The 72,089-nt window shown below is 40.9% G+C and overlaps 1 long non-coding RNA gene across 1 annotated transcript; it reads left to right on the forward strand.

The window, feature by feature from the left end:
• The first annotated feature begins 20,365 nt into the window (after nt 1–20,365).
• On the forward strand, nt 20,366–52,687 carry LOC123393888. Its single transcript, XR_006608696.1, has 4 exons — nt 20,366–20,886; nt 42,264–42,448; nt 49,056–49,118; nt 52,592–52,687. It is a non-coding gene; the product is annotated as an uncharacterized LOC123393888 (long non-coding RNA).
• Nucleotides 52,688–72,089: the final 19,402 nt, after the last annotated feature.

A 72,089-nucleotide genomic window follows, 5' to 3' on the forward strand; every position in this document is an offset into this window, starting at 1 on the left:
TGAAAAAGAAAACTTATTGGCTCCCATAATTGAAATTGACTAACTCCAAGAGTAGGAATGGTTTTGGAGGGGCTTTATTCGGTGCTTACGTGATGTCATCAGATCAGTTTCGGAGTCAGGACCTCTGTGTTGTGAAATTCCTGTTATATGGAAAACTGTGTGAGCGGCACTCCCAGGATTGGGCAGCTGCTCCTGTTCTTTTTCCTCATGTTTCCTTTATTCTTAGACTTACCTTGGTGGATCCTGGAACCTGAGTCTCACATTATGCCAGCACCTATGAAGGAGAGTCAGTTTCCATCATAGTATGAAGAAAAGTCCTAGAATTGAGTCTTGGCATTTCTCTGCAATTCCAAACACAGTTGAGATTACTATAGTTCCTTGGAGTCAGGCATGTTGACATTAAGTCCTGACTCTACCACTTGCTGGCTGTGTGAGCTTAGGTATGTCCTTGACCTCTCTGAATCTCAGAGATGGCCAGTACCTTCCTGCTAAATTTAGTGCCAGACATTTGCTATCAGAAAATGAAAGTTATATAACCTGATTTGTTTGCTATGTCTTTTTGAGATCCTAGCCGTTAACTCTTTGGTTCGGGAGCTACAATATACTTCACTCAAGAAACTTGGTGCCTTGATTCTTCTTCTTAATTCACATAGACTTTTTTTTTTAATCTTTAAATTGTCTTTGATAGTTATTTCTAGCAGTAGCCAGCAGATAATCTGTTGAAAGAGAAAAGGTTATGGTCACCCAACTTTTGCCTGAGAGACTTCACTCTGATGTTTTCTTTCCAACTAGAAAGAAGCTTTTATTAATTCATACTAAACTTTTCTCCTTTCATCAAAATCTGAAACTTTTGTATAATGAGAGACTCCACAAATTGTTCTAACATTGATTTCTGTTGTGTACAAGTTATATTTTAAAACATCGCCATCTTTGTTTTTCTTAGATTTTTAACTTCCTAAGGGCTGCAAAACAGTAACTAGAAACTGAAAACTAGACACCTGTTTGTCTTATGTGAAATTATACACACAGAAGGCAGTGACTATCTTCTTGCCCCTCTCTCACACCTCTACTGTACCCCTCCTGCCCATAGAAATTTATACCTGTCCTCCCCTGACAGGGCTATCTTTGGTGCTCAGTCTGTCTGGCAAGTATCTTAATGTGGGGTAACGCTCCTTTTGATAGCACAAACACATATGCTCTTGAGATTCGCCCCTGGAAAATTAGAGGAAATTCAGAATTTGTCATCTTCGATTCCTTTTTAAAAAAAAAAAAAACATTCTTTTCCCTTTCATTTTTTAAAAATTATGTTATGTTAGTCACTGTTGAGTACATCATTAGTTTCTGATGTAGTATTCCATGATTCATTGTTTGGGTATAACACACCCAGTGCTCCATGCCATCCGTGCCTTCCCTAATAACCCATCACCAGGCTCACCCAGCCCTCTACCCCCCCACCCCTCTGAAACCCTGTTTGTTTCCCAGAGTCCACAGTCTCTCATGGTTTGTCTTCCCCCCTGATTCCCCCGCTTCATTTTTCTCTTCCTTCTCCTAATGTCCTCCATGCTATTCCTTGTGTTCCATAAGTAAATAAAACCCTTTAATTGACTTTCTCTTTTGAACCGAATTTAGGTTATGAGAACACATACTTATCAACAAGGCTGAAGTATCCAAAGCACACTGGGAAGCTGGAAACTTCCAGAACATTTCTGTAGTTCAGAGGTGGAGACACAGTTTCTACCCACTAAGGCATCCTCCTGCGTAAAAACCTCAGGGAATCCAGTCCTGCGAGCTTGGAAGATTATCTTTCATTGTCAGAACTTCACATTTTTAAGATATAATAATATAAAAAGAGGAGATCTGCAGGCATCCTTCCCCCCCACTTCTGATGGAGTTCTACATCACTGACCATGTCGCACACTTTGAAACCAGGCGCATTCCTCTGTGGGGGACACAGGCAGCTTTTTGTGAGAATTGTCAGGTGCTTAAGGCTTAGAGGAGATAGGAGAGCTGCCCCCAAATATTTGATATTTGTCAGGTGAAAAGTGCTCCCAAGGACTGAACTCGAGGTAGAACCAGTGGATGGAAGCTTTTATGGGGGGGCAATTTAATGAGAAGTTTCCTAAGAATTGTAGCTGTTCAACAAAAGAACAAGTTTCCCTGAGGTCTTCAGTTAAGAGCTCTCTGATATTATTCAGGTTAGAGAGCAGAAGCAAGAGGTTCAACCTAGGGTTCATGGGCCCTGAGAATGTCCTAAAAACAAAGGAATCAAAATAGTTTCTTGGTCCTATTGGATACACTGACATTCTGAATTGTGAAGAAAATTTATTCTGTCCCAGTCTCAGCATTACCTCCACACATTTTTTCCCTCAAGGAGTGGAATATAAATACTTGAAAGGGCAGAGGGGATATGCAGGATGGAAACATAAAAAGCAAAGTGAGCCAGGTGGGCACTGGGATGAAATAGAGTCAAAATCTGTTTGGAAGTGCTTGCTCCTACTGCGTCAAACCTTTGTCGTGTGGGAATTGCGACCCAGTGTTGCCAAATCTCCTGAAGCTGCAAGAAAACCAGGAAACAGATTTATTTTTTTAATTTTTTTAAAATAATTTTTTATTTTTTATAAACATATATTTTTATCCCCAGGGGTACAGGTCTGTGAATCACCAGGTTTACACACTTCACAGCACTCACCAAAGCACATACCCTCCCCAATGTCCATAATCCCACCACCCTTCTCACAAACCCCCTCCCCCCAGCAACCCTTAGTTTGTTTTGTGAGATTAAGAGTCACTTATGGTTTGTCTCCCTCCCAATCCCATCTTGTTTCATTGATTCTTCTCCTACCCACTTAAGCCCCCGTGTTGCATCACCACTTCCTCATATCAGGGAGATCATATGATAGTTGTCTTTCTCTGCTTGACTTATTTCGCTAAGCATGATACGCTCTAGTTCCATCCATGTTGTCGCAAATGGCAAGATTTCATTTCTTTTGATGGCTGCATAGTATTCCATTGTGTATATATACTGAAAAGACCCCCCCCCCCCCCGTCGTTAACTAATTAACTGCTCTTTTGTTGTGTAAGAGTACCCCTCCTCCCCTTGCAGTGAAAAGACCCTTCCCCCAGGGTTGAATTCAATGTAACTGCTCTTTTGCCTTTCTGTAACTGCTTGGCTTTTAGGGCATGACACTTGTCTCCTGTTTGAACAAGATACCTTCTCCTAATAGCCGAGGCATGGTCACATAGGCAAGGGGGCTGCATGGTCACGTAGGTCACGTAGACAGGGGGCTGCATAGTCAGGTAGGCAGGATGTCTTTCTGCTGAGTAATAAGGTCAAACTTCCCCTCTTTGTTTCCCCTTCCTGCCTTTCTCTTCGCGCGAGGGGGTCTTCCAAAGCCAATCCACTAACACCAAGTATGCCTTTTTTCAAATGTTCAAATTGTCAGCCAATCGGCCCCGTCCCATCCGGGACTTGTTTGTACCTGTCTATAAAAATCCTGCACCACCCCAGCCAGGTGTGCTCAGCTAGCAGGAGCTGCTGACCACCCGCAGGCGTGCGCTGACCACCCGCAGGCGCCTGCGTAACAATAAAGAACCTCTTGCTGTTTGCATCCTGTGGCAGTGTTGAATTCTTGGGTAAGGGGATCCGCGGGTCTTTCAATACCACATCTTCTTGATCCATTTATCTGTTGATGGACATCTAGGTTCTTTCCATAGATTTATTTTTTTAAAGATGTGAAAGCTCTTGATCTTTGAAATGTTGGTAACTAAAAACATTCAAAACACAGTGCAGGACTGAGGGTAGGGGGTTCAAATAAAACTTGTCTGCAAATCAAATTTAGCCCTCAGGCCACTTTCTTGTGACATCTGGAATGAGCAAAGAGATAATAAAGTGAATGAATAAGTAACTATCCTGGTCACGAATGAGAGCACAGATGAGAATTTGTGATTTCTCAGTCATGTATCATTAACTTTGTCATTGTTTGTGTCATGTAATGTCTTGATCATGGGGCTTAGGTCTACTAAACATATCTGCTGTCCTCAGAGTGGGGCAGACATCTCAAGAAGCAATATGGCAGTGTTAAAATATTCTAGGTACACATATACAGTGAGGGCTCTTCTGTAGAACATTGTCAACAGTGTACCATATTGGAGGTATGATAGGGCAATTCAGTCAGAGAGACTTGAGGTAATATTCCTATGTCCCTCCTCACCTGCAGGTGGCCTTGGGAAGATCACTTAACCTACCCAAGTCCTAGGTTTGGGGTCTGAAAGATGGGTAAGATGACACCGACTTCAAAATGTGGGTGTGGGTTTGAGTGGAAGTTTTATGAGGTACCCAGCAGAGGGCTCAACGCAAGGCTGGAACTCAATTAACTTCTCTAGATTTTTCTCTGGGATCTTCCCTATCACTCATTTAAGATAATTTTCAATTGAAAAATATGAGTATCGTCAGAGTTCATCCAGGAAAAATAAATGAATGAATCAAACAAATAAACAACATAACTAACATAACTCATATAATGGTTAATTTTATATATCCCAGCTGTGCCACGGTGCCCATATTTTGTCAAACATTATTCCAGATGTTGCTGTGAAGTTGGTTTTTTGGGTAAGTTTAACTTATAAATTGGTAGACTTTGAATAAAGCTGATTACTTCTATAATGTGGGTGGGCCTCACCCAATCAGTTGAAGATCTGAATAAAGCAAAAGCTGACTTTCCCAGAGCAAGAAGGAATTCTGCAAACAGAGAGCCTTTGGGCTCAGACTGCATACATAGGCCATACATGTGTATGTTATGTATATTTATATCTATATTCACCCTGTTGGTTTTGCTTCTCTGGAGATTCCGGACTAATACACCCAACAATTCCTCAATCGGCAGTATAAGATGTATGAAAGGGTAATTAATTCATGTAAAAAGTGGTGATGAGTTATGCAGGGGCTTTGATTTGAGTCCTGAACTATGTCTCCCCTGGGGCCTATGGTCCTGGAGGTAGGTCCAGACTGGTTTGGTGCCAAGTGCTTAGTTAGTCTGACTTCAGTAAAAATCCCAGTTGACAGATGACAGAGTTATTGCTGATGCCCATTTGATGATTCACCTTTCAAAACCTCCTTCCCAGTGCTGGGGAAGAAAAAATTTCCTGCTCCTTCTGTTCTTGATGCTTTATATCCTGCCACTTCATAAAATGCTCTTAACGTTGCTGGGAAAGACTGTGTGGAGTTAAGCTGGTTGGGATTACACTTGCTCACAAAGTTCTCCTTGTGAAAATATGGGAGATAGAAATTTATTACTGCAGGAATTTCATGTGGGGTTCTTTGGGGCCCGTATCATCATGTTTTGTGTTTAGCGGATCTCAGGAAGTGACGGTGATACTAGAGTTTTCTGGGTTATTCTGATTGTATTCAAAGTAAAAACGGGCACAGGTGATGGTCGTCCAGAAATCATGTCATTGATTAGGAGCTATGATGTCATAGGCTAAGAAAAAGGCAGGACTTGTACCGTCATCACTAAACATATCCATTTGCCCCACATCCGCACCTACAAGGCACGGACGGGAACCATTTCACAGAGTACAACCTGCGGCAGGAATGGATGGTCACACAGAGCATTGCTCCCACAGTAAACAGGATTGCGCTGCTCAATATTTATTCTGTAATTTATGGAGACTTGAACGTCCATTGTGAGGGGGCTGGGCAGAGAGAGAGTTAGAGGTATGAAGGGGAACTTCAATTACTTTTCTTTCAAAAAACGAGAGCAACCTTTCCAGAGAAGGTATATGTGTATAAATTCTTTAAAGAAAAATAAAGGTTGGCCAGGAACTTTTTAAAAAATCAGAAGAAAATGTTGAGATGGTCATCACTTGGTACCTGTAGTTGAAAGAGGGTCTGAATCTCTTATTTGAGTCGTTAAAGGTAAGCAGAATTCCAGACACAGCACTTAGACTTTCATTTTAAAAGTTGCTAAAATCTGGTGGGATCAGGACTCCCTTAATGTGACATGCAAGACCTTCTACTTGCACTAGGACACCTTCTGGGTTCTCTGAACAGGGGCGTCCTAATTTGGATTCAGACCTTTATTAACTGAAAAGGCCTGGAAAATTGCTCCCACTGGAAGTTTGACAGCACCCATTATCTTAAAGCAATGCCTAGTCACCATTTTTAGGTCAAAACGTTATTAAATAGATTCTTCACTCTTTCTTCCTTATGATGCTGCTTTCACACAAATTTCATCTCACATTTATAATTCATTCCTCCATAATTTCCTCCCATTATGTCAAAATTTTTCAAATGTTTCTGTCTTAGGTTTTAAAAAAAAAATTTCTTCTATTCCTTCCCAATTACCATATTTCTTTTCCTTCAAATGTTGCTCACCATTGTGGCATTAGTCTTTTAAAATATACGTATCAGAACCTTTTATTCACGGGGAACAATGATCTCCATTCAAATGTCTTCTCCGATTTTTTATGTCTTTGTAAAAGTGTAAAAGAAGAAAGAAAATGATTGGAGCTGACATTGGTTTCCCTCTCTCCGTCAGAGTGCAGACGATCCACCTCCTGTGTGCACGAGCCTGCACAACCCCCACTTTCCCCCACGCTCTGTCGGTGGCACCCACCATTCATCAAGTCACCCAGGATAGAATCTCCCAAGACTGACACTGCTCCCTTGTTTTCCAAGTCCTCCATTACCCTCACTACTTCACTGGGTACACTCCCTGATGTCTCTCCTATCGGTCTCCAACCCTGTGGCCACTGCCATGATGGAAAGATCCTAGTTATCCCCCCCCACCCCGCCACCCCTTCTCCCCAGTCCCCACTGGACTATTTCAGTTGCCTCCTATTTCTAATCTCACCTTCTCCATTTATTCCATAAATACTCTTGAGATCCCTACCATCAACTGTGTTGGGGCGCTTATCATGTTGGGCAAAACTGACGATCAGTATCCTAATGGGTACTGAGGGGAGGGAAATGTGAATTACATGATCACAAAAATATGTAAGCATAGACCCTCAGCTGCCATAGTAACTCTCCCCACCCCCAAATCTCCTCACAGGGTGTAAAATCCTTCCGTGTCTCCCCGTTTCCTTTAGGATAAAAATCCCAAACCTAGCGAGGCATGGCATGTAGATCCTTCATGCTCGGCCCCTTAAGGATCTTTCCAATCCTTTCTCTCAACACTGGCATCTCACATCCTTCCCCCAACACCCAACAGGTCACCAAGCCAGTGGGACCTGCCTCAGCTGCCTGCTTTTGCTGTTCGAAAGAACATCTGTTTGAATGTTCTCCTTCTCAGCTAGGCTTCAACTGATGCATTTTCCCAGACCCAACTCAAATACCAACTCGAATTTTTTTGACGACTTTCTTGCCTTCCTCATATCATTTTTGTCTCTCCAACATGTGGCATGATCTAGCTTTGTGTCCCTCTGGGCCTTATTTAGAGGTGGGACCCACTTCTATGGGACTCCACTGCAACTGCACATTCCTATGAGCCTCTTATGGGGGAGATTAGAAATGCTGTGAGGTCAGAGATCCTGTTTCATTCCTCATCTCTGTATTCTTAGGGTCATTTATTTCTTTCCTTCTTTCTCTCTTTAAATTTATTTGGGAGAGAGCAAGCTAGAGAGAGAGAGAGAGAGAGAGAGAAGCACAAGCAGGGGCAGAGGAAGAGGGAGAAGCAGCTCCCTCCCGGTGAGCAGGGAACCCGCAGACAGACTCGATCCCAGGACTCCAGGAATATGATCTGAGCATAAGGCAGATGCTTAACCTACTGCACACCCAAACATCCCTCTCAGGGCTAATTCTTATCACTGACACCCGGCAAGGTAGTTAATTACATATGAATACGTGAACGAGTGAAGAGCGAATGCTTGTACTGCACATATGTTTTTCATCCTGCCATCAACCCAGAAGGGATTTTTTTTCATTTATAAATGGGTTTCTATTTACAGATGGGGCCATCATGTTAAAAAACCCCAGCTTACACAAGTTGTAAGGGTTGGAGCTTAGCCTTAGCCATGAGCAGGAATGAGTGATTGAAAGACTCGATGAATGACTAAGTGGATGACTTCAGAAAAACTAAAATAACTTCATGAAATTTAATTGTTCTTTTTTTTTTTTTTTTCTGTTGCTGTGGAGGAAAATTATTTGTAGATGAGACAGCTCTGACTCTAACTTGATAGAAATGTGGGCAAGGTCTTTGGTCTTACTTTATCTACAAGGAGACTGTGGTGTACCTGTCACAGGTTTTCGGGGCCGATTGAGTGAGATAAAGCGTGTAAGGTGCTTCCCGACGTGGCAGGCACGTGGTCAGGCTGGGTGAGTGGGAGCACCTGCTCTTATCTTCAATCATGCTAGGCTTTCCCTTTTTTTCTTCTAAAGTTTTAAAAAGAAGAGTACAGAAAATAATCATGCAACCCTCCATGTATGGAACAGCTAGACCTACATAAATTAACAACGTGCAAATCCCTTTTACAGGTAAAGTCATAACATAGTAACCTTTTCACAGTTACTGTTGAAATCTGCCTGTACCTCCCTTCCCGGAGGTAAGGCCTATACTGGCCTTGAGCTGGCTTTTCCCATTACTTACAGTTTATACTTTTGTCACACACATGTGTTTATGGAAAAAAAAATGTATACAAATATTTTGAAAGCTATTACATTTTGTGTGAAAGTATATTTTTTTTTTACTTCTCGCAGCTTGCCTTTTCACTTTATACTATTGAAATTTACCTATTTGTGCACACATATAACTGGATCATTCATTGTTTTATGAATATGATATCAATTTCTTCATCATATGAACATATATTCATAAATATACATTTTTTAAAATGTTGGCTGTTAAAACAAAGCTCATTGAATATCCTGATATATGTCTTACTGGGTACATATGCAAGAGTTTCTTTTTGTCCCTTGTCAGCTAGGATTTTAGGAGAGAATTAAAGCCTTCTGCCCTCATATGTAATGAATGAATTCTCTCCTATGAACCTAGAATGGAACTAGCTATGTATCCTGGGTGAATGGAAAAAATTGTTACTCAAATTATTTTTTTATGGGACAGTTTTCTCATAGAACCCTGTAAGAGGGGTTATACACAGATAGGGAAATACTTGATCATATGTACATGTTGGCTCAACCCTATGAAATTGCCAATATGTAATCACTTTTGATATACAAAAATAACAATTTTATAGAACTCAACCCATGTGTCTTTAACTGAAAAATTTTGCCTAATGAGATGACATTTTATTGTTTATGAGATGATATTTTGTTTTAATTTGTATTTACTGGATTACAAAAGAGTCTGAGAATCTTTTTATATACTTTCGATAATTTGTCTTTTCTTTTCTATTTATTTTAATTTTTGCTCCGTCTCCCCCCCTACACCCCATTTCTCTAACCTCTTGCCTTTAAAGATACATGTATGTATGTGATAGTATATATCGTCTCCCTATCTTTGGGCCTTTAAAAATTTTGTATCATTTTATGCAGAAGTTTAAATTTCACTATAATCAAAATCATCAATCTTTTCCTTTAAAGGTTTTTCTTATTATTTAAGAGTCCTTTTCTTTGAGGTCAAAATACATTTTCTGTATTTCCTCTAACAGATTCAAAGTTTTGCGTTTTTACATTGTTTCTTAAAATATTTAGACTTTACATTTTTGTGTGTGGGATGAGGTAGTGATCTAATGTAAGCTTTTTCTACCACCCCACCTTGCCTCCTCAAACCCACTCATGATGTAGAAATTAAAGACTTAATATCTGGCACACCCAGAGGATCTGGGATCTGTGCTAAATCCCTTTTATGTGATTAGTGCCCATACTTTTTGAATATTTGGACCTCATTCTTGCCAGTACTCACTATCTTCAATGTGATAGTTTAATAATTTCTTTATATGTGGGAGAGAAACTGCCTATGTTGTGTTGTTGTCTTCAAAATTGTCACACATCTTTGCTTTTTGTTCTATGGATTTTTAAGATCGGTTTATCAAATAAGGTCCACCTAAAAAAAATCTAATAGGATTTTTAGGAGAATGGTTTATCATTTGGATCAAAACAGAAAATAGAAATGATAAATATTTTGTCCATGTTTCTCTTTTAATCTGGAGGTCTTCTCTCCTCTCTTTTTCTCTTGTAATTTATTTATTAAAACAACAGCAACAAAACAAGCAAACATGTTTTGTGAGCTGCTGAGTTTCTCATGAAAACAGACTGTTGGTTCCTGATTGCATTTTCAAGGCATCCTTCAACATGTTTCTCTGGCCCTGATAGTTCCTATAAATTGCTAGTTAGAGCTAGATGATTGATCAGCTTCAGATTTTACTTTTTTTTTTTTTTCCAGTTGCATGACTCCATCAAAGACAGGATTATAAACTTGAATCAAGAAACAGAATATGGGGGCACCTGGGTGGCTCAGTGGGTTGAGCCTCTGCCTTCGGCTCAGGTCATGATCTCAGGGTCCTGGGATTGAGTCCCGCGTCGGGCTCTCTGCTCAGCAGGGAGCCTGCTTCCTCCTCTCTCTCTGCCTGCCTCTCTGCCTGCTTGTGATCTCTGTCAAATACATAAATAAAATCTTAAAAGAAAATGAAAACAAAAACAAAAACAACAACAAAAAAAACCAGAATGTGTTGGAGTGCCTGGTGGCTCAGTTGTTAGGTGCCTGCCTTCAGCTCAGTTCATGATCCCAGGGTCCTGGGATTGAGCCCCACATCGGGCTCCCTACTTGGTGGGAAGCCCACTTCTCATTCTCCCACTCCCCCTGCTTGTGTTCCCTCTCTCGCCGTGTCTCTCTCTGTCAAAATCTTAAAAAAAAAAACCAAAATCTTAAAAAAAAAAAAAAAAAGAATGTGTTGTTATTTCTGTTGCGTCATATTATCAGCTTCCATGATTGTTGCCTAGATCCTTAATGCAACAATGCGTGAAAAATCATGATATTCTAATTCTATCATTCTTTCTCCATTTACTAGCTGGGATACATCTATCGAGAAGAACTTTCCTTTCTCAACTATTACTCTGAAATGCAGTTTGAATAAACCAGGCAAGATGAATTCTTAACTCTTTTCCCTTTTTTATCAGTTTCCAAAATAATGGGTTACTTATGTAGCAGACCTCAAGGTGATCTTTAGTATTGTTTTTAACTCATGGCTTTAAACTTATTTGGTATATCTTAGTCCATTTCATTATATTGTCATCACTGATGTCTAAACTGTCGCTGAACAATCATAATGTCTCCTCCATTGGGGTTGGCTTCATCAGCACATAGCCTGTGTAGTCCTCCAGGACCCCATTCTCTGGAGGGCCCTGCATTAGTCTCCTGTGCCTGCTAGAACAAACGACTGCACACTAAGAGTCTTGCAGCAGCAGAAATTTAATTTTCTCACAGTTCTGGAAACTAGAAGTCCAAGATCAAGGTATTGGTTGAACTGTACTCCCTCCAAAGGCTCTAAAGGCAGATCCTTCCTTGCCATTTCCAGCTTCTGGTGGCTCAAAGTGTTCCTTGGATTGTGCCTGAGTAACTCCAGTCTCTCTGTCTTTTTCTCTTCCTTTGGGACACTCCTTTCTGTGTGTCTCTTACAAGCACACTTGTCACTGGATTTAGGGCTCACCCGATAATCCAGGATGATCTCATTTCAAAATCCATAATTACACTGGCAAAGACCCTTCTACGAAAAAAGATGACATTCACTGGTTCTGGGGGTCAGGCTCTGGGCGTATCTTTTTGGAGGACTCCTTTTCAGCCCACTCTAGGCCATATGCTTGGTTTAATTTCAACGTAGGTAAATTTTATTATTGTTTTTCTCTAGGGTTAGTGTCTTTTGTGTCCCATTTTAGAAAAGCTTTGACTATTCCTAAGTTGTGGATGTATATTCCATGTTTTCCTCAAAGCCGTTTGCTTATTTTTTTTGCATTTAAATCTGCAATCCATCTGAAAGTATTTTTTGAGTGAAGTAGGAGACTGGGTTCTACATCCATATTTTAATACGTAGCAATTGACCTGGCACCGTTTTTGAAAGATCATTCTTTTTCTTGCACTGCAGTGTCATCTTCAGAAGTCCTGTCACTGAATGTGTATTTACTGACTCTATCTATTCCACTGGCCTGTGTATCATAATTGTTCTTGATATCTTTTGGTGTCACATCCCCAGTACTCATCTTCTTCAAGCTTGCCTTGGTTTTGTAAGGTCTTTGCGCTTATCTGCACATTTGAGAATGTGTATGAAATACGGAGTTTTAGAATCCTGTTAATTTGCACAATTTGGGGGGATTTTGTTTGGGAATGCGTTGTATCTGTAGATTAATTTTGACATTACTGACACATTCACAATGCTGCACTTTACAAAACGTGTCCGTGATAAGTCTCTCCATTTAGTTAGAATTCTATTTTTTTGTTGTATGCTTCGTTTTCGTGTAGAAATCTTTTACAATTTTGTTAGGTATAACCCTAGGCATTTGATATATTTTAGTGCCACTGTAAATAGTATTGTTTGTTAAATTCTATTCTGACTTATTTGCTGTTAAATATTAAGTCAAACAGTTGCTTACATTTGCTTGCCACTTTTCTACAACTTTGATCAGTAAGGAAAGGAGTCAATGGTTGTAGATAATTTATTAGTCAGGGCACATATTTACATGACTCTTTTTAGCTACCCCCCCTTCCCAACCTCCATCAAGTTCATGGGGGTGAGGCAGAGTGGGCCAAGGGGAATTCTGCCCACACAGGTCTGTGGGCAGCTGAGCAACACTGAACATTGGAAACTCCCAATCTTTTTTTTTTTCAAAGATTTTAATTTTTTTAATTTGTGAAAGAGCATAAGGAGGTGGAGCAACAGGCAGAGTGAGAAGCAGGCTCCCTGGTGAGCAAGGAGCCCAATGCTGGCCCCTGATCCAGGAGGCTGGGATCATGACCTGAGCCAAAGGCAGACACTCAACTAACTGAGCCACCCAGAGGTCCCTGGAAACTTCTGATCTTATGAGGCTGCTGTAAACCTGCCTGTTCTCCCTGCAGGAGACAGAGATTAGGTTTATTATCCAAGAATGTAAGCAAGTGGCTCTAGTGAGATAAATCTCTCAATCTCTCTAGAATGGTATATTATCTCTTCCTTCCAAGGGCTTTACTATTCACACTTGCTGCCTTATTTAGAATGTCAGGACTTTACAGAAATGAAAATATTCATGGAGAATTTTCATCAAATCTATGTAAAATCACTTAAGAATTCTAATTGTTGTGGATTTTCAGTTGATTAATTGAATTTTCTGTATCACAATCATATCTTCTGTGAATAACAGCAGTTTTATTTTTCCGTTTCCAATCGTTTAGCTTTTGATTTCATCTTGCCTCACTGCATTGCTTGGAATCTCTAATCAAGCTTGCGTAGAAACAGGGATAGTGAGTTTCCTGGTTCATTTCTCATTTTAGGGAGAAACCTCTCATTTTGCATGTTGTTAGACTGTTGTAGTAAACTTATGTCAGGTTCAGGAAGTTCTGTTTTTTTTTAAAAGATAATAAATGGACATTGAATTTTCATGAGATGCTTTTTTTTTTTTTTGCCCCTATTGACAGATAATTATATAATGTCTCTACTTTTTTGTACTTAATATGGTAAATTACTACTGATAACATTTTGAATGTTAAACCACCTTCGCCTACCTGAAATACCCATTTGGTGGTGATATATTGACCTTTTTATGGGTGAGATATTATAATATTTTGTTTGGGATTTTTTTATGTGAGCTCGTAAGATATGTTCTCTAATTTTCCAGTCTTGTAATGTTCTTGTCGGACATTGATATCAAGGTTAGGCTGCCCTCAGGAAATGAATCTGAAAGCATTTACTATTTCTCTTCTCTGTAAGTATTGGTATGAGTGTTAATTCTTTAAATATTTGCAATAGTTCATCAGTGAATGCATCCAGACTTGTTGGAGTATTCTTTATATGGGAAGGTTTTAATAATGAATTCAATTGCTTTAAAGGTTATGGACCTAATTATTTTTCTTTCTCTCCTTTATTAAATTTTAATCAGTTCTTTTTTTCAAGAAAATTGTTCATTTCATCTAAATTTTATAATTTCTTTAAATTTTGGATGTATATTTACCATGTCCTTTCTGTTTTCTTCGGGGTTGATTTACTTTATTTTATTTAGCTTCTTGAATACAAAGGTTTTTTTTTTTAAGATTTTGCTTATTTGAGAGAAGGAAAGACAAAGCACCCACGAGTCTGTGGTGAGGGTAGAGAAAGAAGGAGAAGCAGACCCCCACCCTTGCCCAGCAGGGAGACCCATGTGGAGCTCCATCCCAAGACCCCTGAGATCATGCCTGAGCTCAAAGGCAGGTCCTTAACTGTCTGAGTCACCCAGGCATGCTTATTTATGTATTTTAAAGGTAAGGTCTAGGGGCACCTGGGTGGGTCAGTGGGTTAAAACCTCTGCCTTTAGCTCAGGTCATGACCTCAGGGTCCTGGGATCAAAGCCCTGCATTGGGCCTCTCTGCTCTGCAGGAAGCCTGCTACTGCCTCTCTGCCTGCCTTTCTGCCTACTTGTGATCTCTGCCTGTCAAATAAATAAATAAAATCTTAAAAAAGAAAAAAAAAGGTAAGGTCTAGGTTCAGTCTTGGGTTTGAACTTATCACCCCCTAAGATTGAGAGTCTTAGGCTCTACAGACAAAGCCAGCCAGATGCCTCCAGATTGTTGATTATTTTTTAGCCTTTTTTTTTTTTTAAGTGTATTTTTGAAGATTATAAATTTTCTTTTGAGTACTGTTTTAGTTGCACCCTTCATGTTTCAAGTTTTGATAAATCGTGTCTTCGTTATTATTTAATTTAAAATCTGTTCTGATGTATTGCTGGAGTATTGCTGGAGTATGTTTTGCTGGAGACGATTATCCCTAGCCAGCCACGGACGGCTGACCCTGGAGCTGCACCTGGGCGGTGAGAAGCTCCAGACTCTCCTCCCGTGCCCAAGGAATGCTGGTTCCGCCCGCGTTTTTGCGGTGGGAGGCATTTTCAGTGTCGCACGCAGCCTTGGAGGAGTACAGTGCTGTTGAGACTCTGGGGGACTGTGTCAGTGAGGGAACCGAGGTAAGGGCTCCATATGAACTTGAAGATTCTGGGGGGTGGTTGCTGAAATGCACTCATCTTATGACGCCCTCAACAAATATCATTAAGTTCCCTCACTTCTAAAAACTGCCGGCAACCAGTGTGGAGTGGTTTGCTGCTTTCTTCCATCTCCTTGCCCCTGTGTATATGGCCAGTTTGCAAACCAACAGTTTTCTTTTTGACTGATGAATATGTATAAGTATGCTGTTCAGTTTTCAAGCAATTGGGGATTTTCTAGTTATCTTCATGGGATTTTTTTTTTTTTTCAAGCCATTTGATTGATTTTAAGCTTGACCCTGTTATGGTCAGAAAAAAAAAAACAAACAAAACCGCTGAAATTATTTAAATCCTTTGCAGTTTGTTGAGATTTGTTTTATGGGGCAGCATATGGTGTGCTTTGTAAATACTCCATTTTACACTTCAAAGATTTTGTATTGTTCACTTGTTGGATGCAATGATTTATATGTATCAGTATCTTTACTGATTTTTTTAAATCTGCTTATTCTATCCCTAAAGTTTTAAACAACGAATTCTCCTTTATTTTGCTAGATTTTTTTTTTTTCAGTTGTCAACCTGTTATTGGTAGCCAAACTATCAGTAGGTGTTTGGAAGCTCTGTTGTTGAAGTAATACAGATTTAGAACTATTATATCTTTCTGGTGGATTGGATCATTTATCATTATAAAATACTCCATTAATCTCTGCAAATGTTCTTGCCTTAAAATTTTTTTCATCTGACTTTGTATTGAGATTTCCATGGTGTATCTTTTGCCTTCCCTTTGCTTTCAACCTTTTCCTGTCCTTGTACTTCAAATTTGTCTCTTGAAGCAATTTAGAGTTAAATACTGTATTTTTAAATACTGTATTCTTAGATGATAATCTTAGTCTTTTAATGGTAGCATTAAGTCCCTTTATGTTAATATGATTATATATTTGTGTTTAAATTAGCATTTTATTTGACCTCTTTTTATGTTCCTTTTTATTTTTTTTTAACTCTCCTTTTTGGACTAATCAAATTATGTTTTTATTTTTCTTCTTTTATGTAGTTTATTCTTTTTCAATTTCTAGAGATTAAAGCATGCATATTCATTTTGATATAAGCTAATATTACTTTACCACTTCCTTAAAACTGTAGAACCTTAGAACACTTTAATACACCCTTTTCTGTATTTTTTTATTCATGTTTTTAAAGATTTTATCTTTTTATTTAGAGAGAGAGTGTTGGCACCTGTGCTCCCATGCTTGAGCGCGATGAGGGGGGAGGACCAGAGGGAGAGGGACATGCCAGTTCTGCACTGAGCTCCTAACCCTACCTGTGAGGCTTGATCCCGCATCCCTGAGATCCAGATCGGAGCTGAAATCAACAATTGGATGCGCTCAACCGACCCAGCCACCCAGGTGTCCCTAGTTATTTTTTTATTGTGGGTCTACTGGAAATGATTTTTTTCAGAATTTGTAATCAAAATGTATTTATTTTGCTGTTTATTTAAAAATATTTTTTCTGGATATAGAATTTTATGTTGGCAGTTTGTCATTCCTTTGTTTTCTGGTTTTCGTTATTTCTTTTGAAAAATAGCTTTAATCTTTTCATAGTCACCTTTGAAGACAAAATTTCTTTATTCAATTTAAATAGTTAATATGTTTTGTCTTTGTTTTTCAGCACTTTTGAAATAATTAGTCTGGTTTTTAAAAAAAAATTTTTTTTTCAAAGCAATTTTTATTTTCTTCCCACTTCCCTCTTCTACTAACCTAAGGTAAAGATAATGTTTTTTAAACATTTTCGGGAGACAAAACTTAATTCCCTGTATTTGATGCTTAATTTGTGGGTAGATTTTTTAAAAATTCTAATATAATTTTTTTAATTGTTACTGGATGACACAGGTTTTTTACTTATTCAGGTATAAGTTTTGGCAATGTATATTTTTCTATAAAATTATTTCACCTGAGTTTTCAGATTTATTGTTAAAAATGTTCATAGTATTCTCTCCCTCCCTCCTCCTATATATTCCCCCCTTTCTCTCTTTCTCAGTCTGGATTTTTTTTTTTCTTTTTCCTTTTTTCTTTGTTAACTCAGTTGTATGGTTATGATTTTTAAATATATTTTCTAAAGCATTTCTAATAATTTATTTTGCTAGAGAAGACCATATAACTTCCGTAATCTTAGTAACTTAGTAAGCATGTAACCAACCATAACTGTGTTAGGCCCTGGACAGATTCAGCAGAATATTTTCATATTATCAAGAAACAAAACACAGCCAATTGTATTACCTTCCTGACACAGCACAGTTTCTTTTGTGATAGTGTGACTTATAATTTATTATAAGTAGTGATTTATAATTTATTTATAAGTAGTGACTTATAATTTATTTATTTTCCTATCCTAATTCTATTTTTATTGCTCTACATTTTCATCTACGTTTATTTTCCTTTTCTGTTCTCTTCTGTTTTGGGGACAATGCAGGGTCATTTTAAAAAACCTGCCATCTTAGTGGAAAGAATCCACTTTTGACCATCCTAAAAAATTAAGTAAGAAACAATAAATATGTCAAGATAAAAAATGTTTCACCCATTTTTTCAGATAAACAGATGTATACTGTAGAGATGTCATGATATTTTTCCAGTTTATTGTAGTATTTTTAGCAAAATTTGTCCTGTAATTTAAACAACTCTTCCCTGTCTGTACATGAGAATCCATCGGCGTTGCCTTTCTTCTCAGAGATAACTTTTTTAAATACCTAGAATGGAGATGATTGTAGGTCAAAGTCATAGAGACAAGTTCCGTAGTGATGATTTTCCTTGGCCATGCCATCTTAACAAACCTTGTTCTCCTCATGATACAGAAATGATCCCTTGAAGAATCATTTAGGATAGATGCAGAACCATTAGCCAGTATAATTCAAAGTTAACTAAGAATTTATTTTTCTATCTTACCAAAACAGGAACAATTATATTTTCCTGCTTCTTGACCTTTCTTTTCATTTTTGATTGGATTGTGGGCAATGTTATATTGATAGATAGTTTATTTTTGTCTTCCTTTAAAAGTTTGACAGTTAAGTAAGCTATTTTTAGATTCCTTTGAGAATTATTTCAGAGCTATAGATTGTATCTAGAGGAACTTTTATTCCAAGTAGAACTTCAGTTCTACTTTTAAGGAATGAAACATCTGGGATCTCTGCTGAATCCCTGGGTGATCCCTCTATGCTAAATACCAGAATTCAGGTATCTCCTAGATTCTGGGACCTGAGAATTGTTGAACTTACTGCTTTCTTGCTGTCGGTTGTTCTTTACCTACTATTTAATTACTTGTTGGAAGTCTCAATCAATGGATCTTGATATGCAGCCACAGCCCCAAGAGGACACCTGTGGACATATCTGGAGATCATTCTCTTCATGTCTTGCTTTTCTGCCCCACAAATCTCACTGTATCAGCCTCCAGCCCTTCTCTGTTTTCCCAACTCAGTGAGAGCACCGTGACTGCTTGGATTTTTGTCTTCCTGAACCACAGTTTGAAACTTGTCTCCCAGGAGAAAGTTCAGGATATCGCAAAGCTCAGCTCATTTATTTCTCTTCTTGTGGATCACAGACTGGGGCTACCTATTGTTTAGTAACTGTGTATAATTTCTTCGTACATTTTGTTAAGTTCTCTAGTTGTTGGAGAGTGGCGAGGCTGATGTTCATTTTTTTGTCATGGATAGATGCAGAACCATTAGCCAGTATAATTCAAAGTTAACTAAGAATTTATTTTTCCTTGACTTGGGGAACGGAATTTTGTTACATTCTCCAAGGATACTTGGAGTATAAAATGTCTTCCACATATGATACAAAAATGTATGAACCTTAATACAATTCTTAGGTCAGACTCCTTAATGATTTCTTGCCTCTAAATCTTAACGATTGCATGAAAGGGTTTCTTTCTCCAGTGAATGACCATCCAAACTTTTTTTTTAACAGAAGGCCAATTGTTAGCAGTAGAATGGATATTGATTGAACTCAACTAAGTATTTCCTTTAGCAAACTATCAAAGAATTGACAAAAGTAGAACTATGTTAAAAATATACATGTACAGCCCAGAGAACAGATGGAATAAATAACAGAGGAATTTAGAAATAATTTTTAAAATCCTTAGTGAATGTTTTTCTCATGCTTCAGAATTGCCAATCATACTCTCTAAATCACAGTAATATTGAACTTAAAATAAAATCTGGTTTGCATATCTTTTCTGTCTGATATGACACACTGTAGTTAACATGTCATTTACAAAAACAAACATACTATTAAGTAAATTGGATTAGTCATCCAGATAGCATTTACCTATTTCCTGAAACATTGAAGGAGAGAAAGAAGAGTTGAAGATGTAAAATGATAACCTGGCTTTTCCTAGATCATTGCAGACCCGTACCACACTATCATATTCCTGACTCCTTAGCTGTATCAGTGAGAAGAATGCCAGTGTTAACTCACAGGACTCTTATCTACGATGTGTTCTTGATTATCTAGTTGACTTTAGGGGGACTAAATATTGTCCTCTTGTCACTATTCTAGCACTCTGCCAAGGGCTTCCCATCATACAGACTTGAAGTGTTGAGAATTGCTCTTGAACTGACAATATATTGATAATTGTTGAAGTGATGGGCTCATGGGGATTGGTTCCTGTCTACCTCCATATCAACCTTTGGTCTTCCTCTCTCTGCTTCAAGGGTTTTCCTTTCTCCACTGAGACTTTTTATTCCCTTGGCTTCATAACCTTTTCACTGCGTAACTCCATCCACCTTTCTCCCCGTTCTCTGATGACAATTCCTGTTCTCTGATCTCTTCCTCTTTCCCTTAGTCATCCTGAACCTAGAATTTGCTTCACCATGAACTCCAGCTTTGCCATGAACCCTTTGCCTCTATTCAGGATCCATCGCCTCTTTAGTACCCTTCGTGGGGCCTTGTGTCTTCTAGTCATTCACAGAAACATTTACCAGAATGTTCAGAGATCTCAGTCCTCATTGGATCAAACTTTGGTGCACTGTCTGATTTTTTTTTTTTTCTTATGTCTGATCTGTCTTCTGAGTATTTCTGAGGAAAGTCTTTCCTGCACACTCATGTTCTCTAGTTGTAAACTGCGTCCTTACAGCTCTTTGAGCACATATTTGTTCATCTCCTTTGACTGACAACTGTATTCAGATAGTGACCCTGCTTCTGAATTCTTATCTATGACTTATCTATCACTTATTATGACTTATCTATCACTTTAAAGATGACAGATGAATGAACATAAATTGCCTCAATTTTCATTTTTCTTTGTCAATTTCTCTGCGTTGTTTCCCATTTTTTTCCTTTTGCTGTGTGTCTGAGAATTATGCCCTTCTCATTTTTAGGAGCAGACTGTCCATACAATGTTCAAGTCCTTACAGTCTTTGGAACCCCCTCTTTTAACCCTGCTGCCATCTCAAGACAGTACTTTATCTCTGTCTCTGCTTCTTGAAAGCATAGTACATATGTATTTACTATGTCTGCTTCTTCATGGCTTGCTTACTTCTTGATCCTTTAGTCACCTGGTGGGCTCTCAGTCATCCCATATGATAACTCATGGTTGTTACTTGTTATCACTGGTGCTATTCATGTTCTCTTCAGAATTTTTTCATTCTACTTTTTTAGTGCCTGAATCTTCCCTGACTTCATGAGGGAATCCGTGATGGCTGAGAACACCAACAGGCTGCAATGAAATAGGCTGATTATATTGATAACTGTGGTGTTGACTGGGAGTTGGAGGTTCAGGCTGTTAGGTAGTCTGGAAGACCATCCACTAAGGTAAATTTCAAATCTGAGGACATAAAGAAAGGATCATAATTGGAGTTACTGAGCCAACAATTTAGAGCTAGGAAGACTTTATCACAACAAAAGCAGCTGGAATTGGGCAGGAAATGTGAAGTTGGGGAGAGATCATTCTAACTGACACCTTGCACATTGGTTGGTGTCTGACGATTGCCTTTGTGAGCTGGCAGAGGCAAGATATTTGGAAAGGCCAGACTGGTTTTAAGGCCATAGGTGTATCTGCCACTTGACTTCTCTGAGACTCTGTCATGGGCAGGGTTGGGGTGGCTTCTCCTTATATTTTCCTAGTGGAACTCCATGAGGTCTAGTGCATTTTTAGAATAAGACTAGTCCCAAATAAGTCCTTTAGCCCCTATGCGTTTGGTTACTCCAAGCATTAGTGAATTAAAAATTGCTATCACTGCCTGATCTGGGTCCCTATTTTTGGTTGAGTGGGCTGAGTATGGGTCTATGTATTCTTTAAAAGACAAACAAGAGAGACTGAGATCATGTTAAGGTTAAGTTGCAGACAGTTTGTGATCAATACTACAGGCTCACAGGGATCTGTCCATTAACACTTCAATTGATGATGCTGTGCGCATCAAGGAAGTGTACCAGGGAAGGGTGTCATCCACACCAGGGAAGGGTATCACCCATTACAGATCTGGGCAGTGGTGGGAGATTGAGGGATTGGATTAGATGGCTAATTGGGCTCAGTGTGAGGTTTTATTCTGCAACACTTCCTTGTGTTCTTGGTTTCTCTATTAGAGGTAGGGCCCTGATTGACTCAATTCCAAAGATCTATAAAAGCTGGTTTCTACTTCATTGGCAGAAACTAGCATCCAGTGATTGGGAGTCTCTAATGGAACCTGATTGTGTCACCCTTTACACACGGGCAGCATTTAAATGTGAATGATGTGTTTTTGCGTGTTTAGTGTTTCATGATTTTTTTTTTTCAAAAATTTGCAAGCATTTTCTGTATTATCATTATGCTCTTTGATAGCAATAACTGTGATTTTTTCATTCAGGTGAAAATTTATTGTAGCTCTGACAGCAAGGACTTTTGTGTTCCATTGGTCATTGTGGACATGGGGTTTGTGTGCACGAATGTGCTCTGATTTGATCAGAGGTAAAGAAAATAACATCACTCTAAAGTTAAGCACACAAGTGAACCTCCATTTTTGAATTTTCAGTCTTCGTGTTGGTTCGCTTCCTTAGTAAATACTACTGCCCCCCATTATATTACTATACAGCCACATGAAAAGACTATATGGCTGTTTGATTGCCCAGGGCTATCTAGTGGTCCCATTGGATTATTTTATGTACTTGGCTTAATTTCAGTCATTGCCGGTAGTGCTGCTAGTTTTCCTGTTCCCTTTCCCTCACCATAGCCTTGCATTAGTTTGATTACTCAAGGTGGCTTTTTTGAGAATACTATATACAATAAGGTAGATTATTAGCAATGGTTTTTATTTTTTTTTTAAGATTTTATTTATTTATTTGACAGACAGAGATCACAAGTAAGCAGAGAGGTAGGCAGAGAGAGAGGAGGGAAGCCGGCTTCTTGATGAGCAGAGAGCCCGATGTGGGCCTCGATCCCAGGACCCTGAGATCATGACCTGAGCTGAAGCAGGGACTTAACCCACTGAGCCACCCAGTTGCCCCAGCAATGATTTTTAAAATCATTTGCAGGCAAATTGCTGTATCAGTGCCCCATAACAATGTTGACTAGTTCTATTCTTCGCAAAGTCCTTTTTATTCCTCAAGAAATAAGTCATAACTCTTAAGAACTTTGGCTCTAAACTAAAATATGAGCCAGCAGGCATTATACTAGAACACCCTCCAGGGTAATAACATTATTTCCATTGTGAGGGGCCTGTACATTTAAGTCTTAAGAGAAGGACCCATTCCTCATCTCAGAATCATGCTCCAGTCTTTTCATTTTACGTTTCTAGCTCTGTTGATGAGTATGAAGCTTGTGTTTGAACTAAGAAGGACATTTCCGCGGACACTTCTTTGCTCCGTAACCCTTGCGTGAGCCGCTCATGTCAGCCATGCTATCCTAACTCTTAGTTTATTGCCTTCATTTGTCCAATCTTGCTCTTTCAGTCCCTTAAAACACTTAATCCTTGAAATCATACAGTTCTGCTCCTACTCTCCTTACCATATGATAGGATCAGAAAACTCGGGGTGGAAATATTTTCCTTTTTAGGACAGTCTTTGGGTATCAGTACAACAAAGGTTGCAGTCACAATAATGTGCAAAATTGGGATGGATTAGATTAAATTTCCTTAATTTGGGTTTCTTGGGCTGTCTCTCTTCGGCCCATGGTGGGCAGAAGGGAGAACCACTTTCTTCCCTAGGTTAGGAACCCATGTCAGGCAAAATATACTTCTTCAACTTTGGGGAGTAGAGACTGAGAGAATTTTAATTTGCCTCAAGATGTCTACCAGCTTGTGCGTAGTGGGAAATTGCATTTTTGACACTTTTGTGACAATCAGATCCTGCCTCGAATTGCTTTCTAACAATAGGTTCCATTTATTGAACTCCTACTATGATCCAGATCTATATAAAAGTGCTTTCCATATGTAGCAGTTGTGAATTTTAGTCTATAACTCAAATGTGCAAACACAGATCTATTTTATCTAGATGTAATTCACATATCACAAGATCCACCCTTTTTAAAGTGTACAACTCAGTGGTTTTGATGATTTTCACTAAGTTGTACAATCAACACCACTATCTAATTCCAGAAAATTTTCATCACTCCAAAAAGAAACCCCATACCCATTTGTGGTCCCCTGTATTTCCCCTTCTCCTCAGACCCTGGTATCCACTAGTCTCCCTTCTGTCTCAATGAATTGTCCTATTTTAGATATTTCATACAAATTGATCATACAGTATATGAACTTTCGTGTCAGGCTTTTTCCACTTAGCATAGCTAGTTCATTCATGTGGGAGTGTGAATCAGTACTCCATTCTTTTTTATAGCCAAATAATATTCCATTGTATGGATATAGCACATTTGTTTATCCATTCATCACTCAATGGACATTTGGAGTCTCTCCACATTTTGTAGAAATGGGTAATGCTGCTATGAAAATTTGTGTACAAGTTTTTGAACATTCATGTACATATGTTTTCATTTCTCTTGGGTGAAATGGAATTTCTGGACCATATGGTAACTACGTTTAACTTTTCAAGGAACTGCCAAAGTGTTTTCCAAAGCAGCTGCACCATTTACATTCCCATCAGCAATGTATGAGGGTTCCAATTGCTCCATATCCTCACCAGTATGTCATTATCTTTCTTATAACCATCTTCATGTGTGAAGAGGTAGCTCATTGTCGTCCTGTCCCATTGTATGTTCTTCAAGTCAACTTACTTTCTACTGTAAGCTTTCATCCTGCCAGGCTTAAGCTCAGTGATTTTCACTGTTAGCTAACTGAGGTCACATAGGATCCTGGGAGACTTAAACAGTACGTGGATTTGGGCAGGTGATGACCAAAGGGGTCTGGTCACTTGAATTACCCACACACACAACACCTAAACATCCAGCAGTTTGGTCCACATGGCCAATATATGCACCTTTTGTGAGGTGGCCAAGGTTTTCATCTGCATGTGTGCATCAGGAAGCCATGCATTGCTTTGTTTTACTCTGACCACAATGGGCCTTAAGTGATTGAGCCTGAGTACAGGTTCCCCACTCCCCTAGGATCTCTCTAGTTCTCCTCTAATCCAGGGGTATCTAGCCTGAGAGAAATTTTTTCCCCTTTATGTTTCTTCCACCAGAAAAAGTCTTTTTCTTGCCCCCCTACCCTCAACTCTGGGCGTTAAGATTATATAAACAAAAATGATAAAGACAAATGATTTAAAAGCAAAATAAAATTAAAAAAAATTTCTGCCATGCTAGATGCTTCCTCCTGGGCAATAAGCATAGAGCCTACTTCTTGCTTTTGTGGGAGGTGGGGTGGAAACATTTTAAGGTAGTCTAGGTCTTCATCTGGCTTCTTTTAGACAATACTAGGCAGACAGCTACCTAACCCCTAGACAACTAAGGTTTGTCATCTCAAGATGTTATCTAGTCACTTAGGCAATTTATAATTGAATTCTTAAAACCTCAGGAGTAAGGATTATCACCCTGTTTGCAGGTGGGAAAACTGAGAGTCTCAGAGACTAAGTAGCATTTTAAGCAGATAATAAATATTGGTGTAATGAATTGAACTTAAAGAGGGTTACATAGGTCATACATGATAAAACTGGGAATCATACTTGAAAAATTCAAGCTCTCCACTCAATGTCAGTATTTGAAATTTGAACTTATTGAAGAGGTTGGCTCCAGATGACTACTTGCAGTCTAATAGTGAATTTTGTTCCTGGATTCCCTAGACAGTAATAGTATTTCTTCTTTTTTGTGCTGAAAACAAAGAAAATCAGTTGTCCTATAGACATGAATCAGCAGGCTCCCATGTACTGCTTCAAGTCAGGAAAAGTGTAACCAGTCGTGGGTGTAAGCTGGATTTTTGTTGTGGGGTGGTAATAGTTGTTAACAGTCTCCTAAGAACAAACTTTGGCACTGAGGCTTGCTTTGCAAAAGGGTGAATTGAACCCAGTGTAGGAAGATGTGAGTGTGGCAGGGGCACCAATTTCCATTTGAGGGGAATCACTATCCTGGTCACTGGAATTGGTGGTATTACTGTTTTCTGAGACATTTTCCTGTTCCCATCCTTCCGATAGCTGTGGCCTGTGAGCTGGTCCCACTGCTCTTGGCTCAGAAACCACACCCTCGCCTTAGTGTTTACCTTACCCACAGGGAGGCCACATATTATTTGCAAATCAGTGAATTGACCTTTGCACATCACACCTTTTCTTTCAGTACTTTTATTCCCCGTAGTTCCAAAGGCCCTCCTCTGCCTGTATTTCTCCCCGATTAAAACGGGTGGTGCACCTGGGTGGCTCAGTTAGTGATGGCAAGGTCCTGGGATCCAGCCCCACATGGGGTTCTCTGCTCAGTGGGGAGCCTCCTTCTTCTTCTCCCTCTGTCCCTTCCCCACTTCCCCCTCATGCCCTCCCTCTCAAATAAAAAAAAAAAAAGCCAAAACTTTAAAAAAAAATGTACTCCTCAAAGTGTTATCATCAGTCATTCACACCTTCCATCAATACATCTAAATTTACCAGGGGTGTGTTTATATTTTGAGAAGCTTTGTCTTGAGTCGGGTGGGAAAAGACTTTCATTTACTAATACAATTTTAACTTCAGTGGAGCAGACTACCTTGTGGTTTGATTTTGTAGAAATGGGGCTTATGTTGGGGATTGTGATGAATGCTGCTATTTAGAGAAGACTTTAGTCCAAGCCAGGAGAGAGCTAATGCTTTATATGTCTTACCTCATTTAATAAGAACAGCCCTTAGTTGTAGGTATTATTGTCATGCTATTTTACAGATGAGGACATTCAGGCATAGCAATACTAAGTGGTTTTTCCAAGGTTACTTGATTAATAAGTGATGGTGTTAGAAATTAGATGCAAGGATTTCTAACTCCAAATACTCTCTGTAGTTGGCTGTTGTCTCCTTTCTTGCTTGCTTTTGCCATCTCAAAGTAGATCAGAATATTGTACCTGGAAACTAATGAATTCCCAGGAAAGACAGAGCAAATGTGGATCAGGTAGAAGAGGTGTTACATATTAAAATTATATATTATATAAAATTATATATTATATAAAATTATTATATTATATAAAAGAGTTACATAAAAGTTACATAAAAGAATATATTATAAAAGAGTTACATAAGTACCTATTACGACTGAATGTTTGTGCCCCACCCCCAAATTCATATGTTGAGCCCCTAACCCTCAAAGTGATGGTATGTGGAGCTTTTGAGAAACGATTGAATTTAGATGAGGTCATGAGGGTGGAACCCCAATGATGGGATTAGTTTCCTTATAAGGGGAGGAAGCCACCAGAGTTCTCATCCTCTCCATGCAAGGATTCAGCGGGAAGGCATCTGTCTGCAAGCCCTCACTATGAACTGAATCTGTTGACACCTTGATTTTAGACTTCCCAGCCTCTAGAGCTGTGAGAATTAAATTCCTGTTGTCGAAGCCACTCAGTCTGCAGTATTTTGTTATAGCAGCCTTGGCTGACTAAGCCAGTGCTCCATCCTAAAATATCACCAGCCCCAAGTTTCTCTTTTCTCCCCCAGGGAATCAATTAGGGTTGTATTCTTCGGTGCCAGAAGGCTTCGGATTTCAAGAGTTCACATTCCCATATGCCTGCATATTTGTGTGTGTGTCCATATCAGAGACTATCATGTCTGTAGCCCCTGCCAGCCAGCTAGCTGCCATTGTAGCTGGGATTAATAAGAACCAGTGCTGAAAAATGGACCCAGACTGCCCTTCTGAGGCACGAGGAGGAAGAGGGTGAAGGGAATACAAGGACCCGTGTGATGTGTACCCTAAGGCTGCCCTCTACCCTACTGACTTGTCTTTTTATTTTTTTAATTATTTTGAGGAAATATATATTTTTTAAAGATTTTCTTTAGTTATTTGACAAAGATACAGTGAGAGAGGGAACACAAGCAGGAGGAGTGGGAGAGAGAAGCTGGCTTCCTGCCAAGCAGGGAGCCTGATGTGGGGCTCAATCCCAGGGCTCTGGGGTCATGGCCTGAGTGGCAGGCAGCCAAAGGCTTAACAACTGAGCCAGGCAGGTGCCCCCTGACTTATCTTTTGACACAGACAGTTGCCAGGGTAGTCCGAGGGCTGACAGAAGTAGGAAAATTCTGTGGACGTGTCGGGAGAAGGGTCGCCTTCCTTGCAATCATGAGAGTAGAATCTGACATCAGTGCTGTGATTTATGCCTAAACAGAGAGTTAATCTGGGGAAAGGCAATGTAATTATGTATTATTGTATTGTCATCCTTTCTTTGTTTTGGTTTCTTCTTTTCATTCCACAGACCGACTCAGTTCTTCCCCGTCCTACAGAAAACTCCTTTGTTGGCTATAGATTTATCTCCCTTTTCCATAATTTCTCCCCACTCACATACTTCTCTTTGGACTCCTTATAATTGGGCTTCTGCTTTCACCGTTATACAAAGGTGTATTTCAGTGAGAGTGTTCAGAAATAAAGCATAACCACACTCCCAATAGGTAAGTCCAAAGGACATTTTTCCAACTCGTGCCACCACATCATCTGTAGCATTTGGCTCTGTGGATTGGACTCCCCTTGAGATTCTGGTCAACCTCATATGCTGTAGTAGTACTTTCTTCATTCTCTTTTGTTCACCACATTCATTTATTTATTCATTCTCTCTGTTAGTTTCCTGGAGCTGCCATTACAAAGTGCCACAAACTGGGTGGCTTAAACAATAGAAATTTATGATCTAACAGTACTGGAGGCTGGAAGTCTTAAATCAAGACTGCTCCCAGGGTTGCTCCTTCTGAGGGCTATGAGGGAAGAATCATTCCAGCCTTCTCTCCTTGGCTTGTAGATAATTTTTTTTTTTCTTTGTAAATCTCCATATTATCTTTTTTCTAAGCATGTCTGCCTGTCTCTGTGTCCAAATTTCCCCTTTATATAAGGACTGCATCATATTGGATTAGGGCCCACCCTAAGGATCACATTTAACTTGATTACCTCTATAATGACCCTTTCTCCAAATAAGGTCACATCCCAAGATACTAGCAGGATTACAGCATGTCTTTTTTTGGGGCGGGGACACAATTCAACTTACAACATTTAACCAGTTTGATTTGGTTGAATGTAATTTGTCTGATGTGTTGAGCTGGGAGTTTGGATCTGAAATGACCTAATACCTACCTTTGGAGGGATTCAGAGTCTAGTGGGGAGATAAGCCTAGATGAGGTTTTCTCTAGAGCTTGACAGTGAATTAACATAACCTGCTGGCTGGCTCCACAGTCCAACCCTGGAGAGTTCCCAAAGTAAAGGAACATCTAGGGTTCTAAAGAATGAAAGCAAAGACTGAGAAACCCAAGGAAGACGGTTGGTGATTCTGACATAAAGTGTCCTAAGTGACAAAGGCAGAGAGAAGCCAGGTGCCATAGTCAGGGAGAGTCACAGATGTATCCCTTTCTCTCCATCACACTGCCTGGACTAGCTAATAGACACTTTTTTTTCCATCACAGTGAGATAGGGAAACCTTCCAACATCAGCCCAGTTAGTAGGGTAGAGGGGATTATGGGAAAATCTCAAACTAGGAGAAGGGTGGTTTAGGAGCAAGAACACAGATACAGGGCTCCTGGGTGGCTCAGTGGGTTAAGCCTCTGCCTTCAGCTCAGGTCATGATCTCAGGGTTCTGGGATCGAGTCCCGCATTGGGCTCTCTGCTCGACAGGGAGCCTGCTTCCTCCTCCTCCTCTCTCTCTCTGCTTGCCTCTCTGCCTACTTGTGATCTCTCTCTGTCAAATAAATAAAATCTTAAAAAAAAAGAACACAGATACAGGCTAATTGGCTTACTTTTAGCCATTTTCTTCTTTTACCCCTTCATACTTCATATCTTGAGGCTGTTACAGCTAAAGGGTTAAAGCTTTCAGAGAAAAGCAGTGCTTTGAGCTAAGAAATGGAGTGGTTTCACCATTTAGAGGCTGAACTTCTAAGAATATCCCTTCGGGACTTTCTACAGTGTCCTTGGTGTTGTCCCAGATGGCCTTAGGACTAGATTGTTATAACATGTTTGGCACAATATGCTTGAAAACGTAAGTGTGGAAATACTTGGAGTTGGAAGAAGTATTAGCATGGAATTTTGTGGTTATCAAACTTTACAGAGCCTCATGGAGCCCTGTGAAACCCTAGGGATGGGCTTGTCATCTGCCCACCTCAATTCACAGAGGAGCTTTGGTTGAGAAGGGAAGTGCACAGACTCTGGAGCTGGGTGCTTTCTAAATATATGGTTCTTTGACCTTGGAAGAGTTTCTTAACCTCTGTCTTCCTTATTTCTTTCACTGTAAAATGGAATTTATAACCAGACTTACCTCATAGGGTTCTGTGAGAATTAAGATGAGGGAAATTATACATGAAGCATTTAGAACCAAGATTCCTGCAGAACGTATGCTCAGGGAGCATTGTTGTTCTTATGATTTATTTCAGATAATGGGACTTGGGGGACGATTCGACTTGGCAAAGGAGTTTTTAAGCAAGTTTAGGACTTCTGCTTTAATTCTTTCTGTAATTTCACAGATGGAAAGATCATGACTCGCCCATAATCATGCAGTTAGTAGAGTGCGAATAATTTCTTGGAGCCCCTGACTCTCAACAAGGTGCTCTGTACCCTCTCCCCAGCCCATTTCCCACCAGCTATTTTGGACATCCTAGCTCCCTTCCTGCGTTAGTCATTACTCCTGGGTTACAAGCAACAGAAGACAATTCAAACTGGCTTAAACAGATTAAGAATTTATCTAGCTTTGGTCACCCTCGTATCCAGGTCTGCTAATTCTTATCTTCTTAGCGTCTCCTACCCTCTTCCCAGTGAAAGATCTTTCTTCCTAATAATGGGAAGAACCCAATGACACACTCATGGTCTTATTAGTCCTGTGTGTGGTGTGTGTGTGCCCATTTTTAAACCAATTACTGTGACCAAGAGGTCCACAAGCTCTGGCTAGGAATGGATCCTAGGATCCTGATCCTAGAGCCAGAGGTGGGTAGGTGAGTGCTCAGCACACTCTGAGTGCAAGGGAGGATGCTCCCAATGGAGAACTAGGAATAGGGGAATGATTTCTGGGAAAGGAAAAACAACACAGGTCCTTATTTCCAACAATTGACTTAATCACCAAAGAACTGAATACCTCAGAGTAGCACTCCTGTAACTTATAAGAGCTTATAAGAGCTGGGCCATTTCATTTTACATTATCAAACCGTTCACTGCTGGTTCAACCCAGTTCACTCCCTTCCTTTGCTCCTGGTGGTGGCTGCCATGTCTTTTCTGCCCCCATGGCTCTGCTGATTTCTTGTTCCTTTCCCTTTTTGGGGAGTAGGAGCAGAGGTGGGGAGAGAGAGGTCTTCAGCAGGCTCCACAACCAGCATGGAGCCCAATGAGGGGCTTGATCTCACAACACTGAGATAACAACTTGAGCTGAAATCAGGAATCAGATGCTTAACTGACTGAGCCACCCAGGCATCCCATCTTGTCCCCTTCCTTTTAACCAGAGACTGCCAGGAGGGTGCTTTTCAAAACAAGTATCTAAACTTTGGACTAGGAAGGTATGATTGGTATTGTAACATTTTAGATGATCATACATTGCCAACAACTTCCCATGAGTCTTAATCACTTTTTAGTTACGAGTGTCAGTGTTGGCCCTTTGAGATCCTATGGGAATGTAGCCTGTCCCATGTGACCGCTAAGTGGGGTGAGCTACAGGAATATGAGGCCCCAGTGAGCTCAGGCTGCCTTTTCCATCCTGCTGCAGTTCTAAGGCACGGGCCTCTCAGTCCCTGAATAACCCCAGTCTTGGAAATTGCACCTCTCCCCACGTGCCACCATCACAATTAGCGTGACTTGAAGCATTCCAGCTACAGTTTAGAAATTTAGGCTTCAGGGAAAGAACTGCAGAGACTTCTTATGGAGGGTCCTCATTTGTAGAATTTTCTCTGCCTGCCCTGATTGCAAAGCTCCAGTGAGAAAACCTTCGTTTTGTTATGGGGAGTTACTCATGCTAATATAGGCAGGCAGTGTTGTTTGCAATCTATTTAAATTAAACATTATTTTGTACTGGCTCCCTGAAGAGTCTGTATCACACACAAAAAAGCACCATTTCATAAATCTAATAAACAACTAAACAAATACATGCCTTTGTGCATTGATATCCCTTGGAATGGCTGTGTTTTCCTAAGTTTGTTCTATATGATTGCAAAGACAGCTATTTGTACTTATTTGTGCATGAGTAATTCCTGTTTCCTTGGAAGTAAAGCCAAAGGCAGACATTGGCTGCTTCTCTGCACATCTCTATGTGTACACAGGGATCTATAAATATGAATGCTCCTACTTCCAGAGTTTGAAAATAAAACGACCAAATATTTTTTGAATGAAACTGGTCTTGCTTTTAATTCATAACAACTCTCTGGAAAACATGCTAATAAAACCACTGTAACCATCACGTGTTTCTTTGGAAACATCAGTGTAATTAGCCCTTTCAGGAAGGGAACAAAACTGTATTGGAGACCTCAGTTTGAAATACAGTGAACCTGAATACAGTATCTAATTACCGCGATGCAGGTTTTTCGCTTTTGCTTGGATTTCCTGGCAAGTCGTTATTTTAAGCTTCTTTTCTCCCTTGTGAGGATTGTGATAGTCTTGGCATAAATTTTGCCAGGTGGAAGAGAAACCTCCAATCTTGTGGGTTTTCTTTCTTTCTTTCTGTCTCTCCCTCTCTCTCTCTCTCTTTCTCTGTCTCTTTGTATGTCTTTCTGGTCTTTCTTTCCTTTTCCTCTTCTTTTTGGTAAGGTATTCTTCGAAGTAATCAAAAGGGCTGTGTGTTTGGAGGGTTATCCCTGGAAAGTCAGGAGTCCCTTCAAAGCCAGGCTCCAGACAAACATTTCCATCTCTTCCCTTTTGTCTGTATCCCCCAAGACACCCTAGCCCTTGAATCTCCTCTTCCCCATGGTTGGACTCCTTTCTGCTCCAGGTAAGGATTCTATCGGCGTGGGCTTTCAGAGTAACGAGAGATCTTGGAGGAATCTGGGAAGGCTTGTAGAGGCTCCTCCTGGAAGATTTGAGCTAGAAACCTTACCCTCTTCCTCAGCTAGCTTTTGTCTTTTCAGCTTTGATGAAGTATTTGTCCCTTGTGAGAGGAATCCCTCTGTGAGCAGGATGGGGGAAACTATTTGTGAGTTAGGAGTCTTCCTCTGGAGAAAGGGGATGAGGATCACAAATAACAAAAGCATCATAAATACAGCTGGTGAGAGCTGGGATTTCCAGGTGACTGCTCTGGTGCTCCTTAGGGGCTCCTGGGGATAGGAGTTAATACCCCTCCCTTTGCACCTGACTCAAGGACTAGCCAGGGGGAAGACTTGTTCTGGCTGATTGTAGTCTCTCTTCACTTCCTGATGTGCCCCCAAAGCGTGAGCTTAGTTGAACAAAGAGGCTCCTCAATACTCCAGTCTCATTTCACCCTCACAATACCTAAAGTACCCCTCATTCTATTGTGTGAATTTTCACTCATTGCCATAGCCTCAAAATGAACACTCATGCTACAGACTGCGGACTGTTGAGGGAACATAAACCAGTGGGAACATTTTCACTTGAATTTCATTTATAGGACCCCACTCCTTCAAAGTTCTCTTTGAAATTATTTTTCCTCAAATATGTCCAAGTAGTGCACACTTTTAAAATTATGTTTGAAACCTGTCTTGAGACACAAAGTACCATCAATAGTGATTATCTTTCTTCTGGAAATGATAATAGGTGTCAATAAGCATGTTTTTCAAGTGGGAGCTTCTGAGGCACTTGGGATAAATCTGAAATAATTTACCATGGTTTCCCAAGACGAGCACGGAGCCCGGCCTAGCATTTAGCCTCTTCTTTGTTCTCTATAACTAGTGCCCACAGTTTTCTTTCACTGCCTGCAGTCTACTCTACTTCGTCTTGCTTCTGGGAGTACGTGCTGTTTCCTTAGCCTGGAGCACTCTGGGCCCCATCGTTCCTCTGAGAAACTTCTTCCCACTTTGCAGATTTCGACTTTGACACCACGACATCACGTCCTCTCTCTTGTGAGCTATGCTCTGAAGAGCTACTCTGGACCTCTTCTTCCATATTTGTGGTTGTTTTTTCAGTATCTTTCTTTGTCATTGGATGAAGTTTCCTGAGGGCAGGCGCTGTGTATATTTTTTTCTCGTATTTGCAACTGTCAGCACTAGCCTTGGCATACGGTAGTCGCCTAGTAAATCTGTGTGGGAAATGTATGCCTGTGACAGGATCAGGAATTTACTGTATGTAAAACTTCAGGGTAAAAAGTCCTCTTTTCTGTTGTCTTTTTAAAAAGTGCGCACACTGGATTCTGCATCATTTCTTTGTGAGCGATAGAGGACAGGAAGTGTGAACAAATGTAATAAATGAAAAACCATAGTGTCATTTGCAATGTAATTAGCTCAAAATAGGCTCCATTTTCTTTCAGGCATGACCTTAAGCCTCATGGATCACTCACAGTGCCTCCTGGTCATTCTTTCCAAGGCCACCGGTGTGAACCTAGGAATAAATACTTAAGAATGGGCTTTGGCTTCACATTCCTCCTTTTCTCTGGTATGTGTTGGAAACACTGATCTTACTGCCTCTTACCCTCTACCCTCCAAACTCCAGGATATTCAGTTAGGTCTGGATAGAGTGTTCCAGAAGTTTTGACTGGAAAGTGAAATATTGACTGAACAAAGAATGCTTAGTCCTCATTGATTTGATTATAATGACACCAAGCGCCCAGGAGGTCTAGAACATAAGGAAGTAGAACTTTACTAAGTCCTGTGTGTGGAATGTTCATAGCCTGAGGTCTTGGCAGGCTTGTGTCTCCATGCTGACCTCTTCTACAACAGCTGCCTTGCTCCAGTCCTGGGAGTCAGGCTGGGGGCCCTGGGCTTCCTCTTTGCTGGATGACGAGCCATCCCAGCTGTAAAAGGGTCCAGCTCACTCCTGATTTAACTTTAATGCTTTCTTAAATCTTTGCTGTGTACTCTTGGCATCATCAGAACTTTTCATTAGTAATGCAGTTTTATTTTGGACCATTAAATTGTTTGAGTTCTAATCAGCGTTTACAAATTATTTTATTAACTTTTTAGCTTCTAAAGTGTCTTTGAAGCTTGTGAGTCTTGGGTAGTTTGAATACAGCCTTAACTCTCCATAGGCAGTGTTCACACTGAATCAAATGATGTTTTTTAAAAGAATGTTACACCTTTGAAAATTTACATAGGAAATAATTCTTTGAACAAATTAAGGATATGCATTGTAATAATTCACTTGGATACCACAAAACTTTACAGCAGTAGGAAATCTTCCTTTTCATTTCTACTCCCTGCTTTTTCCCGTCTCAGCTTATCCCAGTATTAATAACTTCCACGGAAACGGGGAAGTCTGGAACCGATTTATAACTTCATCATCTTTGCAGCATTTACTGAACTTGCTCAGCGAAGTTAGATTCTTTTCAAGCTTAAAAAAATACACTTTCAGAAAAACATTAGTTTACCAGAAAAACGTTTGCTAGGAATGAAACCCATCTACACATTATAAAACATGGAACAAAAATTTCTTATGTCCTCCTATGTTCCTGAATTGGTTCTAGCCAAGAAAGGTCAAAACAACAGCTTCGAAGATAACCAAGAAAGGGCACAGGGTCTGTTGATGAAGTCAGGAGCCTTGTGATTGAATGAGCTGTCGTCTGGAGCCCTTAGAGTTTCCTGATCCTCAGCACTGGTTAAGCATTGCCTGTCCTAGGCAGCCGGCAGCTGTCCTAGGTTTTAGAAGGCTGCAGGGTGTATAGGTACAGTCCTTTCCCCAAGAGCTCACTGCTTCTAGTCTTCTGAAAACATTCAGAGTAGGCCTTTTATGAGCACAGGTCATGGAGTTGTAAAATGAGGTCACATACGGCAAAGTTCTGAGAGTGCCCGACACACAACCTCCCTGGGTTACTCTAAAGGGCGTAACACCATTTTAGAGATGAAGAAAATTTTGGTTTATGATTGGAAACACAAGCTTGAGGAATATCTCAAAGTGAGCGTCTGAAGTTGGCAGCCGCTTCTCTGGCCTTTGCTTCAAGTCTCCTGTCGTATGAGCTCCAGCCTCTGAATTAACTCATTACCAGACACTGGTGTCTGGATTATTACTTCATCCCTTTTTTCTCATTTGAATCGTGACAGAGTGCAGCCAGACTGCAGGGACAGTTCCTTAGCATAAGGAGGTCAATTTTAAAAAAGAAAATCAAAATGTTAAAGAAAAGTACTTTTTTTTTTAACTTAATGGAAAATTCAAGTTGTGCAAGGCCTTTAGGAATTAAACAATTGCGTAAGTTTGTCAGTGTCTGGATTTATTCATTCATACCCTGCTTTTTTCTAGAATGATTTCAAGTAGATAAAGCAATACATGAAATACACCAAAATAACAGGTGAAAGTGGGTTATAACGAGAAATACAGATGGGTGAACACAAACTGGTTTTGGAATAAGCCTGAAGACACATCTATGGAGACACCTGTGAAAGGAAGGGTATGCTTATGTCTGTAATTTCTGACACCAAAGGAGCACAGAACAAATGATGATTGCCTAAGGAAAAAAAATTCCACGTAATTACCATCTCCTCCTGAGGTACTGAATTGAATTCTGTGGGCTGGTCTTCCTCAGGGGTAACTAAGTTGACAGACTATTTTCTGTCAAATTGTTCAAGAGATTGTAAGCTCCTTGGGGGCAGCAGCTCTTTCTTTGTAACTGTGGCATCTGACAGAGTTCCTAGCACATAGTGGGTACTGAAGAAACACTGTTTACCGGCTGAGTAAATGAGGAAATTCAGAAATGTGAATCAAGTGATCTGCCAGTTTGGAGCAAGGGTTAATGTGTCTGTTTGTTGGTGACTAAGTGACATTCTTGGACTCCAGCAGATTTTAGTTTACAACATGATTATCTGGAATAAAGATAGATTTTCAAATCAAAGTAAATAAATTCCTAGAAATCACTTGGCAATTAATAGATACCACTCTTAAAATGCAGCATTTTAATACCTCTTACGTAAGAGAACCTTAATGGAGCTAGCTTACAATAACAAAATTGTTTTTAAAAAAGAGAAGGAGGATGTTCACTTATTTGTGGAGCATAACAAATAACACAGAGGACATGGGGAGATGGAGAGGAGAAGGGAGTTGAAGGAAATTGGAGGGGGAGATGAACCATGAGAGACTGTGGACTCTGAAAAACAATCTGAGGGTTTTGAAGGGGTGGGGGGGGTGGGAGTTTGGGCCAGCCTGGTGGTGGGTATTGTGGAGGGCACCTATTGCATGGAGCACAGGGTATGGTGCGTAAACAATGAATTCTAGTACACTGAGAAGTAATTTAAAAAAGAAAAAAGAAAAAGAAAAAGAGGAGGCTGTTAAAAACATGTTTAAGTTTTCTAGAATACAGAGTTGGAAGGAACCTTCCAGAATGCTTCATTTATCCCCATTTCCCACCCTTGTTCTGTAGACGAAGAGACAGACCAGATTGTTGATGTTTCTTGCTCCAGTTTATGCCAGAGTCAGGATGGGAGCTCGGAGTAACTTTCCCTTTGGTCAAACCACAGCCTGTCCACCATTCTCTTCTACCAGTTTGTGATAAGGTTGTCTCAGAGAATAAAACTGAATAAAACATCAGGAATTGCATGAGGTGATACTGAAAATGTAAGAGTCTGTGTAATTGTTTGGCAGATTTTAACAGTGGTAATATATCAAGATTTTAATTTGCCTGGTGATGTATCTGCTCACCCATAAGGTGTATCCGGCTTGAGTTTGATATGATTTACTACTGGTGGTGATTACTTTGATTCAATACCTGATGTATTTACAGAAATTCCCGAACAGGTGTTTGCGATTCAGCAATGTCTCCAGCATCTAATTCGGTATGCAAGTTAGCAGGTCATGTATCATATTTATAGGAACTCCATTACATTCATAATAGGGTAAATTTTTTTCCCTCGGCAAAATCTTGAAGTTTATCAGTGAAGTAACTATGAATTCATGGCCATATACATGAAAGTTTGTAAATCTGAATTTAAATTTTTTTCCCCCTTGTTCTTTCTGAATTATCTTGTTGTCTGAGAAGGAAAGCACTGAGTTGCTTTTACTTTATAAATTTCTCAGCTTTGTTTTCTGGCATCCCAGTGGCCGGAGGTAATGCTTTAGAAAGTGTTTGGAAGTGATGCTAAATGAAAATCTTGGCACCTCAGGAGAGGGGCCAATAGGACATTGAGTAAGGCCTAAATAATACCGCTGGATGTTGGGATAAAGAGCTCATTCAGTCTCCTGGGTCTGTAGACCTTGTTCTTGCTTCCAGGCTGTGAACAAGATGCTAAAATAGATTGCTGATCCTTGCCTCTGGGAGCTGCATCAAGGCTTAAACTTGATTTAAGCACACAACACCTGGAAATATTTTTATCCTCTTCACTCCAGGCTGGATTTGAACTGCTGACTTGGAGATGAAGTGTTCTACAGCTCAGACCCAATCCCTACAGTCAATCAAGCTCCTTTCTCAGACACTTTCTATTGTGCTGGGCCCTGAGAGGTGATATTAAATGGCCCTGAGGAAAAACAGGATGTTGTTGCTGCTGTTGCCATTGATGGTAATATTGACGTGCAATCGCTTGGCTAGAGAGTTCTTTTATTAAAATAAAAAGAGAAAATTAGTTGTATACCGTAAACCCAAACTGGAAAGACAGGCCATGATCTATACAAAGAGAGGACAGTTGGCTTATACGTTCTGCACAAAAGAAACAGATAAATTTTTCTGAAGAGGCTTGCCAGCACCACTCTTCATAAATGTGTGTTCAACAGATAGTCTAATTGCCTCATTTATAGTAGTCAGACATGCTGGTTTTCTTCCGCATTATTTACCCTTCCACTGAGTTTTGGATTAAACAGTGAGATGACATTTCAATCCTGAGGGCTGCTTGTCTTAAACATTGCTTCTGTCTTCATGACAAGTGTTTTATTGTCACTTCTGACTGGATTCCTATTTTGTTTAGTCAGTTGTCTGTCTTTGCAGAGTTTGCGAGTTTAGTGAAGCTTCTGAGAATAATTTTTAAACCCTTCAGTTATCATGGCTCTTCAAAAATAAACTCTATTCCTTTGTGAATGAATAAGACAAACTGGAAGCAATTCTGTGACTTATTCCTGTGGATTGGAATACAATAATTTACATCCATATAATGCTTTCCTTTGTGCATATTAATCCATAAAATTTAAACTATAATCCATAAAACTTAATCCATAAAACATAAAACTATTATAGTCACTTGGTTAGATAGGTAAGGTATTCATTCATTCATTCATTTATGTATTTATTCAGCACTGATTGGGCATTGGGCTAAGTTATGGGGGTACAGAATATGAAAAGGAACCATCCGTATCTGCTGGAAGCTTCCAGATGTTCCCTTCTAGTGGGTGCTAACAAAATCCAATACCACAAAGTATGTACAAAGTGTAGAGGGAGAAACAGAGAAGGATTGGTAAAGTTTGTTGGGAAGAACAAGAAAGAATAAAACTTTAGGGTAAGCTGTAAAAAGAAAAATGTTTTCCAGACCGGTCAAGGGATGATACTGAAGTAGGGGTGCTATTACCATTGTTTTATAAATGAAGAAACCGTGGCTAATAAAATTACGAGACTTGCTCAAGGGTATAAACCAGTAGATGAGAATTCTGGCACTTGAACCGAGATCTTCTATTCTTTTTTTTTTTTTAATATAATTTTTTATTTTTTATAAACATATATTTTTATCCCCAGGGGTACAGGTCTGTGAATCACCAGGTTTACACACTTCACAGCACTCACCAAAGCACATACCCTCCCCAATGTCCATAATCCCACCCCCTTCTCCCAAACCCCCTCCCCCCCAGCAACCCTCAGTTTGTTTTGTGAGATTAAGAGTCACTTATGGTTTGTCTCCCTCCCAATCCCATCTTCTTTCATTTATTCTTCTCGTACCCACTTAAGCCCCCATGTTGCAATCTTTTTTCATCATGCCCCAGTCACCAGTCAACAACTCAGTATATGGATTTTTCAAATTTTCATAATTCTATAAGAGCAGAGTGCTATATACATTCATCTTGTTTGAGTATATAAAGGCATTGAAGTCTTAGAGGAAAAAAAGTAACATATTTGTAATTTTGTATATTATTTTTACTGATATATGAACCATATATGATTCAGTATAAATCTTAAGTGTATAGCTTGATGAATTCTTATAAAATGGATATGCCCACAATAAAAAACTAGAATACCACAAGCCTTTTGACAGCCTCCCTCATGTCAACTCTTAGTAATTTTACTCCCAATAAATTAACCATTATTCTGTCTTCTATATACATGCTTTTGTGTTTTATAAAAACAGAATCACATAATATGTAGTCTTTTGTGTTTGGTTTCTTTTTCCCAACGTTATGTCTGCAAGATCCACCCAAGTCTCAGCATGTAGGAGTAGCTTGGTTTATCATAATTCTGTACTATTCCATTTGTAGGAATATGCTTTATTCATTCTATTGCCTATAGCATTTGAGTTATTTCTGGTTTGGGTCTATTATGAATAAAACTTTCAGGAACATTTCATGTGTGTCTTTACTGTACATATGTGTACATTTCTGTTGGGTATACTTCTAGGAGTAGAGTTTCTGGCTCATAGGGTATGTATATATCCAACTTTAGTAGTTCTTGCCATGTCCATTTCAATTCAGTCTAATTTTTCAATGTCTTTTATTATGACTAGTAATTTCCTGTGTCTTGTTTAATAAATCTTTACTGGTCCCAAGGTCATGAATATGTTCTTCTGTATGTTCTTCTAGAATGATTGTTTTATCTTATACATATAGGCCCAGAATCTGTCTGGAATAGATTTTTGAGTATGATGTATAATGGTGTGAAGGTGTACTTTCCCCTTATATGTATGTGTAGTTGATCTGGTGATTTCAGTTGAAAAGACCATCCTGTCATGACTCTATTGTTTTGTTAATACAGTGGAACTTTTGTCAAATATCGGGAGATTGTATAAGTGGATTCTCTCTTCTATGTCAGTAAGATCTAACTGTCTCTATATATGCCAAAACAATGTTTCCTTAATTATTGAAGCTTTATGATGTCTTAATATCTGACACTATAAGCCCTGTCATTTTGCTTTTTGTTGTTCTTCAGGTGTCTTTCCTGTTCTTGACCCTTGCCATTTCTACAGAGAAAGCTGCATTTTAATTAGGATCTGCTGAATCTGGGAAGAAACGAAGTTTTATATTAAAACTCCAGTCCATAACTGTAATGCACCCTTTTCTGTATTTAAGTGTTCTTAAATTTCTTTCACCATGGTTTTACTTTTCTATGTAGAGGCATTACATAACTTTCTTTTATTTCTAGGTATTTGAGGATTTGTTTGTTTTTGAAAGTGAGCGAGTTGGGGTGGGGGCTGCAGAGGGAGAGGGAGAGAGAGAGAGAGAGAGAGAGAATTTTAAGCAGATTCCATGCTCAGTGCGGAGCCTGATGTGGGGCTCAGTCTCATGACCCTGAGATCATGACCTGAGCCAAAACCAAGAGTCGAACACTTAATGAACTGAGATACCCAGGCATCCCTTGAGGATTTTTAATGCTCTTATAAAAGTTCTGAATTAAAAAACTCTTAATTATATGCTGCTGCTACTATCTATCTATGCATATAAAATGTACTGATTCTTAATACTGAGTTTAAATGAAGAAACGTTGTTCTATTCATTTATTAATTCATTGTCCATAGTTTGAGAAGTTTCCAATGCTTATCATTATATTCTCTGTGAATAAGAATGCTTTCTTTCTGCTATGGAATAAATGTTTGTATCCCTCCCTTCCCCCTTCAAATTCCTATGTTGAAACTTAGCCCTCACTATGATGGTATTAGGAGGAGGGGCCTTTGGGAGGTGATTAGGCCATGAGTGGATCCCTCATGAATGGGATTCGTGTGCTCATAAAGGAGATCCCAGAGAGCCCTTTCTCCTCTTCTGCCACGTGAGGACACAGTAATGACAGCTGTGTAGGAACCTGCAAGAAGGTCCTTGGCAGGCACTGGCCTACTGGTGCCTAGGTCTTGGACTTCCCAGCCTCCAGAACTGTGAGAAATAAATTTCTGTTTATAAGCCACCTAGTCTGTAGTATTCTGTTAGAGCAGTGTGGATGGACTAAGATGGTTTCTAAGACTTCATATATTTTATTTTTATTTTCTCTTGCTCTGCCTAGCACTTCCAGTAAATGAGTCAGTGATAACTGATGTCCTTGTTTTGTTCCTGATCTTAAGCAGGGAAAATTTTAATGTGTCACTATTGAAACCCCTATTAAATGTGACATTTGTTATAGGAGTTTTCCGTAACCTATAATCAGATTAAAGATGTTTGCTTCTATTCCTAGCTTGCTAAGAATAGAATACCTACAAGGTAGATAAATTGCTCCTCCTTTGGGGAGGAAGAGATGAAAGTTGACAAGAAGTTCAGGAAATGTTATTCCAATGTGGCTGAATCCTGGTCAGTGGCATGTGGGGGAAACAGAATTTGCCCATAACAAAAAAGTAGAAGAAAAGAAGAGAGAGAATCCTAAGTAGGTATAGACAAAGGAATTTCTTCTCTTTTTAATTTTCTCTCCAAAGTCACATTTCTCCTATCATGTGCCTCTCACCATTCTTTTGTCTCTTTTTTTCTTCTTGGAGATTCAGTTCACGCAGGCTCTGGCTATAATAAGCAGATATGCATCCTTCTACCCATTCCACTGTTCCTTTTCGCTGGGAAACCACTTTTTAATTTGTAGTGTGAGTGACTGGTGAGCCCCTCAGCTGATCCTATCCCGCGAGCCGCTGCAGCACATGTCTCTTGACCTCACCTTCCAGGCAACAAGGTAAGCTCTGGTGCTTTGCAGCTCCCCTCCGAAACTTTCTGCCCCAACCCCTCACATTTTCTAGTAACAGCTGTGCTGTTGGAGTCTTGGTGATTAACAAAGTATCAAACCATTCCCCTGGAACCCTCTTGAATTGCCTCTCATGGGGAATCTGATGGATCTCTACTTCACAGATGGTTTATCAGTACATCAAGTAATAACTTGCTCTTCTGTCTCCATTCTCCTGGGTACATTTTAGAGAAAAAAAAAATCTCCAGGTCTTATGATAGGTGTTTCATCTTTGTTAACATGAGCACCTGGTAATGAATCTTTATAATATTAGCAGCATGCTGAACCAGCCCTATCCCTGAATTCACTCGGAGACTGTAACTCCACATTTGCTTTAGCTTTCTTACGAAAGCTCGAGATTATTTATTTTCTCTGTGTATGTTCTTGGCATATTTCTGCCTAGAGGAAGAGCAAAATCAATAAGTCCTACAGTTTTATTAAGTTTCTTAAAGAGCACGATATCTGATCTGCTGGTTTGAGTTGGTTAATCACTATCCTGTATGAATCCATCTTTGGATGGTGCTTTTTTCTTTTTTTCCCGCATGTTTTTCAGTTGTCTTTAGTAATAGTGTTGTCTCACTTGCTAACCTTATTTAAAGAATGATTGTTGTTCCTCGCAGCATGTCTGTGCCTTTGGGTATATCCCAAAGCAGACAAAGGTAAAGACTATTTTCCTACATACACATTCTTTCGCCTTTAAGCCTTCTGTACGATCATTCAGTTTCTCTTCTGTTTCTTCCTACGGGTCTAGTTGTGGTAGTCTTAGCTGCCACTCAGCCTACCCCAGTTTGCAGTGAAAGTTCAGTGAGATCACGGGACATGTATCCAATGTCACTCTAATATGGAGAGTCATGTACGCAGGGCGTGGGATCAACGAGTCTGTCCCCAAGTTACTCTGCTCTACTGGGAGAAATCATCTAGCAGGTTGAACAGACCCTTTGGTCTCAGCCTGACCCTCAGGGCCCCCTGGAGTCATGCCCCCACACAGTCAGCTGCTGCTCCCTTTTCTTTCAGTAGCTATTCAGAGTGATCGCCGCTTTCTTCAAATCCCTTCCTCTACCCTGTCTTCTCTTGCTCTCAGCGGATGACCCTGTCTCCTCATTCTTTCAGAAAAAACAAGGAATAACTCACGCCCACAACCCAAAACCACCCAAAAAATATATGTCCATCATATATTTCAGTCTTTCGGTCTTTCCTGTTTTCCGTGAAAGACTGTCCGTCTCCCTGGGAAAGTCTGATTCATCTGCCTGACCACCTGCCCTGGAGACTGTCTTCTGCCTTGACAGACACCTTGGGCCATCCATCATCCACTTTGTATTGTTTGCTCCCTTCAGCATATGAACATGTTCTTTATAATGATATCCTCGGACCCCCATAACACCCTCTCGCTCCTGTTGTAGATCTCTTCATTTGCAGCCAAACTTCTTAAAGAGCCATTTACATTTCCCATTTCCCTTCCTCACTGGCCATTTACTGCTCAATGGACAGCAATTTGTCTTCTATCCCCCAAACAGCCATGAAATGGTTTCCACCAGTTAACTTCATATTTTTAAGTCTGATGGATGTTTTCCTTTTCCTGTAGTTATTTGGCAGTGTTAACGACGTCCTTTTCAACCTCTCTTCTTTTAACGTTCATAACATTTTCCTCCTCTGGTTGTCCTATTATGTCTTTGGACACTCCCCTCAGTCTCCCTTATTGGCTCCTTTTCTTGGGATCCTACTAAATGGCAACATTCACAGAGGTTTCTTCCCAAGTGTGGCTACATTTTTCCACACTGACTTCTCCAATCACTTAGCTATGGCTGACTCCTAACTTTAAATATACAGCCCATTCCTCTCTGCATAGTTTCAGACTCACATTCCTTTGACTATCTCTTAGTCGCAGGAACTCAACATCTCCCAACTAGTCCCATTGTCCTTGTTCCTAAGCAGGCTGCTTCTGTGTTTGTCTTAAGGCATGGCACCCAGAGGCCCAGAAGGAAATCTGAGTCACCCCCTGAGTTTTCCTTCTTAGCCAGTACATCTTTGTATGCTTTATCTCCTGGACATAAATCTCTTTGTTCTCATTGTCACTGCTCTATTGCGCCTAATTGTCTGTCTAGCTTTCTAGCTAGTCTTTTAAAAATTCAGTCTGTCTCCAGAAAACCCAAAACACTTACTTTTACGAGAATGATGCTTCTAAAATGTGGATCCATGTAAATTGTGCCAAAACTTACCCATAGAGTTGAAGCAAGTCCAATAAGTATTGTGACCTTTTTTAAAAAAATGGATTTAAAAAGGTGACTCTAAAAAGAATAGCAAAGGGCTAAGAACAACCCAAACATGTGTGAAGAAGATTAAGGTGGAGACACTCGATTTATTGATACCAAGGTTTGTTCAAAAGCCATAGTTAATGGGTTACCGCCTCATGGATAGAAGATCACCCAGTGATACATAGTGGAAAACCTAGGAAGAGACCCACTTATAAATGGAACTGTGATCTTTGACAGAATGAATTAGGGGAGACGGAAACCATCCCATATTTCAAGTATGAGGGATTAAAACAAAAAATAGATTATTGAAGGGCTGGAAGGGCAAACGTGTGGGGCACAGCAGTGCCATTATCTTTGCAATTCGCAGCTACAACCATCCAGAGAGTCCGTATTTAGCGGCTACAGAGAGGTCTGCAAACTTCAGGACACTCCTACTGAAGACACAGCGTCCCCAAGAAAGGCGACTAGCATAGGAATTCTGAGTCCATCTGGCTCCTGAAAACCCTCCTATGGACCCACATCTGTATTTCCTTTGCCATTGCTGCTGGGAATAAGTTGTTTGTACCTCCCTACTGTTTTCCCAGTTTGCATAAGTGCATTTCTTTGACAGCATCTAAACCGCATCTCAAAGCTTGCTGGCAAAGAAGTTTGGAAAAGTCAATTCCTAGGTTTCTAGCTTTTGTGATACTGGGGACAGCAAGAAGAGGAAATCAATGGGTGCCAAGGGCCACAGAAACCATCTAGCACAGGGAGCATTGAAAATCAATGAAGAAAGGAAGAACTCTTTAATAAATAGTGCTGGGACAACTGGATAGCCATTCAAAAAACTGAAATTGAATTCCTGCCTCTTGATATACACAGGGGTCAACTCAGAGAGAGAAGGACTTTGCAAAAAGAAAAACTTAAGGCAGAAAATGTAGGAGGATATTTTTCTAATTCTGGGGTAGGGAAGGTTTGTCAAACAAGATATACAAAGTTCTAACCATAAAAGAAATTATTAATTCAAATATGTTAATTTCTGTTTACCAAAAAACATCATAAAGAAAGTGAAAAGACAACAAAGTGGTAGAAGGTATTTGTTACACATATAGCCTATGGAAGTTTAATACCCAGAGTATATTAAAAAAAATTCAGGGGTGCCTGGGTGGCTCAGTTGCTTAAGCGTCTGGCTTTTGCTAACTAAGGTCATGATCTGAGGTCCTGGGATTGAGTTTCTCATTGGGCTCCCTGTTGGGGAGCAGCTTCTCCCTCTCCTTCTCCCTGCTGCTCCCCCTGCTTATGCTCACTCTCTCTGTCAAATAAATACGTAAAATCTTAAAAAAAAAATTAGAAAAACACACAAATAGAAAAATGGGCAAATGACATGTGTATATAGCCAGTGCACATAAAAAGGTCTTTAATCTCTTTAACAATCAGGGAAAAAAAATTATGATCAAACTGAAATATTACTCGTACTATACTGGTAAACTGAGAAGTAAATATTGAATCATCCTGGATTCTCCTTCCTACCCACCACATCTTTGTATGTTTTGTCTATTAAATACAGTCTGAATTTATGTTTTTTTTTTCATTTTTATTTACAAAGTATTGGTTAGAATATGGATCATGAGGAATTCTTATGTAATGGTCTTGGAGAAGTAAATTAGAAAATCACTTTGGAAAAAAATTTGGGATCAGCTTGGGAATGAACATGGAAATACCATACGCCTGAGCAACTTCACACCTAATATAGATACCAGACAAATTCTTGTACGTGTACCAAGAGGGCAAGCTCCTAGAAAACAGTCTGCAATTGCCAAGAGTTGGAATCGTTTAGAATGCATTCTTAAGAGAATGGATGTATATGCACTGTGCTACATTTGTACACTGGAATATTATGTTGTGGTGAAAATGAAGGATCCATAGATGTACTCAGGAACCTATACTTCTTAGAAATCTAATGTTGAATTTTTAAGGAAGTCTTAAAAGTACATAATTGGTATGATATCATAAAAATGATACACAAACATTAATATGTTTAGATATCCATAAACATTTAATGAAGCTATTTTTAAAAAGCAAAATAAAGATAGATACAGAATATCTCTGGCTTAATGGGGAGGGCATGAGATGAGGTAGAAGCGAAATACTTATTCATAATGTATTCACTGGATAGTAGGTTCATGTGCATTTCCTGTCTTATGCTTTTCAACAGAAGTATATGTTAATAAACTATGTTGTATGTGTCAGAAATAACACTAAAAATTTAATGGAAAACAATCCATATTCTAAGATGTTGAGCTTGTTTTAAGACTAAGAACTGTCATTTTAAAATGCTTCATTTTTAATGTTGAGTAAATAAATTATATTTAAAAACACCTGTACTCTGTCGTGTATCTCCGTCACACAGATGACCACACAGTCGCTAAAAATATTAATTTTAGCTCCATGCCAGAATGGCTTACTGCCCACCAAAACATAAAGCAGAGTATGGAAAGCAAATAACTCTGATTTACTAAACTGGAGGAAATGTAACATACATAGAAAAGCACCTGGGGATTTTATGTGCTAACATCCAGCAGGGGAAATAAACCTGTGAAAGTGACAAAGTCAAGTCAGAATCAATCACTATGGGTTTCGTTCGGTTTTCTTTTGAAATCTTAGAACATTTCACTGTTGGAAGTAGTGGGGAAAAAAGCAAAAGGAAATAAAAGACAAAATTGCTCATTGTCTCTCTTTTTAATCCTCCATTATCTCCCTGTTCCTTTTTGGACGAGGTTTCAATACCTTAGCTTTACACACAAGGCTTCTCCTCTTAGGGTCTCTCATTTTTCTGCCTGTCCGGCCTCATCGCCTGTCACATTCCTGACCTTCTGCTCATATCTTTCTGGTAAGCCAGAGTCCACTTCCTGCGGATCCCTGAGTAGGTCCTGCTGTTTTATGCCTCTGTGCTTTTGTCCAGGCTGTTCGCTCTTCCTGGAAATCCCATGCTATCTTCTTTCCCTCACTGGCCTCTCACGAGGAAGTCTCGACTGACCCTTTAGTATGAGTCTCCCCTAGGCCCCTATGCATAACTTTCTCACTGTAGTTATCGTGCTCCCATAAAAGTTAAGTTTCCTGTCTTCCCTATTAGGCCTTACGCTCTTTAGGATCAAAGAGTTCTTTCTTTTTTTCTTTTTTAATTACAGAGTGCTACCCAGTATTTATCACAGTGCTTTATAGTCAGTAATATTAATTGAATCAACGTGTGTGGGGAAGTACTATTGGGGGCCTAAATTTCTTCACTGCATTGAGCTCTTCTCCACTGCTCTCCTGAGAGCTGGAGGACACCTCCCACTCACCTCGCCTAGTTAACTCTACTCCTTTTCTCAGGAATCTTTTATCTCCATCACTAGTTGTTTTTCTCTATATGTGCTCTTCATAGGACCATTTATTACTCATTGCATTTTACTTTTATATCAACTTGTATCATTCTTTTTTTTTTTTAAGATTTTATTTATTTGACAGAGATCAGAAGTAGGCAGAGAGGCAGACAGAGAGAAAGAGAGGGGGAAGCAGGCTCCCTGCTGAGCAGAGAGCCTGATGTGGGGTTTAATCCCAGGACCTAGGGATCATGACCTGAGGCGAAGACAGAGGCTTTAACCCACTGAGCCACCCAGGTGCCCCTCAACTTGTATCATTCTTTGAGTAATGTCCGCTTCTCCCACTAGACTGTAAGCTCCATGAGTGTAGGGACTACGTCAGCTTTTTTGGTTCATTATCGTGCTTCTCTATGGCAGAGGGTAGCCTTGGAATAAGTACTGACTGAATGAATGAACTATGAGCATGTCTGGAAGCCAGGACACCAGAGGCATGTCTGATGTACTGGTAGGTGATATGTAATCCACTCTGTTAAGGAGAGAAGATTTCCAGGCAGAAGGTGAAGGACCCCTTCCCATGAGGGAAACTCAGGTGCATGAGATAGCCTGCTGCAAGGCCCAGGTGACAAAGTTGCACACGTTGGAGTGGAGGAAGAAATCCCCTGGCTGCTCCAGAGTCCAGTGTGGTGCTTTGGGTGCAGGGCAACTGAACTTGAGTATTCCCTCTTTGACATCAGATACAGCATCCATGGCCAGACCCTGCTTTCAGCTGGCTTTCTGGGTCAGCTATCCCCACTAAAGATGGCGGGGGTGGGGGTGGGGTAAATAATCAGGTGTACTCCTACAAGATAGCCTGAGGTAAACACAACGGACACTCCAGATCCCTATGAATCTTGCCTTTTGCCTGTGGAAACTATAGCAGTGAAATTAAAAAGGTTTTAAAAATTTTTAAATTTTCATCCCTTGAAGTCCACAGATGGCTGAGGCCTGGAAAAAATCAGAATGTGACATCGAAGTTCTTGGCGTTTCCAGGTAAGAACTAGGGTTTCTGAAGTATTTGAAGTCTTCCACTGGATGTAGTTTCTGGTCTCAATCTGTAGTGATGTGTTTTACTGGCCAATTTACATAGTTGATAGACTGATTTGTAAAAAGAGCCCTTTAGTTTGACCATCTGGAAGTAGTACAAATTATTAATGTTAATTATGTCTCTTCCATATTCTATTTTTGTGATCCTCTCAGTTTTCAGCCTTTGGTGATACATATGACCATCATTAATATTTCATGTCACATAAGATGGCCTCTAGGTCTTCATTAAGTGAGCTTGTATTGCCAAATAAATATGTTAAATCTGGGAGAACAAAGAAAGGCATTTATTGCCTCAGACTTTTTGCCAGAACTGGCTTATATTTTCTGTATTATCTTCACATGGAACCTCCATTTATTTATTTATTTATTTATTTATTTATTTATTTATTTTAAAGATTTTATTTATTTACTTGACAGAGAGACAGATCACAAGTAGGCAGAGAGGCAGGCAGAGAGAGAGAGAGAGAGGGAGAGGGAAGCTCTCTGCTGAGCAGAGAGCCCAATGCGGGACTTGATCCCAGGACCCTGGCATCATGACCTGAGCCAAAGGCAGAGGCTTTAATCCACTGAGCCACCAGGGGCTCCCCTCCTTTTATTCTTAAGCCTTCAATTACTCTGGAAGCAATCTTAATAAGATACTCAAGAATTTCAATTCGGTTACCAATGACGGCGTCTCCATCCTTCAACTGGAGGCACTTCACTAGATTCAGGAGAGGAAACCTGAACTGTATGTGTGTATGTGGTGGTGGTGGGGGAGGGGGGTTCCACCCTGTACGTAAGCGGAGCTTAGATGTGTTTTTGGCTCTGCCACTGACTCTCTGGGCCTCAGATTTTCCTCCATATGATAAAGTTGATGAATACAATGGAATCAAGCAGAGAGAACAGATCTGTACTCAGTGGTGGTAGGAAGGTCAGGGCAGACATTGCAAAAACTCGACAAATACACAGAAAGACACACCCACATACATGCAGACACCAAGTATGGGGAAGGCTGATGCCCATCAGAAGGTGGTAGAGGAGGCTGTGGCCCAGACCTAGAGAATTTCTGCAGGTCTGAGTGGTCCAAGCAGGTCTTCTCTTGTTGCCTTATCCTCCAGCTTCTATTTGCAGAAAAATACCGTATTTAGCCTAATTCTTTATACCTCTTCTCTCTCTCTCTCTCTATACTGACCTGCTTCCCTCCTTTGGCATCTCTTTAAGGGAATATTTCTGCTCTAGCCTTGACTTCTGTCTTCTCACATACTCGAACCAAGTACTTTGGATAATGCTAGTCCTGGTTTAGTTTTCAAGGGTGGCCTTTATTAGCTCCATTGTCATTGCGTCAGGCCATCAAGCCCAGCGCCTACCTTCAGAAAATCCAGCCACGGTGAGCTCTGACTTGTTGGCTCTTTTCTGAGTCCAGCAGTCTAGAATTTCAGACACACGAACATTAATGTTAACCAACACTCAGATTCACAAGCTTCATGGCGTACTGAAGCAATGAGCAGGAGAGGAGTAGATTTCCTCCTATTCTCGTTCAGTCCGCTGCTCCAGCAGGAAGAACTTCCAGCCTGCTACATCTTAGGCTGGAGGCCTTTTTTAATAAGGGCATCTGAAGATAAACATTAATTAATTAATTAATAAGCTAATACCTAAGTCCACATTGAAAAAGAGATAGTACCCTTCTTACCAGCCCTGTTCTTGAGAAACTATGGTTTGTGCTCTGCTAAGGGTTGGGTTACTGCATGCTTAGTCTTGTATCTGGAGGCACCAGCAAAGTCTCATACTCGATTTAGTTAAACTATTTTAATTTTAAGCTTCTCTCTGATGGGAGATCTACTGGTACTTTATTTTTTTTTTATCAGTTTCTTTATTTTCCACTTTCTCTATCATCTAATATTTTTCTTTACAACAAATAGAAATGTGGTATAAATGCCTTTTTTTTTTTTAACAGCTTGCTTTTTCATATAGACAGCATTTTGTTCCAACAGTTTTCTGTGTAAGTTTATTATAGTATTCCACTCATGGTATTTTCTGTATTTATTTTTCACATTCTGGATTATTGGTCTTTTAAATATTGATATTTTTAAAAATCTATCTTTGGATATGTAATTTTGATATGCACCTGGATATGTAATTTTGATAGTTACCAAGCAATGTATGGTTTCATCACTTAGATATTTGACTTATGGTCACCAAACAATCTGAGCTGTTTCATATTATTGGCTTCAACTGGCCCAGTGCCTCCACTATTAGATGCAGAACTGGGACTCCTTCCCTTTCTTGGTCATCTCCATAAAGTAGAAGTCCATAAACAGCTAAAATTTTTCAGGGAGTCTTGAATTCTGACCTGTCTCATAGGGCCCAGGATGAGAATTAAGTTTTCTTAGTATTCTTCAATTTTCCATTCTAGAAATATGGCATAGAAAACACATCTCTGCAAACCCACAGGTGACAAACAAGTTGTATTCCTTTCCTAGTGCTGTTAGAACCAAGGACCACAGACTTGGGTGGCATTAAACAACAGACTACTGAGGGAGAATCTGTTGCATGCCTCTCTACCATCTTCTGGTGGTTGTTGGCAATCTTTGACATTCCTTGGTCTCCGGGTATATTAGTTCACTCCCTACCTCTGTCTTCGCATTCTGTTCTCCTCTACCTGTCTCTGTGCAAAATTCCCTCTTCTTACAAAGATCCCAGTCAAATCAGATTTAACATTCATGATCTTGGGATGCCTGGATGGCTCAGTCTGTTAAGCATCTGACTTTGGCTCTAGTCATGATCCCAGAGTCCTGGGATTGAGTCCCGCAATGGGCTCCCTGCTTCTCTCCTTGCCTGTTGCACCCTCTTCCCCCATCCCCCTCTCCCTCTGACAAATAAAAACAAATAAAATCTTAAAAAAAAAAAAAAAGAAGTTTGGGGCCCCTAGGTGGCTCGGTGGGTTGGGCCTCTGCCTTTAGCTTGGGTTGTGGTCTCAGGGTCCTGGGATCGAACCCTGCACTGGGCTCTCTGCTCAGCAGAGCCTGCTTCCCCCACTCCCTCTGCCTGCCTCTCTGCCTTGTGATCTCTCTCTCTTTGTCAAATAAATAAATAAAAAATCTTAAAAAAAAATTTCACCCTGGTCCAGTATTAATTCATCTTACCTTGATACTGTCTACAAAAATTCTATTTCCAAATAAGGTCATGTTCACATGTTTTGGGTGGGTACAGATTTTGGAGGGACAATATATAGCCCAGTATGCTAACCGCCAAACTTTGATCTGGCTTCTCTTCTTGAGGACTCCTCTTGAGGAAGATTTTATCTTTTCCTGTTTTTAATGGATAACTCCTATAAAAATTAGAACTAGATTTGGATGTAAGTCAAAACCCAAAGAACATTTTTTTCTTATTCTCTCTCTCTGTCTCTCTCTCTTTTTTTTTTTTTTTTTGGTATATGACAGGAAGTGTGGAGACAGATGGTACAGAGCAGGTACTGTGACTCACGTGCCAACTGGGAGCCAGGTGCTCCCTGTCCTCCTGCTCAGTCACCCTTAGCATGTGAGTTTTGACCTTATGCCTCTGCCTTTAGTCACAAGACGACAAAGACTCCACTTTAACACAGTTGAACAGAGGGTACCCAGCAATTGCTTCCTTTTACAGAGATTTCCTAGAAGTTCTGTCCAAGGCCTACCACTAAGAACTCACTGTTCAGAGCCAATTTATTTGCCAGGAATGTGGGAAGGTTTTTTTTTTTTTTTTTTTTTTTTTAAGTTATTATTATTTTTTAACAGGACAAATTACTGCCCTAGAACAAATGATGTTTCATTGAGTAAGGAAGGAGGGGAAATTAGGTAATGCAAACTACTATACTTCCCAAAGCCTCTCAGAGCCAGGAACTCGGTCCTCAGTGAGGAATGAGAGTTACTGGACTGGTCCGTGTCTGGGTGTGTGCGCAGACATGTGCCCACGCAATAGAGACCCAAGACTGACTCCCTACGGATCCTGGCCAGAAATGTTTTTACCTTGCACCAAACAACACCTTCTGCTACCAGCTTCAGAAACTCCCACACTGTCATAGCTTCCTCGCGAGGCTTGTGTTTTGTGTTTATAGAATACTGGCTCAAAACCACAGACTTCAATGATGGGTTGCATCATCTTCTAGTAAGTGTATTTTTATATGTTATTGTACATTCTGATGGATGTCTTATCAATTTTCCCTTACATAATTGGGTGACTTTCCAAGCTTCCTAGGGTTCTATAGGACTCGGTTGCTGCATAGAGCTGAGATGTTTAGAGGGGCTTGATTTTATTAGGCCTGGGTGGGATGTATCGAATTGTTCTGTGTGGGTGCAGTGCTGTTGTGCACTGTTGGCGTGATGTTTCAACCAGACAAGGAAGCCATGGCAGAATATCAACTAATAGATCTCGCAGAGTAAGGAGGAGAGAATATTCAACAGCCTTCCTCTTCAGTTTTGCCTTTTTGTCTCCCCATATGCTTGGCTTTGGGCCGAGTTACCCTTCCCAGTGATTGTCATTTTACTTACCCTTAAAATTAGCCCAAAGGTCTTAGTGGGTAGTTAATTCTTTAAGACAGATTAAAAAAAAAAAATCCGTCTCAGCCGCCAACTGCATTTCATCTCCTCCTCTCTTCAGCTCCTTTGATGGTGACACAACCAGCTGACCTCGTGCTTCAGACTTGGGCTCTGGCATCCAACAGATGCTCGGCTTTTCTGTATCTCTTCTCCCTTTGTTCCCGGGCATGTCTGCTAGGGACTTCTAAGGCAGGAAGAAGCCCAGCATTGCACCTTTTCCCAGACTGCATGCAGCATACTAATGCTCACTCCCCGGGCGCTTGTAATTGCAGATATGGACTGTTTATGTCAGGGGATGAAAGTGGGTGAACAGCTGCAGCTGGCAGGCAAAAGATAATGCGGAAACAAGAATGTCAGAGCAGCTTTCTTGGGCCTTTAAATTAACTTTGCTTGTTTCTCTTCTCTCGCTCTCTTTTCCCTTCAGTCTTCCCACTCTCATGTTCCCGGCATCCTTCTCAAGACTTTCATCCATTTTGCTGCGTGAACTGCGTTGGCTGTTCTGGAAAGGTCTGGCGGCCCTCACCGGAGGGGGTGGGTAGAAGGTAGAGGTAGGGATAAGAAGGCAATGCTGCAGAGTACGGAGGGAAAGAGTTTGTCGTGGATCACAGCACCTCGCTACAAGCACTGAGGAGAGCCTGTCTGAGATGGTAATTCAGTTTCCGGTTCTAATCCTTAGCCAGCAAGTTAAAAGCATATACAGCGAGGCTAGTGATGTTATGCTCACATGGAATTTTAATACTGGCTAGTTGTACCTGCCTCTGGGGATTAAAATGAATGATGCATTGCACATGCAGTGAGTTATTCTCCATCCTCCTCCTCCGCGTAGTGAGAGCACAGCTCATCTGTGCACCCCTGGCTTTCCAGTCTTTAATACTTGCTTCGCCATTCCTCCTCCCCCCCTTATCTTGCAGGAGTTCAAGTGGCTATTTGTTCCTCTCTATGCCTTGCAGCGCAGCACTGAGATAATTCACCCTTCCTCTCCTTATTGACAGACACAGACATCACTCTGGCAGTGAGGACAGAGATGAGCTAGCTGCCCTCTGCCCGAGCCTGACCTGGCTCCGTGTGGGAGGCCTGGCGGCAGCCGCTTTCATAAACTCCATGGGCCCTGCATCAGTGGACCATCCTTTGGTGCTTCCGATATACGTGCTCCTCTGTGATCTGGCCCTTTGACAACACCATTTGTTGTCATCGATTTCTTGATGCTCCGAAGGCTGGTGGAATCTGCAGGCAGTTTCTTAAATCGTAGAGGAGGAGAGGCTGCATACTAACCCTGGTGGGACTCGCCAGTCTTTTCTGGCTGGGAAGAGGCCCAATCTAGGTCCTGAGTAAGCACACAGTAGTCCGATCCATTTATTTCAGCAGGTATTTATTGAGAAGGTGCTTGGAATCAGATATGATGCTAGGCAGACAAGGCATAAAAGATGAATGGGACCCAGATCTTCGCCTCTGGGTGCTCAAGCCCTAGCGAGGGTTATAGTATAAGACAAGCTCATGAATAGCTCTCAGGTCTGATATACAGCAGCAATTCTACAATCCCTTGGGCTTTGGGTGGGCTGACACATGGTAGGTTCGTTCTGACTGGGATAAGATCTGGGAAGTTTTAGGAGGCAGTAAAACGGGGAGCAGGACCATAAAGAATGTACAAGCAGGAGTGTGTGTATGGACATGTGGTAGGAAGGAAGGTGGATATGAGAAAGGGTATTACAGATGAGAAATGCAGAAACAAAAACTGTTTTTCTAGGATTGAATTCTCCATATGTGTGTGTCTTAGCTTGAGCTACCATAATAAAAGACCATACGTGGTGTGCTTAAACAACAGAAATTTATTTTCTCAGAGTTCTGGAAGCTGGGAGTTCAACATTAGGATGCCAGCATTTGGGGTCTAGTGAAGTCTTTCTTTTTGGCTTGCAGTTGGTTGCCTCCTCTCTGCCATGTCCTGGCAGAGAGAGAGAGGAGAGAGAGAAAGAGTGAGCTAGGGAGCCAGCACAAGACTGGTGACATGAGTGCTCTCTGGTGTCTTTTGCAGGGACATTAATACCATCAGACTAGGGCCCCATCCTCATGAACTCATCTTACTCTTACTATGTCCCAAAGGGTCCATCTCCACATACCTTCATATTGGGGGTTAGGGCTTCAACATAGGCAATTTTGGAGGGACACAAATAGTCCATAGAAGTATGGTTCAGAGACCCCAACTTCTTTATTTTTTAATAGAACTTTTTCCAGTGTCTTAACATTAAATAGTCTAGACTGTCATGTAATCAACATATTCTTTATTATACATTCCCATCCTTCATCCTTTCCCTAGTTTTTGTTTTTAGAAAGCACTATCCCATGTATTTTGGGAGTTGCACAACAGGGTTGAGGGGGCACTACTTTGCTCTCTTTGGTCAACTTCTGTGGGTCTCAGTTACATCACTTGAAAAATGAGAGAGTGGCACTAGGTAACTCCATGGGCAATTTAATTCTTCTCCTTCCTGCCCTCTCCATCTATTCTTCCCTTCCTTCTTCCTTGGAAAAAATATTTTGTTGAATGCTCACAAAAAATTCACTGGCAATCTAAATTAAAAAAAAAAATTCAGTAGGTATCATGCAGTAGATAAAGTGAAAGCACTGCCATGATCATCTTGTTGTCCAGTATGGTGTGGGTGAGGTTTTGGAAAGGACGCACTGGTTGTGCAGCACCTTGTCTGACCCATCTGTACTCTATATGCAGAGCTGGCGAAGGCCCGTTTCTTCCATTGTCCCTCAGTCTTGCTTTTGCTGGTCCTCTAACTGTGCAGAAAGCTGTTCTAGCCCATAAGAAGAAGCCAAGAGAGTCTTTTTCCTGTACATGTTGAGTTAATAGATTGGAAGACATACGATCTCTTCTGATGGTCTGCGTGTTCACTGAGAAAGAATACTCAATTTATCCATCTCCAAACTGAGAAATTAACCTCTATCTGTTAATGATCCAGTAGCAAGTTTATGCTGACAACTATACAATATTAAGAAAACAGCCTTCATGGGTCCAGTGGTACATATGGGAAATGAATGTTAAGAAAGTAACTACTATGTGTCTCCGTGAGTGAGTTCTGTTAGAGTTAAAGCTACTAACGGCTGGTGCCTTAGTTTCCTTTCCTGTCCCACGATACTCAACTCCTAAACATAGGTGGGAGATCTTTAGTTTTCTCTACAGGAGTGTTCTAGTTAGACAGAACGTGAGTTTCTGGCCTCTTAGGATTCTCTGAACTGTCAAGAGGTGATTGTCTGCTTTCCTTATAATGGATAGTACTTAGTACATTGGTGCCATTTCCAGTCACTTAGATAAACTGAACTCAGTTATCAGGAAGGCTTCTTGAGAATTCCAAGAGATTTTTCCTCCCATTTTTAGCAGACAGAGTGGAAGAGCAAATCCACACATCCACAACAAATCTGCGATGGCATATCTATTGGGCTTATTGTTTCTCCCATTTTCCATCTGCTCTAAGTTCCATCTGCCCCCATGGGAGCAGGCAGCCATTAGAGGCCTCTCTGTCCAGATCCTTCACCCTGTGGAAGGATGGCTTAAACAGAGTTGGGTTCTACTGCTGTCATTTTCTGAAAGTTCATGATTAGCTGGAGACTGTCGGTCACCTGCACCCAGCTCTCTTTTGGCACCACGAGTCTTCCTGTTTTGGATCACTTCTCACTGCCCATGGTTATTATGCCCTGGCCACTCATTACCCATAGCAAAGCTCTTTCCAGCTCACTCTACTTTATATCCACTCCTTCATGGCTATTTTAAACACACAATTACTATGGAAGAATAGGTGACTTTGAGGGATAATGTTAACATCAACACCTGGCTCTCACAGTAGTGTGACAGAGTCTACCTTGCAGAATTATAGGTTCTGTTTTGATAATATGGTCTCATCTGGTTTCTTTCAGGAATCATTTGGAATTTTGTATACCCATGCACACGCACATGCACACACGCACTTTTCTCCTCTGGAGACCACAATAGTGACTGTTTTTGTTGAACGAAAGAGAAATGACATCACATCTCAATGACTGTATAAGCAGTGAGCAAAATCATTTCCAGGTAGTTTTTGCTTATACAGTATCTGATTATTATTATTATTATATTTTCTAAAGATTTTATTTATTTATTTAACAGAGAGAGAGAGAGAGACCACAAGTAGACAAAAAGGTTGGCAGTGGGCAGGGGGAGGAAGTAGGCTCCCTGCTGAGCAGAGAGCCTGATGTGGGGTTCGATTCCAGGACCCTGAGACCATGACCTGAGCCAAAGGCAGAGGCTTAACCCACTGAGCCACCCAGGCGCCCCCAATGATTATTTTTAATAATAAAAATGATACTATCATTTATGGAGATTTGTTATATGCTGGACACATTTCTAAGCAGTTTAAGGTATTAACTCATTTAAGGACACTGAATAAAACTGAAAAAGATGTAAGCAAACACTGTGTCCACTGATGCAGGTGATTCATCAACACTATACTTTCTTGGAAATTCATATCTCTTAGGTTGTTCAGGGTAAGATCTTTTTGTCTCCCTCTTTTTTTCCCCACAGGACCTAGAAGTAGGTTGAGGAGCAAAGGCCTCCCTGAGAAGTCAGCATAGCATGTGGCCCTGTCCTCCGAGAAAAGCCAGGGGCTCTTGGTTCTTCCGTCCCTTGTCACTGGTGCAAACTGAATGTATATCTCCTCTCCTTCATACCTCAGTATGCCTCTCCTTAGCACAACTTTATCTTCCCCAAATCTAGCACACTGCGAGGTGTGGTACGAGTTTAGTGTCACCATTTGGCAAATTTGGTAGAGCTCTCTGCTTATTTACCCTTGGTGTCCTTGCTACTATCCTTGAGGTTTCTTACCTGGATAGATGATGTAGAAGGCATAAAAACGCCTGAGTCAACCCACATAGGAGTTACTGTGTGGATAGTCTGTCTCCCAAACGCCAATATTCTCAACCTGTGCTTTCCTCTTCTTCGACTCACTAGGATGCCTGTGGCTCCTACAGGGTTGAGATTAGGGAAAGGAAGGGAAGCAGGAGGTAGGTGTATACATTCTCGCTGACTGACATTTGTACCGCGCGGGGCACATTTGTGGAGTTGTGAGAGACCTCTCCCACTGTCACTGAGAGACACTGTCCTCGAATTTCACCTTGGTATTGGCAAATGAAATCTTCAAGGAAGTTACTTCTCATTCCTTCCTCAGCCTCAAGGCTGGGAGTAATGCACTTTCAGCTTTTCCAGACTGGGATTACTTTACCTCTTCAAGTGGCCCACGGAACAAGATTTAAGACAAACTCAAGCCTGCCCTTTCCTGAGCATGGACCACTTCTGGTGGAGAAGAGAAATCTTCTGGTGGTGAAGAGAAATCCACCAGAGAAGAAATCTGGTCCAATAAATTCTCGCCTACCTCTCCTTAAAATTCCCTTCTATCATTTCCACTCTTTCTCAGCCTTTCTAAGTTCTTCTAAGGACTAGAGGTAGATGTTTATCTACCTCTATCCCCAAACTGGTTCTCAGCCACCTTCTTAGAAAGCCCTGGTTCGGCTTTCTCACAGCTCATTTTGTAGGTGGGATTGATCCCAGTCAAAACTGTACCAAGATAGTTCCATTTGAACATTTATTTCACCTCCGACCAAACAGAATATTGGCAAAAGTTATGGCTCATCAGTTCATAGATGCATTCGTGTAAATAGCTAACACGCATAGTAGGAGATGCTTAGCCTAATTATATAATCTTGGAAATGCGATTAGAGCAATTAAATGTCATACTTATTTATCATATTGGTGACATGTAAATGATTGATAACAGCCGGTGTTAGTGGCATCTAAGAATATGATACATTGTTGGTAGAGTATGCACTGATAGTCTTTTCTGGAGAGCAGACTATCAGTCTTCATTAAGAAAAGTGCATGTTCTTTGAGCCATCACTTTATACCTCACTTTGTACCCTGTACATACAAAGACAGGCTAAAAGACATTCGTTTGATCATTACTCAGAAGAATAAAACCTAGAAACAACCCATCAGTGGCAGAGAAATTAGCAATTTCCAAATCTGCCTGGAAGTTAGTGTTATAATAACAGTGGAAGTCATGTGTGTCGCTTCTAGGTTTCATCTTTTTGAAAAGTAGATGTACCGTCTCTATGCTCTTCTCCTGACTGGATATATAATAGGAAGACCGTTGGGGATGTCCAGCAACCAGAAGGAAGGAGCTTGGTTCCTGAATGGAGGAAAGCTTCCTGTTGGCCTGCGATATTCTCAGTGGACTGGTAGTGGACTGGTTAAGAAATAGACTTTTACTGTACTAAGCCATTGATATTCTGGGATTTATTTGTTAAAGTAGCTACTGTTACCTCAATTGAAAAGATACATATAACAGTTAAAAAGAAGAGACTAGATTACTATGACTTGACTGAATTTTATTTCAAAGGCGTAAGTGAAGAAAACTTATGGTATCATGTATATTAAATAATACGTTGCCTAATACATGGATAAATGCATAAAAAATTTTGGAAGATAAACACCAAAGTAATAATAATGGATTCCTCCAAAGAGGGGAGTAGGATCAAGTATCGTGGTAACTGGGGACTTTTGCTTTGTTTTATTGAAATTTTTATGAGGAGAATATTTTTTGAATTACACATATAATTAAAAATTATTAAAGAAATTGGATTGGCTCCCTGGGCAGTTGCTTGGCTTGAACTGCTCCTTTTTGTTTCTTTTCTCATTTATATGAGAGAAATAGATAAAAACTTTTCATCCTGCCTCGTTCACCAATATCCCATAATTATTAGAGATTATTGGGAATAATTCCCAAATTAGGGTTTTTGGTCCAGTTGCAAGGAAATTTATCAAAGCTTTAGAAAACCCACAGAATACTCTAAAAGAACTTGGAAGAAAAATGCTAACAAATCAACTATGAAGGCAAAAACAGTGATAGGTCAATTTAGAAGTATTTTGGTGGGACTGTTGATGGAATGCTACTGAATTCATAAGTAAGTCTTTTAAAGAAAACTAGAATCCCTCAACGTTCTCCTTTGGTAATTACAAAAGTGATCATGTGACATCAGCTTTCAGCAAGCTACGATGACCTAACTCCTCATTTAGAATTCAGTATGATAACAGTATGGTAATAACAAGAGTACATTTCCTCTCAGCACTGCTGTTGGCATCCAATGAGTTATTTGGGCGTGTCTTCTAAGAGAGTAAGGCTCTCTCAAGTGTCCAGCACGAGTCACTCAGAAAACAGCAGTAACAAATGCCTTCTCTCCTACTCTATCACTCAGCCTTTTATGCACTGCTTCCTTCAGGCTCACCCTCTCAGGCTAGATCCTTGACACATTTACACAATGGTAATTGGCACCTCTTTGGCTACCCCTCCTTACCAAGGCAACTGCCAGTCCCTAGGCCCTTTGGAAAAAACCACCATCAGAGACTCTTAGAGGCTCTGTGGCTTGGAATAGGCTGATCATTCTTACCCCAACAGCTTCAGGAGGTTTCCTCTCCAGATCCACACCTTAGGCAACACACGCCAGTTCCTAGGAGGGAGGGAAGCTGTGTAGGTTTCTCCCTTTCCTTTTTTTAATATTTACTTATTTGACAGAGATCACAAGTAAGCAGAGAGGCAGGCAGAGAGAGGGAGGAAGCAAGCTCCCCGCCAAGCGTAGAGCCCAATGTGGGGCTCGATCCCAGGACCCGGGGATCATGACCCGAGCTGAAGGCAGAGGCCTAACCCACTGGGCCACCCAGGCACCAGGTTTCTTCCCCCCCCTTTTTTTTATTAAGATTTTATTTATTTATTTGACAGATAGAGATCACAAGTAGGCAGACAGAGCAGAGAGCCCAATGCGGGGCTCGATCCCAGAACCCCGAGATCATGACCTGAGCTGAAGGCAGAGGCTTAACCCACTGAGCCACCCAGGTGCCCCTGGTTTCTCCCTTTTACACTGCACTTCCCTAAACTGGATGGGATTTGACTTCACACTGCCCATTTCTTATACTGCCCATTTCTTTCCCCGTTCAGGGTTTCATTCTGGCATTCCTGCCACAGCATTTAGTAATATCCAGATAGAAAAGGTACAGTCATGTCTAGCTCCGGGAGTTTTTGTGAGAAGCGGAATGTGTATCGATGTGCTTAGCAGGAGCACCGAAATGTTAGCTTCTTCCCCTCGGTTTCTCATTGCTTATATTCTGCAGGTGTTTATTCGTGTTACAAAATACCAGCCAGGTGGGGTCTTAAGTGGGGAGCTGTAGAATGAATGCCAGGAGCTGTGCTTCATGGGAGACGGAAGTGGCTCAGTCTGGGAATGATGAGGTTGGTGAGGGTGAAGGGGCTGGGCAGGGGGGTAGTCGGGAGCAGGGGAAGCCAGGAAAAGACGAATGCTGACTGTGGAAGCTCACTATGCCAAGAATTACATCCTGGCAGTAAACTTCGCTTCCATTCGATCGTCATATGTTAAAGCTAAAAATCAGGGCAAAAGAAAAGCAGCAGAAAGTCTACCTCCTACCCCACTGTGTGTATGATTGCTTTCTAGTGCGAAGAGACATAGTGAACAGAGCCACCAGAGTGATGGAGGGCTGAGCGCTAATGAGAAGATGGATGACTGTATTTCTGTAAGTCAGAATCGCAATCGGGCGAGGTGTCTCTGGTCCACTCAGCAGGCGCTCTGCTGACCTCATCTGCATTCTGCCAACAGTTTGCTCTTTCTTGCCATCTCCAGTCTGAGGCTCCCATGGATCCGGCATGGGGCCGGCACACAGGCTCCTCCGCTTCCTTTCTCCTGCATCCTCCTCCTGCTGTGGAGAGGCTGGCCTTCCTCTCTCATACCCACCTGCTCCTTTCCGTCTCTTAGTAGAAACTCTGCCTCTCTTCTCCCATATCAGAACCCCTTGCTCTCCAGAGCCGTTTCTGAACCATAGATGATCCTTATACTGGGAATGTTTCAAATGATGACACAGTTGTCTCCCACTGCCTCTGCTTGTTTCCTTTTCTTTGTAATTTTAATGCTTTGTGCAATTCTTTCTCTTCTGCCTTCTTGGGATTCAAGTTAATGACCCTTAATCTCCTCTTCCTGATTCAGTTGAATACTGATTTTGTCCCTTCCTCCATCTGTCCAAGTTTTATCCCCTCCAGGGTCAACTTAAAAACTCTCTCTCTCTTCACAGTCTTTCCTGAGTCTTGTGGCAAGAACTACTAAATTTGTTAGCAAATTTCTCTGGAGGACCGTATTCCTTTATTTGTATAATTATGCATTTAAAATTTTTGATCTCGAATAATAAAGGGTTTCCTTGTTAAAAATATGATATTTAAGGACAGGAGCTATGTTTTACTCACACTGGTGTTTCTACCAACCCTGTTCCAGCCCCTCATCTTACACTTGGCATGCAGGATGCACTTAATAATGTTAATTTGAAGACTGAACGATGACATTTGCTTCCTTACCTTTTCTTATTACAGTTGCCATCAACCATAAGCCTTCCAGGAACTCCCTGGATTACTCGATTACTTCTATAATGTGGTGTTTTTAATTATTCAGTAATATTTTTAAGCATATATTATACGTTGAGTCCTGTCCTAAATTGTGGCATATGAGTATTTTTAAAAAAATATTTTTAAAAGATTTTATTTATTTATTTGACATACAGAGATCACAAGTAGGCAGAGAGGCAGAGAGAGAGGAGGAAACAGGCTCCCCACCAAGCAGAGAGCAGGACCCTGGGATCATGACCTGAGCCGAAGGCAGAGGCTTAACCCACTGAGCCACCCAGGTTGCCTCAACATATGAGTATTCTAACTGGCTCAGGATGAAGTCATTTGTCCATCCCTGGGGCTAGATAAGGGAGGACCTATCAGCCCACTTGAACCACCAGGGTTGTAATTTAGGGGAAGGGTAGTCCCTGAAGGAAGAGCATGTGTCCACCCCATTTCCCACTTAACTTCTTCCTTGTCTTCAAACCGGTCCCTCTTACTATATCCTGTAGCCCTCCTCCAGAGTAGGCTAAGTTGCAATTCTGAACAAGTCCTGTTTTGTTTAAAATCCTTCAGTAGCTTTCTGCCTGAAGTTCAAGTACCCACTTTAGCATATACGGCTTTCCTGGGCTTCCTGCTTCTGAAGCATCATCTTCTTTCTCAAAGCCACATGTATGCCCACCCTTTAATCATACAAACCTTCTTTTAGTTCTTAAACCTGGCGTGCTATCTTGAGCATCTGTGATTTCTTCACTTCTTATTTTTTTTTGTTTCTAAACTGGTTTTCTTTTTCTTTCTTTCTTTCTTTTTTCTTTTCTTTTCATTTTAACCTAGTATATTAGCCAGCTCAGCCTGCCATAACCGAATACCATAGACTGGGTGGCTTAAACAACAGACGTTTATTTCTCACAGTGCTGGGGGTTGGGAAGACCAAGATCAAGGTGCTGACAGATTCAGTTCTTGATGAGAGCTGCCTTCCTGGCTTGCACATAGCTGCCGTCTCCCTGTGTGCTCACATGACCTCTTTGTGCGCTTGGAGAGGGGAAGAGAGAGAGAGAGAGAAAGAGAGAGCATGAGTGAGCTCTGGTCTCTCTTCTTCTTATAAGGACAGTGATCCCCCCCATGTTAGGGACTCCACCCTCATGACCTTATCTAAACCTAATTACCCCCACCCCAATACCATCACAATGTGGGTTGGGCTTCAACATGGGAATTGAGGGTAGGGAGTGCGCAAGCATTCAGTCCATAACAACTAGTAAACCTTTGACTCTAAATTCAGTTTAAGGATCGTATATTTGGCAGTCCCTCTTGACTTCCCTATTTAAATACCTCCTCTCTATTCTTACATCATTACATGGTTTGCCCTGTTGTAGCACTTGTCACACCCTCTGTAATAGACAGTTGACAGGTCCACTTTCATTTTACTGTGGGTCCTTCTGTTTTACTCAGTTTTTAATGTCCGCAGCGCAGACTGGAGCTTGGCTGCTAGTAAGAACTTGATAGGTTTTTTTTTTTTTTTTAAGACTTTATTTATTTGACAGACAGAGATCACAAGCAGGCAGAGAGGCAGGCAGAGAGAGAGGGGGGAAGCAGGCTCCCTGCCGAGCAGAGAGCCGGACATGGGGCTCCATCCCAGGACCCTGGGATCATGACCTGAGCTGAAGGTAGAGGCTTTAACCCACTGAGCCACCCAGGCACCCCAGAACTTGGTAGTTTTAAGGGATCTAACTCTCAGTACTTTTTAGGCCCCTCCATTAAATCCAGAATAAATAATTGCTTCGTTTATTTATCGTCCTCACTTCCAGAAGTGTGTACATTGGACATAGGTGTTATTTGATTCTGGAATTTGGTGCAACTTTATTCCTGTTCGGGTGAATATTCTCTTGCTAGTTGGATGATTAATAATAGTTAGTGCTGCCGTTGAAGCTCTTATAAAATGGAACAATACTCATTATTCATTTGCTCCTCTGGCTGTGGTGCTGTGTTGTAAAGTGCCCCAGGCGGGGCCCACCTCCTAGTCACTGTTGCCCAGCCCGTGCCTGGCACACACACAGTGTGCACTGAATGTTGATTGGACGAATACAGATACGTACCCTGTTTTTCCAGCTAACCTCTCATCTCCTTGTAAAGGTACTGAAATCAGCTCTCCTGTTTTCCAGTTTTCGGATCCCACCTCTCTGTATCTTTAAAGAGCTGCTGCTTTTGCAGTTATCCCTGTCTTCTCTGACCAGGAAGCCTAGACACTGGGAGAAGGATACGCTATGTGCTCGTGATGCTCTACCACCGACGGGTCTCTGCAGGGTGCAGGGCAGGGGCAGCTACAGGAGAGGTGTGCCGGGAATCCCATGTGGCAAATCCCCGTCCTCTTTGTGTAAGGTCGCATCAGTGAAGCCCAGGTAGTGGGGCTGGGGGCACGGCGCAGGGGGCTCTGGAAGTCAGGATCGGTTAGAGGCTGTGGGCACCAGGGTTTTTTTGAGAAAGTTTTTGTGGCTATCCCTTGCTCTCTCGTTAGGGGTTAGAAGGTGAATGAAGTAATGAGAATAAATGAGTAAATGAAGGGGTGCTGGAATAAGAATCAAAAGGTTGGAGTCTTGGCATCAGTTTTTTTTTTTTTCTGCCTAGATGCCAAATGTTGAGCTAGTCCTAAGTCTCCCATGAGCCTTGGTTTCTATATCGCTGGTGTGGGATAGTAAATTACGCCTCCTTGGCTAACAGAAGTGCTTCCGCAATCAATGAGATAACGGCTGTAAAACCAATTTCCAATTGCTAAGAAATTTAAGAGTTAGGGGTCATGGTCACCATTGCTTTATGAAAAGGCGGTATCCTCTCGTAATTCCCAGATTTACAGAGGTAACTAGATGGCCTACTTCGCTAGATCCTGTTATTACCAGTTTCACTTTTTTCTTTGGAGAATGGGATTTCATCTCACTCAACAGTCCCAGAGGCTCATTAACTTGTGTGCTGTGCCCAGGGGGACTAACCCTTGTTACGGGGATTTAACTCCTTGTTGAGAAGTCAAGCAGGAGAAGGGAGGGTGTATCAGAGGAGCCTGCACACCAGCAGGCTCTCACAGCACCATTTCACTTGGCGTTATTTTTGGATAAGCCTCGCTCTGTTAGAAAGCCACAGTTTTCCTGTCACCCACCATCTCAAGCTTCTCCTCAGAAAAGTCATCACGGTCTGACCCCTAACAAAGATTTATTGAGTACTTTGATTTTGCCAAGGAGTAGAGAAAGACAGTAGGGAGCAGACAGATGGGTTTATAGAATTTATGTTCCAGTGGAGAAAATGAACAAAAAAAAATAATTACAGATATTGGGGAAATAGCATTAAAAACCAAAATCTTCTTCCAACCTAGAAAACCTTCCTGCAAAGGTAGTAGAGACAGAAAATTGTTTTATTATTGAGATATTAAACCAGAGAGGGACATGCACCACAGGCAAACCCCTAGGAGACTATAACAACAGAAAGAAAGCTCACCTTTTCCGTAGCAAGGCAGACGCAACCCACTCCTACGTGTTTTCGAGATAATAACTAATCCTCAAGTAAGAGGACTTGACAGCGCCATTCGTCAAACATAACTGTCCTAACCATGCCATGGTAATTGGGGTGACCGTCTGTGTTGGCTGTTGGCTTTATCCAGAAGAAAAAATTTTCATACCTTTATGACACAGGGTGGTTTTGGAACTTGGAGCAAAGTGCCTACCAAAATTAGGCTCCTGCCCTCTCAGAGAAGCTGGGAGATAGGGGTGCTATCCTTCTTGATGTTTATATTTCAAAGAGGTAGCTCTCATGTCTTTGAGAAAGACATATTTAGGTTATCAAGATGACAAAGGGCCCATCTAGTTTTTTTTTTTTTTTTAAAGCTTTTATTTATTTATTTGATGCAGAGAGAGAGAGATCACAAGTAGGCAGGGAGGCAGGCAGAGAGAGGGGGGGAAGCAGGCTCCCTGCTGAGCAGAGAGCCTGATGTGAGGCTTGATCCCAGGACCCTGGGATCATGACCTGAGCTGAAGGCAGAGGCTTAACCCACTGAGCCACCCAGGCATCCCTAGGTTTTTTTTTTTTAAGATTTTTATTTATTAGAGAAAAAGTGTGTGCACACAGGAGTGCCAGTGGTGGGGGTTGGGAGGGGCAGAGGGAGACAGAGAAGCTGAATCCCCTTTGAGCAGGGAGCCTGACACACCTGACACAGGGCTGGATCCCAGGCCCTAAGAGTATGACCTGAGAAGGAGGCGGAAAACTGATGGAGCCACCCGGGTGCCCCATGGGCCCGTTTGGTTTTCAAAGGGTTTTATAATCATTGCACAGGGAGGAGAAGGTGCTTACAAATTTTCTGAAGTGAATGGACCTAGAAAAAGAAAGAGAGGGGACTCTTTGCCCTTATTTTAAACAGGGAGAATTAAGCCTCCTATTTCAAATTTTTTATTTGTCCTTACACAGGGAACTAATATGAGATTTCCAAAAGTAGAAAAATGTTCCTCTCAGAAAGACTGCACTTGGGGTTTACTTTTTCTTACTGATTTGTGAATGCTCACTCAAATTGAGGGTAATATTTATCCGTCGTAGCCTGCACATATATTTTCATCGTATTTCTTTTGTCTTATAAGTTCATGGTATATTTTACTTCACAAAACCACTAAGACTCCATACCCCCAGAAACTGGGGGAGAAGCGTCAGTGAGATTCCATTTACTGAAAATGTTAAAACTCCACTCTGTAAGCAAACAAGGACCGGAAACCAGAGGGTGTCCCTCAACATGGAGCTTGTTCTGACTTTGGACTTAGGGATTGTTGAAACAGCTGGCCGTGATCATAATCATGTCTTAACTTGATAATATTTCAGCATTTTAATCTCAGCACCTTGCAAATCCTGGGACAAAGCAGGTTCTCCGTAAACCTTGCTGGATTTGATGGGTAGCTGAGTTGTCTAAAGACAGAACACCCAGAGAGGGATGAGTGTCCTATCAGGGTTAGCTGATCCCCCTGCAGATTCCCCCAGATAATTAGCTTCATGAATACTGATGCCTCAGCATTTTCCTCTCCTCTGCCAGCCCTCGTGGGAATATCTGAAAAGCACTTATAACATAGACTTAAGGTTAATGAACATAAAGCCATATTAATTAAGCTCGTGAAGCTTCCTTTCTATATTCTGCCAAATCTTAGAACTTCTGCTGGATACATCTAGTCTCTAGTGGCTGAATAAGAGGGGGGACTTTCTGTTCTTCTTCTCCCAACAAAATGCATGCCTTCCTGATACTTGGGCTTGATTCTGCAATTCTTTGAGGTCCATCAATTTTGCTGACCATTCACTGCTAACCGATGGTAGTTTTCAGTGGTAGATAACCTGCTGCTTTCTGTTTTTGACCACCATCATCTTTTTCACTTTGCCCAGATACTTTTTCCTCTGCTGGTTAGGGTCCATTCTGATGGTCTTCTATCCCCAGGAGCCTCTGGGGGTTTCTCTCTCTCATCAGTTCTCGGAACACCAACCTCCTTTACATGCCGCACTCTATTACAGCCGTGTGTGCAAGATATGCATTTTACTGCGTACATGTATTTAGGACAATAGAGTCACCTAGGGGTCATCACTGACCTAGAATATGACACTGTAAGTCAGCAGTGTCCTGCTTCTTCAGGAAATCCTCAGATATGTAATTGGGTTTTTCTGGATTCAGTCAGTAATATGTTCATAATTAATCTTATGAGCGATCATGAAAAAGGAAGTCCATTTTGCACTTTTGGGAGGCACAGAGCCTTTTGAACTACTGTGTAAGAAGAATTCCCCACAAGGAAAAAGGTGCACCATTGAATACAAGGAAACTGCAATTCATATAAAGCTACCCTGGGAGTTTGCAAAGACTTAGGTGACAGCCAAGCTTTAAACATTGAAACATTCAGTTAGTTAGCTGCTTGGCATTATGCCACCTAAACATACAGATGATTGATTTCATTTTTAAATCACTTGACCACATCATCCTGATGTCTTGGCATTTTGCCCACAGCCTCAGCATGTAGGACTTTCAAAGAGAGCTCTTTACTGCCGTCTCATGGTGAACCAATGAATGGCCATGGCTATGAGTTAGGAGGCCGTGGTGGCTCTCCCGCTCGCTCGGCAGGTAAAATGTGTGGGTAAATTGCACAATCTCGCCCAAGTTCATTTGTGTGGGCCTCAGCTTCCTCTTTAGAAAATTGTGAAAGCCTGTGAATATGGAGCTAACTGGCAAGGAAAATCCTCAGGACTCTGGGTAACTTAGCATAAAGCCATACATTTGGCTTCTGTGTTATTTTCATTTTGACTACCGATGTACCTACTCCCTGCCTCACAGTTGCTAGTGGTTGGTAAAGAGTTCTGTGTCATCCCTGTGAATGCAGACACCTTTAGATGTTCCTTGTCCCAGGGTGTAGGAGTCCCTTCGTTTCTGGAATCCAATAGAGGCATTCTTCATGAGGATAATTAAAAGCTTTGGCCCTCAACCAACAAAACAGGCTTTAATCAAAAAGGTTGAATGTGGAAAAGTTGAATAAATCAGGCACAAACCAGGATGCAGATATGGAAAGATCAAAGTGGAAATTACCTCTGCCGGTCCCTTGAAGAGCAAATTGTTTTATTGACTTTTCTTAAGCATAGTTCTTGTTCTGCCTTATAGGATTTTTCTTCTTTGCATTTAAAAAAAAATGGAATTTGATGATCTGTAAGGAAAGGAACAAAGACCTTTGACTAACACAGCCTCTGACTAGTTAGGGGCAGAGCTGACTTTGATACTGTACTTTCTGATTACAGTGGAGACTTTCATGGCCTCCCCAGTAAAAGCTAGCTACTTTCAAAAAAAAAAAAAAACAGATAAGGGGCACTTGGGTGGCTCAGTGGGTTAAAGCCTCTGCCTTCGGCTCAGGTCATGATCCCAGGGTCCTGGGATCGAACGCTGCATCGGGCTCTCTGCTCAGCGGGGAGCCTGCTTCCCTTCCTCTCTCTCTGCCTGCCTCTCTGCCTACTTGTGATCTCTGTCAGATAAATAAATAAAATCTTAAAAAAAAATAGACAAGAGTGTAAGCAAGGAAACAAGGGCATCTTGGTATTCCTGGAAATAGGAGCCTGAGATGCTTATGTGAGGAGGAACTGCTTGGGCAGTACCTGTCCCTTCCCAGACGTCAGCCTTCTGGGGAGGGGAGGGGGGGTGCATCCCTCTCCTGAGAATCTCTGAGGAACACATGGGGCCTGAACAAGTCTCGCTCCACCACTTAATCAACCCAAGGGATATGAGCAGCGTGCTTTGCCTGGTAGTTACGTAAAATGAAAGGAGTCTCAAAGTCGAATGAAACTGTATTATTCAGATGCTTTCATTCACTCTAAAGACATCCTACTCTATAGGTTATGCATGAATTTCTCCCATTTGCGGGAGTAAAGCACAGTAGCCAAAAGTCATCAATGTTTTATAAACTGTGACTAATCCCCCACATAGTGTCTCTCTCTTCTTCCCCACCCTTCCTTACTGTTTACAGGTTTTTATTTATTTAGTTACTTATTTTTGTATTTCCTGATATTTAGCTGCTACTTTTCTGTGTCGTTATTATTTTTTTAAAATCACTTGAGACCATGGCATACTATGGGGTTTAGGATTGATAGGGTTATTAGGAAAGCCTGCTCTCCCAAGCCTTTAGATTGCTTTGAAATATTTTGCTTGAAAATAGCAACAAATGAATCTGCTCTGCCTTCCAGAAGCAGCAGCATAGTGCATTTCCAGGGTCCTTTTGGCTTTTCCCGAGCTGTTGCCACCCAAAATAGTGTTGGGCTCATAAATGTTTAGCAAATCATGGTAATGAATGTGGCACGGACAGACATAGCCAGTGTGTGTTTTTTTAATCATGCATCATTTCGTACAAAGATGGCTCTTGGATGTTTTGGCAAATTCATTTTGAGAAGGGAGAGAGCAGCTGGGCTCTAGCCCACAAAGCTACACTAGCTACGTCTGCTAGTGAAGTTGCTACCACTCCTTCCTCCTCTGAACACACACATGGAACCGGAAGGCACAGGGAATTCTTTGCTGTTTTCCTCCAGGGTTTTGGCTGAAGCCATGTCTGTCACTCTCCATTGTTCTCTAGGTTCTAAGAGTTCTTGCTGCACTGTGTCAGCAACTTGAGCCTGGCGATAAGCACCCGTTTCCAACAGTCATTCTCTATACTTTAAAAATCAGTCACAATGCCACTTTCTTTGAAATCTGATTAAATATGTACTCCTAGACACGTCTACCAACGTCACTTCTCCCCGCCGTGCTTGTACGTGTGGTATTTTCTGTGATGTTACATGGAAGGTCTTAACATAACAGAGGTATTTCCTAGGTGTTGTTTTAAAGATGAATAGCCTGAAAGAAAACCACATTTGAAGGAAGTTCCACATTTAGGTAGTCTTCTAAGCAACATCAGATGGGAAACAGAAGGAGTAGGAGATGTGCATTAAAACACATGTAGGTGCAGTAAAAATCTTGCTCAGGCTTTGTTGTTCTAGTAGCCTCTACACTAAGGGCTGACATTAGCCCACAAATCTTCGTTAAGTCTCCTCTCCCAGCTGAATGATACCCCCAGCACAGACAGCACACATGAGCCACCAGATTTTCTTTTCTTCTCCTACACTGCCTCTTTCTGTTCTGTTACCATTCAGTCCTTTAATGCACACACACACACACACACACACACACACATCTTCTGTGTGTGTGTGTGTGTGTGTGTGTGTGAGTGTGTTACGGAATATATATAAATCAGGAATATATCTTTTTTTGGTGCAAACCCTCTTTCTCTTGATTTTTTTCTAGTTCTACCTCTTAAGCATCACTAGAGTCCGCCAACACAACCATCTCCCAGGAACTATCCTTGCTCTGTTTAGAGAAACAGGAGGAGCCAAGTGGG

This window comes from Mustela putorius, unplaced genomic scaffold (genome assembly GCF_011764305.1).
Source record: "Mustela putorius furo isolate JIRA1106 unplaced genomic scaffold, ASM1176430v1.1 tig00001063_pilon_pilon_pilon, whole genome shotgun sequence".
In the NCBI taxonomy this organism is placed as follows: Eukaryota; Metazoa; Chordata; class Mammalia; order Carnivora; family Mustelidae; genus Mustela; species Mustela putorius.